At 45.3% G+C, this 71,517-nt stretch overlaps 1 protein-coding gene across 1 annotated transcript; it reads right to left on the reverse strand.

The window, feature by feature from the left end:
• Positions 1-34,562: 34,562 nt before the first annotated feature.
• On the reverse strand, positions 34,563-37,728 carry LOC142662029 (ferritin heavy chain B-like). The gene is made up of 4 exons (XM_075839848.1): positions 37,467-37,728; positions 35,791-35,937; positions 35,278-35,403; positions 34,563-34,877 (listed from the first exon to the last, which is right to left on the reverse strand). Exons 1-4 carry the CDS (start codon positions 37,566-37,568, stop codon positions 34,722-34,724), a joined length of 531 nt encoding a protein of 176 aa, XP_075695963.1. The 5' UTR covers positions 37,569-37,728; the 3' UTR covers positions 34,563-34,721.
• Between the last annotated feature and the right edge of the window lie 33,789 nt (positions 37,729-71,517).

Consider the following 71,517-nt stretch of genomic DNA (forward strand, 5'->3'; position numbering starts at 1 on the left):
GAATTCAATGTAACAATTGTCGTGTCATGCAGTGATCCAAGGAAATGCTCCCCTCCCCCTCCGTACTCATTATGAAGCCACAACTAAGGATTATAGGAAATTACATGAAGAACAATTCCACAATATATAATAATAATAATAATAACTATTATTATTATTATTGGATTCCCTCCTATTCGCTTTACTAATAATGGTGCACAATTACTGGGAATTTCATATCATCAGCGGACACTTTATTATTGATCTGTCTGGCACTATATTAGGTTATACCTCTGTAATATGGCGTCTTATGGAGGGTTCTATCATTTTTTTCTGTCGGACTGTATTTGAACCTGACTGAAAAATCTGTGTGTAAAATCTGTGTGTGTGTTTGATATAATAAGATTAGGGCGTTCAGTGGGATCGGCAATCCTAGTATGTCTTAAGAGGGGCTCACATAGAAAGTCTATGAGCGATCATCAGTATGAAGACTTTCTATGTGAGCTCGTCTTCAGGCTACTAGGATTGCTGATCGCATGCGAGGAGGCAAAGCGTTCAAGTGAGCGCTTCTGCCCGTTCATTTTAGTGATGTGTGGGGACAGGGGCGGATTATAATGAGGGCAATCTGGGCATGTGCTCAGGGCCGGAGGCTGAAAGGGGGACCAGTTCGCCCCGATTCTCCCCAACAGGTTGTTAAAATTACAGCGGCTCAGAGAACCGGGGTGAAGCGGGACCTCTCACCCGATTGTATACGCGTCCCTAGGACACGGATACAATTGATTACTATAGCGCTGGCGAGACGGGAACTGTCAGTTCGTGCCTCTCCATTCCGCGCTTTAACATTGACGCAGTCGGACGACTGCGCCGTTACGCCGGATGACGCTGCCTGGTGTCTGACCAGTACTGTGTCACTGGAGGATGCGCGGGAACGGGGACAGGTGAGAATAGTTTTTTTTCTGTGGGCAGCATGTGGGCAATATATACAGGGGGCATTATCTACCGGGGGCAATATCTACAATGGGCATTATCTACAGGGGGCATTGTGACTGGCATCATCTACAGGGGGCATTGTGACTGGCATTATGTACATGTGTCATTCTGACTGGTGCTATCTACAGGGGGCAGTGTGACTGGCGCTATCTACAGATGGCATTGTCACTGGCGCTATCTACTGGTGTCATTGTGACTGGTGCTATCTACAAGGGGCATTGTGACTGAGGCTATCTACATGGGGCATTGTGACTGGCTTTATCTACAGGGGGCATTGTGACTGGCGCTATCTACAGAGGGCATTGTGACTGGAGCTATCTACAGGGGGCATTGTGACTGGCTTTATCTACAGAGGGCATTGTGACTGGCGCTATCTACAGGTGTCATTGTGACTGGCACTATCTACAGGGGGTATTGTGACTGGCGCTATCTACAGGGGGCATTGTGACTAGCATTATCTGCAGGGAAAGTGTGACTGGCACTATCTACAGGGGGCATTGTGACTGGCACTATCCACAGAGGGCATTGTGACTAGCGCAATATACAAGGGGCATTGTAACTGGCGCTATCTACAGGTGGCATTGTGAGTGGTGCTATCTACGGGGGGTATTGTGACTGGTGCTATCTACAGGGGGTATTGTGACTGGCGCTTTCTACAGAGGGAATTGTGACTGGCGCTATCTAGAGGGGGCATTATGACTGGCTTTATCTACAGGGGGAATTGTGACTGCCGCTATCTACAGGTGTCATTGTGACTGGCGCTATCGATAGGGGGCATTGTGACTGGCGTTATCTACAGGAGCATTGTGTCTGGCACTAGCTACAGGGGCATTGTTAGTGTGTGTGGTGTTTTACTTTACAGTGTTTGACACAATTTACTTCATGGGGACAGATCATGGTGCTATTATATTGAGGGGCGCAGTGTGTAATATTATATTCAGGGGCATAGAGTTTGGCATCATGAGAATTTTATCTTGGTTTATAGGTGCGGAAATGTTGGAAAAGTGAGTAGCCGAAGACATCTGAGCGGCAAACTCTGCAGAAATGGGCTGTGGCCAGGAGAAGTCATCATAGAGGTCTGGACCGGATGGAGAAGAAAAGAGAGAAAAAATAAAAAAGAATCTGAGGCGTCGCCTGTGAGTAACTCAATGTAAATATTTATTCTCCCTGTGACTAATCAGTACCGTAGTAACTGTATGATCTACACCGAGATGAAGGATGGTAGCATTCTTTTTCGGAAACAACAACCCTCAGTATATCCTAACCATTGTTCAGGCTATACTGGGAGCTGTCGTTTTATGTTGTACAAATTTATATAGCAGGGTTTAAACTGAATTTGCAAATGATCTCTGTACTGAGCTGTATTTGTGCTGGTACTGTATGTATGTACTGAGCTTGGTTCTAGTGCTCTATGTATGTAGTTAAGCTTTGTTCTGGTGCTGTATATATGCACTGAGCTTGGTTCTGGTGCTGTATTTATGTACTGAGCTTTGTTCTAGTGCTGTATATATGTAGTGAACTTTGTTCTGGTTCTCAATATATCTACTGAGCTTGATTCTGGTGCTGTATTTATGTACTGAGCTTGATTCTGGCATTGTATGTATGTACTGAGCTTGGTTCTGGCATTGTATGTATGTACTGAGCTTGGTTCTGGCATTGTATATATGTACTATGCTTGGTTCTGGTGTTGTGTATATGTACTTAGCTTGGTTCTCTTGCTATATCTTTATGTATTGAGTTTTGTTCTGGGGCTGTATATATGTACTGAGCTTTGTTCTGGGGCTGTATATATGTACTGAGCTTGGTTCTGGAGCTGTATATATTTATTTTAAGGTAAAATTAGATGTTAAATCTACTGTGAGGAGTTTTTTCCAATTCACCCGTTATTTGTGTCACGGTGTGGGGTATGGACCCACTGGGCCGTACCGCGTAGCGGGATAGCAGCTTGCCAAACAGGTATAATGCAATTGTAACGATGGGGGGTAGGGAAACGGACAAGTGAGCCCTAATCTACCCGCCACTCTGTCCCTGCCTACTTGCAACGACCCGCCCTAGGCGACGGGGTACAACTGGGCGGCGGTCCCTACGCTCAGTAAGTGCACGAGACAAACATACAAGGGAATACAAAGGGAAAGGGGCAGTTGCCCACGGCAACACCGTGAGCAACCAGAGTGGTGAACGAGCCAAGTCAAACCAGGAGTGCACGAGGTACCAAACGCAGAGCAGGAGAGTAGTCAGTAAGCCAGGGTCAGTATGGAGCAGGATCAAATAGTTAGGAGCTGTAGCTGGGCCAGGAAACCACACGAGAAGAATCACAATCAAAGGAGGAACAGGAAAGGCAGGTATAAATAGACAGAGGGCGGGAGCTACCTCCGTCTGGCCAGACTGCGATAGGCTCTCCCACTCCTAAGCCTGCCATCCTGAGTGGTGGAAGATGGAGTCAGTCTCAGAGACGTAGATTCAGGTGCAGACTGATTACCTATGGGAGTTAACCCCGAAGCTGTGCCTGGCAGATCCTTTACAGCAATGTCTATAGTTCTGAAAGGATACCTGAGGCAATGTAGACAGTAGCTGTGGTTTCAGGCTAAGATGAGGCTCCGACAGTAGACAGACACCAGGCGGGGTGCGACACAATAGATGCAGCGGAGGGCACAACACGACTCCAACTCTTGAAGGCACGGTAGCACGGGATACAAGGTACAGGCAGCAGGAACTGGAAACACTGGGAACTGGAAAACACTAGGAGACCATTTGCAAGGACAAATTTAAGGTATCACAACATCGCTCACGCAATGAGTGAGAGGGCAGAGCTCCTTTTATAGTCCAGAGGCATTCTGGGCTAATTGCAGCTATTCTGCAAATGTGTATTAACTGGCCCTTTAAGGCCGAGCACGCGCGGGCATGCACACCCTGCGGGAGACAGTATCCGGACCAGGAAGTGAGTGTCGGCGTCTCCCAGGAGGGAGATGCCGCCGGGAACTTGCTCGTCCATTGCCGCGGCCGTCAGAGGGTGTCAGGACGACAGCCCGCGGCCATAGACGTTACAATATGGTACTTTAAAGGAACAGTGTTACCACAATTTTTTTTTTAATATGTTAAAGATGTTAGTGCTTTATTAAAAACGTTTGGATTAATTTGTGTGTTTGTGTTTTATTTTTTTTTTTTTTTACACTTTTTCTTCCCTATGGGGGCTGCCATTTTTTTTTCCATTTCTGTATGTGTCGATTAACGACACATACAGACATGGAATACGGCAGCCACAGTCCCATAGGGACTGCGAACGGGGCCCGTTCGCAGTCTCTATGGTGTACGCCGTCTGTGTGAACGGCGCATGCGGCGCTCCCACACAGTTCAATTTGAAATGCGCGCTGTCCGGCGCCATTTTCCTGTGGACCGGAAGTCGCGGCCGGACAGTAAGATTACTACTTCCGGTCGCGGCTTCCGGACTTGTGCACATGGAGCAGCGGCAGCAGACGGAGCGGAGGGAGCGGCGGCGACTGGAGCAGGTAAGGGATTTCTATGTATGTTTGTGTTCAGTGCGTGTTTACTACTGTATGTAAACCTTCTACACTGTGTGTTAGCTCAAAAAATGGCGACACACAGTGTAGGAGGTTAGACCGTTCAAACCCCTCGTTTCTCCCGGCACTAGCCAGGATAAAGGAGGGGGGGATGCTGAGAGCTCACTAGAGCGAGGGCTTTTTACCCAATTTTGCAGCATAAAGCAATGTGGTTGCTTTACCACATGCAATGCTGCAATTTTGGGAATGGCTCCATCTAGTGACCAGCAATGGGAAATATTATAAATTAGAATCCAATTGAATCCAATTTATAATATTTCCTGACTCGTGAAAAAAAAAAAAAAATTAGAACAATGTTTAATCACCTATACACTAATTGTTTAACTAAAAAAAAAAAAAAATCATGTTTTGCTGGCAACACATTCCCTTTAAATGGTGTCAATAAAAACTACAACTCCTCCCGCAAAAAAATAATCCTTCACACACCACTTCATTCAAAATAAAAAAGGTATGGCTCTAGGAAGGCGGCGAGAGAAAACGAAAAAAAAAAAATGGCTTGGACTTTAAGGGATTAAGCAATAGAGACTGGTTCTTTATATTTACGCACAGCAGATTTTTTTTCCCCGGAAACCACTAACAATTTAAAGCTCCCGACCTCTTTAGTGTCTCTGAGTATTCTGATTTTTCTCTTCTGTTTGGCTCATTCTGCTTTTACAGCGAATTCAAAACCGTGACAGATCTGTGGCCGCCTAAACTGAAATCTACAAATATATACGGTACAGCGCCATAACAGTTCGGAGGGGGGGCTACACTTTGTGAACTGCCCGGGGGCCCATGGTACCCTTAATCCGCCCCTGGAGATAGCCGCCCACATGTGTGTCTCATTTTAGCCTGAATGCCCCAACTTGGGGGACGGGGGTTTGGGGAACCCCATTCGCAAAATAGCTGCATGTGTGTCTTAAATGTCTTAAACGGGAATAGCCCTTAAACACAAATCCAGTGTATCATGGTTTAATTGGTAAGGGGTCCATGACCTTTAGGGCACCTGTGACACAATTAGACATTTTCCACTATAGGGGATCAGATAGACGTGACTCAGCAGAGTTTGCCCACTACACAGCCGGGCACAGTGGTGTGTGGAGCGCTCAGCCAGCATGACTAGGCAGAACTAGAGAACATAATAAAGGAGTGGGGAGTGACAGTGACGTGTGCTGGGTGTCATGGGGACTGAGGAAGAAACCGTTCAGATTAGACCAGATCTGAGGCCCAGCAGCTGCTCCATTCCTGTCACATTTTACCTAAACTAGAAATGCAACATTCACATGTCTACAAGAAATATAACTTGATTGTCACCCAATGTTCCCAGGGTCCAAATAATAGCTCCACACCATAACCACACAGTGAATGAATAATATTACCATACTGTTACTAAATAAAGAGCACTGTACATAGACCAATATTACCACCATACAGTACCATATAGTGGTAGATAGCAGTTCCACACAGGCACGCTGCAGACCCTATAAGTGATCGTAGTACAGATAAATCCAGTGACTAATTGGTGACATTTTCTTTGATTAGAGTGATTTACTTTCCAACCGGCCCAGACCGATATGACGACTCCTTCTAGCCACGACTCGTCTCTACAGAACTTGACACACAGACATGTTGGTTCCTCGCTTTACCAGCGTCCTCCCTACCTATACTCCACCCTTTAAATATACTCGCCATTCACAGTGCCCCAGATGGTAATAATGCCCACCTTGGTGCCCCACATAATATAAGTGCCCCCTTCAGTAACAGTGCCCACTTTGTTCACCACACATAGTAAAATCCCCATTCAGTAATAGTTCCCCCTTCCATTTTTTGTGCCTCCATACAGTAAAAGTGCCTCCTCAGTAATAGTGACATGCTGAAAGAGAAGAAAGGACAGAGCGCTTTCTTAAATATTATTTCTAGTCATGTAAAAAGTTCAGGGTGGGTGAATAAAAGCGGCTCATCCTGTGCTGTTGTGTAAGATATTATTTTATACAGGAGGTACATTGATGATTTGATCCTTATATGGAAGGGATCAATTGAATCTCTGACGTCTTTTATCACATACTTAACCCCTTAGTGACCACTAATATGCCTTTTTACGTGATTCACTAATGGGCTTTAGGCTAGGCTGACGCCTTTTCACGTCAGCCTAGTCTAAGTCCTGCACGGGTCTCCCGTGCAGGCAGGAGCCGGGGCTCTGCTGTCTGATGACAGCTGAGCTCCTGCTCCAACGCCCGCGATCGAAGTTTACTTCGATCGCGGCCGTTTAACCCGTTAAATGCCGCCGTCAATAGCGACCGCGGCATTTAACTTTGTTTACAGAGGGAGTGCGCTCCCTCTGTCACCCATCGGCGGCCCGCGAATGCAATCGCGGGTCTCCGATGGGGTGTCATGGCAGCCAGGGGACTGATAAAAGCTCCCAGGTCTGCCCTGGACATATGCCTGTTAGGACGCGCCGGAGGCACGTCCTAACAGATTGCCTGTCAGATTTACACTGACAGGCAATAATGCTCTGGTATACGAAGTATACCAGAGCATTATAGCAGCGATCGGAACATCGCACAGTAAAGTCCCCTAGTGGGACTAATGAAATAAGTCATCAAAGTGAAATAAAGATTATTAATAAAAAGTACAGTAAAAAAATAAATAAAACCATTTTTTTCCATAAAAAGTGGTTTTATTTAGTAAAAGTGTAAAAAAAAAAAAAAAGTACACATATGTGGTATCGCCGCGACCGTAATGACTCCATTAATAAAGTTAATATGTAATTTAAACCGCAAAGTGAACACCGTAAAAAAAAAACGCAAAAAACTATGGCGAAATTGCAATTTTTTTCCATTGCCCCCCAAAAAAGTAATAATAAAAATGAATCAATAAGTCCCATGTACCCCAAAACAGTACCATTCAAAACTACATCTTGTCCCGCAGAAAACAAGCCCAAAAAATCACTACATTGATGGAAAAATAAAAAAATTACGGCTCTTGGAAAGCAACGATGCAAAAGCAAATAATTTTAGTTCAAAAGTGTTTTTATTGTGCAAAAGTCGTAAAACATAAAAAAACCTCCACATATGTGGTATCGCCGTAATCGTACCGACCCATAGAATAAAGGTAACATGTTATTTACGTCGCATAGTGAACGGCGTCAATTTAAAAACGCATAGAACAATGGCGGAATTTCAGGTTTTTTTTATAATCCCCCCCAAAAAGGTTAATAAAAGTTAATATAAAAATTATATGTACCCAAAAATGGTGCCATTAAAAAGCACAACTAATCCCGCAAAAAACAAGTCCTCATACAGCTATGTAGATGAAAAAATTAAAACGTTATAGCTCTTTGAATGCGACTATAGAAAAACGAATAAAATAGCTTGGTCATTAAGGCCTAAAATGGGCTGGTCACTAAGGGGTTAAATACCATCTGACTGGTGCCTGAGATTCTCGCCCACGAAATCTGAAATTATGGTTGAATATCTAGACCAACTTTTAATGACAGATAAGAATAAAATCATTACAAAAACTTTCTTTAAGAAAGTTGATTGTAATAGTTTGTTGAATTATAAGAGTTAGAAAACAAATGTCCCTTTCGGACAGCTAAAACGCATCAGATGCAACTGTACAAGAGATTGTGACTTTGAAGCCCAGGGAAAAGAAATGCGAAACCACTTCAGTAATAAGGGCTATCCTTCTAACCTGATCAAAGCTGCATTCAAAAGAGTCAGCACATTTAGCCAATAGGAAAGACTCGAACCCTGTGTAAAACCAGGCACAATGACAGGTTAACCAAAAAATTGTATTACCACCATTAATTGCCCACATGCACATATTCTAAAAATAGTCAGTCCTATTAAATGACCCCTACTTAAGAAATATCATTCCAAGTCGCACCAAACTTAAGGGCCTATTACACCTGCCGATATTCGGCCGATGCAGCGAGCACCGATCAACGAGACATTGCTGATCGGCGCTCGTTTGCTCCTGTCACACAGAGCTATGGATGTGGACGAGCGGTCCTCATACGTTATTATCATGTCGGCAGCACGTCTCCCTGTTTAGACCGGGAGATGTGCTGCCGACAACAATAATGTTTTTCTTTTTTAAAACGATACGATCAGCAGATGATTGAGTGTTTGCTCGTCCACCTGCTGATCGCTGCCCTGTTTACACCGGGCAATTATCGGGAACGAGCGTTATATGAACACTTGTCTGCCCGATAATCGCCCAGTGTAAAAGGGCCTTAACAGTTAGACGTGGCAAGATAATAAAAAACACAGTGACCCCGTGAACACTACGTTACACAAAAACAAACAAACCAATAAACACGATCCTGAATTCTCCAATGCTAACCGGTCATTATAAATGTGGGATGACCAGATGCAAATGCTGTGAGAACATTTTCAATAAAAAGAGGAAAATTCAGAGCAATGTCACCAATGAGATATTTACCATTGTTGGGTTTCTATATTGTGCCTCAGATTTTGTTGTTTATCTCCTGGAATGCACATGTTGCCTCCAGTATAATTGGTAAGACCACAGCAAAAAAACACACGTCTAATGTGCAAAATGGTTCTATAAAGCATAGTGTTTCTTGGCACGCATCTCTCACACATCACTGTAAGTTTTCAGATTTTGAAGTAACACCAATTGAACAGATTTCAATAACCAACACCAATAGATTTAAACCTTGAAAAGACGAGGGATGTTTTGGATATTCAAAATTAATACCCGTAATACCATTGGGTCTGAATGGGACAGTATAAAACACATGTGAATAAGGGAATACACTAACGCCTCATGCACATTACTGTTGTGCCACTTTGACAGCATCCAAGTGGCTCCCAATAGTCTTCATGGAGCCATTCACTTTAGTGGGTGAATCGGATCCGTGAAAATTGATCCGAGTCTCCGATCCGAGGAAAGATAGAACATGTTCTATCTCCCCCCGAATCACTGACGGGACTCGGCCGGCGCACACGGTCGTGTGCATGAGGCGTAAGAAAAAAAGCATTAAAAATCCTGAAATTTCAATACCTTCCCACATGGTTAGCCATAGATTTAACTTGTTCTCCTCCCAAGTTTAGTATCTGATTGTTGATTTCCGTGAGTCTGACCGTGTATGACGGCGTTGCAGCAACATCATAGGGTGCTCACAGATCAACCACATACAACTTCTGATTTATATTTACTATTTCTCTAATCGCGATATAGTGTCCTTTCAATATCGAGAATTTTGGGCAATCTGTTAGTAGTTAAACAATAAGATGGTTGAATCCAAGCACATAATCACTAACTAGCAATGACAGACGTTTCTGATTCCTAAGAGTGAGACCTTTTTAAGTCAATGGGCAACCTCAGTGATTGAACCTAAACACATGACCGCTACTTAGCAACAACAAATGCTTCTAACTCCCAATAGCCAGACCTTTCATGATAACGTCTCAGCCGTATCACAGATAGTGCCACACACATCTTAGGGCCTGTTCACATCAGCGTTGCTTTCCGTTGAGGGATTTCGTCAGAGCTTTCCGTCGGGGGAACCCCTCAGCAGAAAGGCAAACGGAAACCTCAGCTTCCATTTGCATCACCATTGATCTCAATGGTGACGGAAACTTGGCTAATGGCTTCCGTTTGTCACCGTTGTGACAGGGTTCCGTTGTTTTTGACGGAATCAATAGCGCAGTCAACTCAACGTATGTGTTACCACATGTTTACTATGATATAACTAATTATATGAATTATCGGCACATCAATTTTTTTATTACATTTTTTTAATATTGGTAAATTTGAAGTAATCCAGTTACATAGATTACTCCGCTCCCGGTTTGAACTCTGAACTGGTTCTGTTGCCATTTTTTTTAAATCTATTTATTGCATTATATTGATATTGTTTTACAGAGTCTATTCTGATCTGGAGAAGAGGAATAAAGTCCCGGAAAAATAAAACCTTTAGACATTATTTTATTGTTTCTTATTGTTACTCATTAAACAGTCTTGTAGGCTATCAAGATAAAAATAATTATATTACTTTACGGCAACAAAGACTTGGTTAAAGTTCTTAGGTTTTCCTGCATGAAATACTCCTTAGTAATAGTGCCTTCTTTGTGCCCCCACACAGTAATTATGACACTTTTGTGCCCCCATAGAATAACAGTCTCTCCTTTAGTGCCTCCTTTGTGCCCATACAATAATAATGCCTCCTTTATTGACCACATATAGTAATGCCTCCATTATTGACCACATACAGTGATAATGCCTCCTTTATTGACCCCACAGTAATAATACCTCCTTTATTGTCCTACACAGTTTAATGCCTCCTTTAGTACCCCATACAGCAATAATGCCTCATTTAGTGGCCCCACACAGCAATATTGCCTAGTTTAATGCCCCACACAGCAATAATGCCTCCTTTAGTGCCCCTATGCAGTATTAATGTCTCCTTTAGTGGCCCCTATACTGTAATAATGCCTCCTTTAGTTCCCCATAAAGTAATAATGCCCCCTTTGTGCCCCCATACAGTAACACTGTCTTATTTGGTGCCCAATACAGTAATAATGCTTTCTTTAATACCTCCATACAGTAATAATGCGGGGGGGTCGCTTGGGAGCACAGGTATTTCCCGTAAACATGAAGCCTAATAAAATCTTGCTTCCCTTTCAGGTCTCTTTTGGTGGTAGGTCTGCCACCGGAAGTGCCTTCGTGGATTCAGGGTCTGCTGCTAATATTATGTCTGTGGAATTTGCTATGTCTCTAGCTATGCCACTAATTGATTTGCCTAAACCTGTCCCGGTAGTGGGTATAGACTCCACACCGCTTGCCAATGGTTATTTTATGCAGCATACCCCTGTTTTTTAACTCATTGTTGGCTCCATTCATTTGGAGCAGTGTACTGTGTTAGTGATGCAGGGGTTATCCTCCGATTTGATTTTAGGCCTCCCTTGGTTGCAGACGCATAATCCCACTTTTGACTGGAATACTGGTGATCTTACTAAATGGGGTAATGAATGCATGACGTCATGTTTTTCTATTAATTTGGTTTCTCTCGTTGAGGAGGTTATCACTCTACCTGAGTTTATTCAGGACTTCGCTGATGTCTTTTCTAAAAGGGCCTCCGAAGAGTTACCTCCTCATAGAGAGTACGATTGTGCAATCGATTTGGTACCAGGAGCAAGGCTCCCTAAGGGTAGGATATTTAATCTCTCTTGTCCTGAACGTGAAGCCATGAGAGGTTATATCCAGGAAAGCCTGGCCAAGGGTTACATTCGCCCCTCTACTTCTCCTGTAGGTGCTGGCTTCTTCTTTGTGGGGAAGAAGGATGGTGGTCTTAGGCCGTGCATCGATTACCGAAATTTAAATAAAATCACTGTAAGGAATCAATATCCCCTTCCTTTGATTCCTGATCTCTTCAATCAGGTTCAGGGGGCCCAATGGTTCTCTAAGTTCGATCTTCGGGGGGGGGGCTTATAACCTTATCCGGATCAGAGAGGGGGATGAGTGGAAGACTGCGTTTAATACAACCGAAGGTCATTTCGAATATCTCATCATGCCCTTTGGGTTGTGCAATGCTCCCGCGGTCTTCCAGAATTTCATAAATGAGATTTTAAGAGACTATCTGGGGGTATTTCTTGTAGTGTACCTTGATAATATACTTGTGTTTTCCAAGGGCTGGTCCTCCCATATTGAGCATGTCAGAAAGGTGCCCCAGGCCCTTTGGAAAAACAAACTCTTTGCAAAAACCGAAAAATGTGTGTTTGGGGTGCAGGAGATACCATTTTTTGGTCAAATCCTCACTCCTAACGAATTCCGCATGGACCCTGTCAAGGTTCAGGCTGTGGCAGAATGGGTCCGCCCTGCCTCCCTGAAGGCCTTACAGTGTTTCCTGGCGTTTGCTAATTATTACAGGAGATTTACTGCTAACTTCTCGGTCATCGCTAAGCCTCTTACGGACCTCACTCGTAAAGGTGCTCATCTCATCCACTGGCCTCCGGAGGCGGTCCAGGCTTTTGCGATCCTTAAGAGGTGCTTTGTCTCTGCCCCAGTGCTGATTCAGCCTAATCAAATGGAGCCATTCATCGTGGAGGTTGACGCCTCCGAGGTGGGAGTGGGTGCTGTTTTGTCCCAGGGTACTAGGTCTCTCACCCATCTCCGTCCCTCTGCCTACTTCTCCAGGAAGTTCTCCTCCACCGAGAGAAATTATGACGTTGGCAACCGCGAACTCCTAGCCATTAAATGGGCATTTGAAGAGTGGGGCCACTTCCTGGAGGGGGCTAGGCACCAGGTAACGGTCCTTACTGACCACAAGAATCTGGTTTTCCTAGAATCTGGCTGGAGGCTAAACCCGAGACAAGCTCGATGGGCGTGTTTTTTTTCGAGATTCAACTTTGTGGTTACCTATAGGGCTGGGTCAAAAAATATTAAAGCTGATGCTCTGTCGCATAGCTTCATGGCTAGCCCTCCTTCTGAGGAGGACCCCGCTTGTATTTTGTCCCCAGGTATGATCATATCCTCTGTGGATTCAGACTTAGTCTCAGAAATTGCGGCTGATCAAGGTTCTGCTCCCGAGAACCTTCCTGAGAACAAGTTGTTTGTTCCCCTGCTAAGGTTGCTCAGGGAGAATCATGACTCTGCACTATCTGGTCATCCAGGCATCCTGGGTACCAAGCACCTCATTTCTAGAACCTATTGGTGGCCTGGGTTGCATAAAGATGTTAAAGGGAATGTGTTGCCAGAAAAACATGTTTTTTTTTTAAAAATTAAACATTTAGTGTGTGGGTGATTAAACATGGTTCAAATTTTTTTTATTTTTTTCACGAGTCAGGAAATAGTCAGGAAATATTATAAATTAATTCTAATTTATAATACTACCCATTTTTGGTCACTAGATGGAGCTAGTTCCCAAAATTGCAGCATTGCAACATTGGGTTAAAAGCCCTCGCTCTAGTGAGCTCTCAGCATCCCCCCCTCCTTTATCCTGGCTAGTGCCGGGATAAACGAGGGGTTTGAAAGGTTTAACCTCCTACACTGTGTGTCGCCATTTTTTGAGGTAACCCACAGTGTAGTAGGTTTACATACAGTAGTAAACACACACAAACACTAACATACATTGAAATCTCTTACCTGCTCCTGCCGCCGCGGCTCCCTCCGGCCCGTCCGCTCCCTTTGCTGCCGCTGTTCCATGTGCACAAGTCCGGAAGCCGCGACCGGAAGTAGTAATATTACTGTCCGGCCGCGACTTCCGGTCCACAGGAAAATGGCGCCGGACGGCGCCAATTTCGAATAGGACTGTGTGGGAGCGGCGCATGCGCAGTTCCCACACAGACGCCGTACACGGCAGTCAATGGGACGGGAGCCGTTCGCAGTCCCTATGGGACTGTGGCTGCCGTACTCCATGTCTGTGTGTGTCGTTAATCGACACACACAGAAATGGAACAAAAAATGGCAGCCCCCATAGGGAAGAAAAAGTGTAAAAATAAGAAAAAGTAAAACACAAACACACAAATGAATAAAAACGTTTTTATTAAAGCACTAACATCTTTAACATATAAAAAAAATTATTTGCCATGACACTGTTCCTTTAAGGCCTACGACGCCGCTTGTGAAATTTGTGCTAGGTCTAAGACTCCCAGGTCCAGACTTACTATGTTCTTTGCCCATTCCCCAGAGACCTTGGACCCATATCTCCATGGATTTTATCACCGATCTACCTCCATCTCAAGGCAAGTCGGTGGTGTGGGTTGTAGTAGACCGCTTCAGTTAGATGTGCCACTTTGTACCCCTCAAGAAACTACCCAATGCCAAGACGTTAGCTACCTTGTTTTCAAACACGTCCTGCGTCTCCATGGGGTCCCGATCAATATTGTTTCTGACAGAGGGGTACAATTTGTTTCATTATTTTGGAGAGCTTTCTGTAAGATTGATTGGAGATTGATCTGTCCTTTTCCTCGGCCTTCCATCCTGAAACTAATGGCCAAACTGAGAGGACTAATCAGTCTCTAGAACAATACTTAACAGGTTCCCGACCGCTGGCCGTAAATATACGGCCAGCGGTCAGGGTCTCTGAAGTCCGCAGTATAGACTATTTACGGCGGCACTTCAGAGACTGTGCACGCGCGATCGCGTGCACACAGCTCTGTGCCCTGGCTGTTGCTAACAGCCATGGGCACTGGGCAGAATGTCAGGGGCCAATCTTTTGGCCCCTGAACATGTGATCGCTGTGACAACCAATCACAGCGATCACATGCATTTCTGCATAGAAAACAGTGTGCACGCGATCGCGTGCACACAGCCCTGTGCCCACGCTGTTACCAACAGCTCTGGGCACTGGGCAGAGTATCAGGGACCAATCTGATGGTCCCTGAACATGTGGTCGCTGTGAAAACCTATCACAGCTACCACATTTGTTTTATTTTGACTTTTCTGGCAGTAAATCTCCTGCCTCTTTTCTTCTCCTCAAACATTGTTTCAGTTTGAGGAGAAGAAGAGACTCGGGAGAATTGCTGCCAGAAGATTACAGTTACAGTTACACAAAAAATACAGTTACACTCTAAAACATTCTCTGTATAGATAGATTTCTATCTATCTATACAATCTATCTATCCATCTATCTTTTTTTCTATATATCTACCTTTCTATCTTTTATTCTATTAGAATAGGCAGGTAGGGAGTATATAATTATATATATATCCACATATATATAATATATATAGCAATAGCGGTTTATTTTTTTGTTAGCGGTAGTGTAGATATATATAGCAGTTAGTTTGTGTGTTTTATATAAAAAAAAAACAAAAAAAAACCAATTTGTTTAGTTAGTGTTAGTTACGTTATGGCGAGGAAGTTGTTTAGCGCCGAGGAGGCATACGCCATGCTGTGGTCTGAGTCGGAGACCGCATCAGAGATGGCGTCCGAGATGGAACCTGTTTTAGGTAGTGACGATGACAGCGTCACTTCAGGTTCATCTTCAGGGGACGTTGTCCCTGATGCAGTTGAAACTGCAGAACTTGAAAGCGCAGGGCCAAGTAGCGCTGTAGCACGGGACAGCCTGGTCCCTTCAGTCCAGGCTCTTGTATGGGCAACTGCCCCATCTTTTGGGCCTAGAATCCACGGATTTACTGCCACTCCTGGCATAACCGTGGACAATACAAATTTTGTCCAAATGGATTACTTCCATTTATTTATAACGGACGACATCCTAAATCAGATTGTCCACGAAACAAATTTATATGCCACGCAATATATAAGGCAGAAACCTTCATCCACCCATGCCAGAGATTGGATGCCCACCAATTTGCTGGAATTAAAAAATTTTTTGGGGCTCATCCTAAATATGGGTATTGTCAAAAAGCCCTCCATTAGGTCTTACTGGTCAACAAGACCCGCCCAAGCCACCCCAGTATATTCTGCAGTAATGCCCAGGTCTCGTTATGAGACAATAATGAGGTTCCTCCACTTCAATGACAACGCACAGGCCCCCCCAAGTACCGATGCAAACCGGGATCGGTTGTTCAAAATAAGACCGCTAATAAATTCCCTGAATAATTTATTTCTGCAACTCTACACCCCTGAGCAGAATGTAAGTGTGGACGAATCCCTCCTCAACTTTCATGGCAGACTTAGCTTTCGCCGATATCTACCTTCAAAAAGGGCAAGATATGGCGTTAAGCTCTACAAATTGTGTGAAAGCGGGTCAGGATATACCACCGCCTACAGGATTTATGAAGGGCGGGACCGCACAATAAATGTTCCTGGATGCCCCCCTGATCTTTCCACCAGCAGTAAGATCGTGTGGGAGATAATGCAGCCTCTGCTTCACAAGGGGTACCACCTGTACTGTGATAATTTTTATTCGAGTGTGCCCCTGTTTAGGCATTTGCATGCTGCAAGGACTGGGGCATGTGGTACCATGCGCAAAAACAGAATTGGTTTTCCACAGCAATTAGTGGGGAAGCGCATGGTAAAGGGGGACTCCTGTGCTTATGCATCTGAAGAATTGCTGGCGGTCAAGTTCAGGGATCGCAAAGATGTGTATGTGCTAAGCACGATTCATACCGCAGGAACAGTGGCAGTGAGGGAAAGGGGGGCAACATCGGACAAGCACAAACCAGTGAGCGTGTCCGAATATAACAAGTACATGGGGGGGGGTGGATTTAAGCGACCAGGTTTTACAGCCCTATTTAGTAAAACGCAAAACTAAAACCTGGTACAAAAAAGTGGCCATTTATTTGTTACAGGTGGCAATCCACAACTCATTTGTGCTCTACAAAAAAAACAGAGGCAGAGACACATACCTGGATTTCCAGGAAAAAATTATTGAAGGCCTCATTTTTGATGTTCAGGACACCCGAGAATGCCCTCAGTCTGAGGATGTCACGCGACTGACTGAAAGACACTTCATCAGTCGGATTCCCCCAACACCAACCAGAAGCAACCCTCAGAAAAAGTGCCGCGTCTGCAGAAAAGACGGGCACCGCAAAGATTCCCGATATTTCTGTCCCTCATGTCCCTCGCAACCAGGCCTGTGCATTGAGCCATGTTTTAAAAAATACCACACTGTTCTGAATTATTAGATTTTAGTTAATTTGTTGAAAATATATTTGCCCTACATTACGTTTTTATTTTTCCCCTGATTTTACTCCAAGGGTGAGGGAGGGAATGGGTGGGGGGTGGATGTCATGTTTGCATATTCTCTAAAGTTCATCTGCTGGAGAGCTCCATTTGCATAAACCTGCAATTTCTTATTTTAGAAAACCCAAAAAAATAAATTCCCATTATACCCCTAGATGAATATTTGGGATTTCTGCTTCAAGAGCAGATATTTTGGAAGTGTTATAGAAACTCTGTTGAGTTTTGTAAAACCAGCTTTGAAAAAAAGCGATTTGTGAAATAAGCTTCTTCTATCGTCCGCCCTCCTACTTCTCTATGTGATAAATAAGGCCACATATTTGGTATCCCCGTGCACGGGAGAAGTGGAAGAATGTGAAAGGAGATGAATTTTGGCCGTGGTCTATGCCGTGTGTGAAAAATGCTGGTATAAACTGACGCATTTGCTAAAAAATTGCTAATTTTATTTTGATCCATCTTATTCAAGAAACTTTCAGAAGAAAACTGGACTGTCTAAAAATATGATAAACCCCTTGAAGAAAACCTTGTGGGGTCTACTTGTGTGAATGAAGTAATTTATGGGGTGATTCTAATGTTTCAGCAGCATTACGCCCCCCAGAAAACAGTATGCGGCTCTAAAATCAAATGCAAAATTCCTGGACCGAAAAGGCCAAAAAGCCTCCTTTTATGCCAAGCCCTGGCACATGCCCGCACAGTGAATAAGGCACACATATTTGGTATCCCCATGCACGGGAGAAGTGAAAGAATGTGAAAGGAGATGAATTTTGTCCGTGGTCTATGCCGTATGTGAAAAATACTAGCCTAAACTGACGCATTTGCTAAAAAATAGCTGCTTTTTTTTTGTTCCATCTTATTCAAGAAACTTTCAGAAGAAAACTGGACTTGCTAAAAATATGATAAACCCCTTGAAGGAAACCTTGTGGGGTCTACTTGTGTGAATGAAGTAATTTATGGGGTAATTCTAATGTTTCAGCAGCATTACGCCCCCCAGAAAACAGTACGCTGCTATAAAATCAAATGCAGAATTCCTGGACCGAAAAGGCCAAAAAGCCTCCTTTTATGCCAAGCCCTGGCACATGCCCGCACAGTGCATAAGGCACACATATTTGGTATCCCCATGCACGGCAGAAGTGGAAGAATTTGAAAGGAGATTAATTTTGTCCGTGGTCTATACCGTGTGTGAAAAATACTAGCCTAAACTGACGCATTTGCTAAAAAATAGCTGATTTTTTTTTGTTCCATCTTATTCAAGAAACTTTCAGAAGAAAACTGGACTTGCTAAAAATATGATAAACCCCTTGAAGGAAACCTTGTGGGGTCTACTTGTGCGAATGAAGTCATTTATGGGGTGATTCTAATGTTTCAGCAGCATTACACCCCCCAGAAAACAGTATGCTGCTATAAAATCAAATGCAAAATTCCTGGACCGAAAAGGCCAAAAAGCCTCCTTTTATGCCAAGCCCTGGCACATGCCCGCACAGCAAATAAGGCACACATATTTGGTACCCCCATGCACGGGAGAAGTGGAAGAATGTGAAAGGAGATTAATTTTGTCCGTGGTCCATACCGTGTGTGAAAAATGCTAGCATAAACTGGCGCAATTGCTAAATTCTTGCATTTTTTTCCAATTTTGCCCACTTTAGAGAAAAAAATAAAAATGATATATACTGACAAATGCCACTAAAACAAAGCCCTATCTGTCCTTTAAAAAGAGTGTAAAATTCAAAGATGAACTTTATTCACCTGCTGAGTTATAGTCATCTAAAGAAGCGCATAGCAAAATTGTGAAATTTGCTCTGGTCATTTAGCTGTAAAACAGCCTAGTCCTTAACCGGTTAAGGTGTTTTATCTCAGACTGTCAAAATTATTTGGTCTCCTTAATTTCCCTCGCCTAATTTTCCCTTAATAACCGGGTCAGTAACTCGTCGGAGGTCTCCCCCTTCTTCTGTAATTTTGTGTTTAATCCAGGGTTCTCCTCCGTTTCACCTGGTGGTTCCAACAATCCCGAGGTAGATGTCGTTCATCGGGAACTGTGCACAGTCTGGGCCCAGGTTCAGAAGAACCTTGAGGTGTCCCAGAACATCCAAAAGACTCAGGCAGATAAAAGACATTCAACTAACCCCTTATTTGTGATCGGGGATCTGGTGTGGCTGTCTTCTAAAAATTTGCGCCTTAAAGTTCCGTCCAAGAAATTTGCTCCCCGGTATATAGGGCCGTACAAAATCATTGAGGTCCTCAAACCTGTCTCCTTCCGGCTGGAGTTACCCCCGTCTTTTCAGATACACAACGTGTTCCATGGCTCCCTCTTGAAAAGCTGCTCCCCGTCCTTGGCTTCATCGAGGAAACCTACGGTCTCTGTTCTTACTCCGGATGGGGTAGTATTCGAGGTAGCCAAGATTGTGGACAGCAGGATGGTCCAAGGCTCCCTCCAGTACCTGGTCCATTGGAGAGGATACGGGCCTGAGGAGGGGACTTGGGTACCCGCCCGGGATGTTCACGCCGGTATATTGCTCAGGAAGTTTTATCTTCGGTTCAACAAGCCAGGCCCACCTAGGAAGGGTCCAGTGGCCCCTCATAAAAGGGGGGGTACTTTAAAGAGTTTGCCAGACACAGGTTCTGTGTCGACGCCCGGGGTTAATCAGCCCTCATCAGCTCCAAGGTCTGCTAGAGTGACGTGATCTGTTACCACTCAGGCTTGCAGGCTGAGGAGAGGGAGAACCTATCACAGCCTGGCCTGACGGTTCTAGCTCCCGCCCTTGGTCTATTTATACCCTAACTTGCAGCATGCTCCTTGCCTGTGATTGTCTGGTTTCCTGGCTCTGCGATTCCTGCTATTCACCCGTTTGACCGCTGTTACTTACTTTACCCTGACTTGCCTGACTATTCTCCTGCTCTGATTTTGCTACTACGTACTTCCCTGGGTTTATTCAGCTCGTTTTCCACTGCCTGTTTCTCACGGTGTCTCCGTGGGCAACTGCCCCTAACCCCCCCCTTGCTTCTGTGTGCCCTTGTGTTGTGTTGTCTGTCTTGCACTTACTGAGCGTAGGGACTGTCGCCCAGTTGTACGCCGTCACTTAGGATGGGCCGTGCAAGTAGGCAGGCACTGAGTTGAGGGTAGATTAGGGCTCACCTGTCCGTCTCCCTACCCCGATTCATTACACATGATCTGCCTTGATTTTTATAATAATTTTCAAGATCATTATTGCCGACACAGACCCCGGAAGTCCAAGGCTTCTCATGGAGAACTTCGGGGGACTTTCGGTCTCCCTTTCTCCTTATCGCTGGACGTCCCAGTGATCACATGTATCCCCTATCCTGTGGATAGGGGATACATGTGTTTTGTAGGAACAACCCTTTTAATGGCAAAGCGGGAAGATACCTCCATGCTCTGCCGTAGTGTTCAGTGGCGTCACACTTTAGCAGCCATAGTGGCTGCTAGCGGAGCCTCCGGCCATGAGGGGCCCCCTCATGCCGCTGGCCCCGTAAAAGCCGCTATGGCTGCTACAGCGGTAGTTACGCCACTGCTCGCCAATAAATTACCCTCATTGTAAAGCTAACAGAATCTTTCACCTTGGCATTGCTCTGCGTCGCCATCAGGTCAACATAAGTTGTGCCCCATTTTTTGGTGATTTCCTGAAAGATGTTGTAGGTCAGGCTCCATTCCCCTGGGACACTCTGCCACCTGCTGAGCTGGTCTGCAATGAAGTTTGTGGAACCGTTCACATGGACTGCAGTGAGGGCAGTGAACTGTTCCTTTACCAAGATGTTTTAGGAGGATAGGAGACTTAGTACCCTTCTATTAGTTCATATATGCGATTGTAGTTGTGTAGACTGAGTATATCCTTGCCGCTATCCCTCTGATACTGGTTTGGAAACTGTAGAGGGCCTTGACCGTGGACTTTCTTTTGCTATGACCAAGTCCCTTGGGCTCTCCGTGGTCCCTACGAAGATGCATCTGTGTAGAGATTTGTCCACTCTACCATCTTGATGGATCTGCCAGTCATTGTAGTGTCCCACTACTCCACTGATGATCTAGTCTCCTGGGATAGGACCATGGCCCTGTCTAGAGATGATGGATTATTATTTAAATTGGAATTGGAAAGAAGTTCCTGTTGCAGGGGTCTCAGGTGCCATCTGGTCCAAGGGACTGCTTTGATTGAGGCTGACATTAGATCTCGTACTTTCATTATTCTTCTGAAAGATACAGATCTTACTCTCCTGATATGTTTTACCTCCCGGACTAGTCTCACTAGCCTCTTGGGGGTCAACTGGAAGGTTTTGCTGTTGGAGTCTACAATGAACCCCAACTTAGTCCTCCTTAGTCCTTGGGGATGGTGCTAGAACGGATTTCTTCAGGTTGACCCCGCATCACAGATTTCCAGTGGTCTCAGAACCAACTCCACTGCTTTGTTGGCCTGGAGAATAGTTGGGTCCACCACATGTTGTCATAAAAGCATGGATGTAGGGTGTCACATCTGGGCCTTAGGTCTACCGTGACTAAGGATATTAGTTTGGTCTGCGTTGTAGGAGAGCCGGCTGTCCCTTGGAAATTTTTGAATCTTACCCAATATTTTTACTCTTGCAATGTCAAGAACCCACGGTTCTTTGACTAGATATTCCCAGTGAGACAGAAAAAAAAGATAGCTGACCCCCTACTGAGGTCTTCTGGTGTCAGAAGTCATTCTTCTAGTTCGCTACAGAGAGAGACTTTCCTCATCCCCATACTCATCTTCCAAAACCCCTCTGAGATCTTCTTGTTTTAGCAAAGAGTTTCATTTTTCTGATTCTTTGGGGAGAACTATTCATGTGAATGGAGCTTCTGGTGGACATTCTGGAAACTTATTTCTTGCTGGCCAAAAAAAACTCCCCGGCTGGTATTTCATGGAGCACAAATTGATTTTTGAAATAGTGTTGGCTGACCAAGGCTTGAGCCATATGGCTTGTCTGTCTGCAGTAGACAGGGACATACTTCTTGCTGCCAGTCAGGCCCCTTGGTCCACCGTATTGCACAAATACCCTAAGGCCTCATTCCCCCTCAAAAAACAAGGGGGCACTCCCTCCGTCTGGAGAAAAAAAGGTTCAACCTGCAGAGGCGACAAGCCTTCTTTACCGTGAGAACGGTGAATCTATGGAATAGCCTACCGCAGGAGCTGGTCACAGCAGGGACAGTAGATGGCTTTAAAAAAGGGTTAGATAATTTCCTGGAACAAAATAATATTAGCTCCTATGTGTAGAAATGTTTTCCTTCCCTTTTATCGTCCGTTGGTTGAACTTGATGGACATGTGTCTTTTTTCAGCCGTACTAACTATATAACTACGTAATTATGTAACTATGTAACAATACCAGGCTGCAAGCAGCAGCTTCACAGATTGCATGGGGTTAACAAACACCCTTGTACACCTCCCGGTTAAATCTAAAAAGTCTGGCATGATAAATTAACACTGAAAAATAATATAAAGTAAACAGGCAGAGCAAACAATCTGTCCAAGTCCACACAGGACGGAAAAAACACCAGGTGAGAGGGGCTAGATGTCTGTTTAGGCTGATTTCACAATGTGTGTTTTTAGCTTGAGTTTTTGGTTTTAGTTGATGAACTCCCATTATGTTTATGTATCAAAACAACAAAACGTATACTAAATACGCCAAAAAAACGCACGGCGTAAAACCCAGCCTTATAGGGTCAACAGACTTTAGTTACTGTTTAATTTGATTATCTAAAAATTCCATCTGTCCCCCATTACTCTGCTGCTGGTTGGAACTAAGGAAAACAGCAATTTCAGCTTTTTTTTAGCCGAACCTCTGCGGAAGCAGGATTGTCAAAAAACTGTATGGTCGCATTCACACGAGCGTGTTCGGTCCGTGATATACGATATGTCAGCCGTATTTCCAGGACCGAACACACTGCAGGGAGCTGGGCTCCTAGCATCATAGTTATCTATGACGCTAGGTATCACTGCCCCGCTGCGGGAAAACTGTCCCGTACTGTAGTCATGTTTTAAGTACAGGACAGTAGTTTCGCGGAGAGGCAGGGACACCTAGCGTCACAGATAACTATGATGCTAGGAGCCCGGCTCCCTGCAGTGTGTTCGGTCCGGGAAATGCAGCCGACATAAGGACCATATATCACGGACCGAGCACGCTCGTGTGAATCCGGCCTAAAGGTACATTTACATTAGTTGATTTCTGTGGCATATTTGCTGCAACTGCGGTAATCACGGCAAAACCGCGCCATTTTTTACAAAACTTATGTATTTGGCCGCAAATACTGCATTTGCAGCAAAAATTTGCACAAACAAAAAACAATTCATGTAAAAATACCCTAAGGGTAGCACCAAAAACTGTATCAAAACTGTGTGGGTAATCCTGGCCTTACACTGGGCATTGTATGGCAGAGTCGTTATCGCTCCATCTCAGAAAGGTTCTAATATGGTAAGCCGGCCTTGCCCCCTGCCCATTATATGTCTCGTCACCTAATTTCTTGATTCGGATAGCGAGTGAGCTCCTATGTCTTGGGACTGATGATCATCTAAACCCAGCCGCTGACGTCTTTCATCTCGTGTGTTTCATAAAAATGGATAAACCAGCTGAAAGACAGAAGTGAAACTGATGACTTATGAAGCGTGATGTCTACATTTTTGGAAAAAAATTGTCTTTGAATTTGAGGATGTGATATATTATGTGGGATGTTTATATATTAGAGGAAGGCCAGAAGTAGAGAATGTGCTCCTGCTTTTCCTGAATGTTCTCTTAGCTCTGCCAATTTATTAATCTTTCACCTATCAGGTCACATTGCTGATGAATTTTCCGGTATTTAGTGCCAAAAACAGGTTCAGATCCTATTAGCAGAGAGCAGAAAAACCTTTTCCTAAGGGCATATTCAGACGAACGGGATATACGTCCGTACATCGCAAGGACCTATATTAGTCTATGGGGCCGTGCAGACAGTCACGACTTGTCCGTTCTTTGTGCGTATTTCGCGCATCACGCACCCATTGACGTCAATGGGTGCGTAAAAATCAGGCGCACCACACGGAAGCACTTCCGTGGGACGCGCGTGATTCGCGCAACAGCTGTAAAACTATGAATGAAAACAGAACAGCACCACGTGCTTTTCTGTTTACATACATCCAAATGGAGTGTCATAATGATGGCGGCTGCGCGAAAAGCACGCAGCCGCGCATCATACGGGGCTGACATACGGAGCGGTTAAGTGCCTTTTGCGCACGCAAAATGCCGCGTTTTTTGCGTGCGCAAAACTCACACGCTTGTGTGAATCCGGCCTAAGAGACAGATCTTCGTGACAGGATCTGATCAGGGCTGTAGCTAAACCGGGTGCAGACGTAGCAGCCGCATCTGCCCTTTGGCGCCTGAGGGTGCTCAAGGGCCAATCTGCCACATAAGAAGACACAAGTCTTATAAAAGGCACATGGTACGTGGGGGGGACCTATTACAGATTTTGCATTAGGGCCCAGGAGTTTCAAGTTATGTCTCTGGATCCAAACCCTGATGAAGCTTCACTTTAAACATCCAAAACACAAATGTGTGAGTAGATACTCGAGATTATCCAACTTCAAAATAAACTACCAGAAGTCAGAGGCTCTTAACATCTCGTTACCACAGACTCTGGTTACTGACCTGTCAGAGTCCTTCTCTTTTAAGTGGGCAAGGGACTCGCTTAAATACCTAGGAACCCGACTTCCCAGTGATCTATCTCGCCTTTATGCGGTGAACTTTCCCTCACTTCTTCAACGTATAAAGGCCGACCTGGATTCTTGGACGTCGGGCACCTTTACCTGGTTTGCTAGGTGTGCTATTTTTAAAATTAACATTTTACAGCGGATTCTGTATCTCCTACTGGCCCTACCGATACGTATCCCACGCCCGTTCTTTCAATCCCTGCTATCCCTTGTGCACAAATTCATATGGGCAGGGAAACCGGCGCGTGTTGCCCGATCCTTGCTTTTTCGTGTAAAGGGGGAGGGGGGCATTGGTCTACCGGATTTTGTCTCCTACCACCACACCTCCCACTTGACACGAATTTTAGATTGGTTCCGACATGGCGGGATTAAAGAATGGGTATCTATGGAACAGGCCTTTATGACAGTCCCCTTTCAGGCACTACCGTAGTTGGGTGGACATGTTCCCCTGGTAGCGCGGACACACCCGACAATAGGCCCCACCCTTGCAGTTGCGGCACGGGTATTTCCTCGGGCAGTGTTCTCGCCGTCCCCCTCCCCGATGTTCCCGATTTTGGGCAATCCTGCTTTTCCACCAGGACTGGACAGTGGCCCATTTCAGCTATGGTTGAGGGCAGGTAAGGGACGGGCCGCACACTTTTTGCAGGATGGGAGGTGGATGTCGAGCGCTCAACTACGGTCTTTGTCTGACCCAGTCCCTTTCTCGGCATGGCAGGTTACCCAGTTGCGACATTTCCTGGCGTCATTAGAACATCCTGCGGCGCAACCGCGAGATTGCTCTCCATTTGAGCTCCTATGTACAGGCACGAGCACGATCCGTCACTCGTTGTCCAGACTTTACATTCTCTTAATCTCACCCTCCAATTTGCCTCCACCCCCTTACCTGCTTAGCTGGGAGAGGGACTTGGGCGAGACATTCACCCCTGAACAAAAGAAACGCCTGTACACCATGACACATAAGTCCTCCTTGGCCAGATTCTGTCCCGTTGGTATAGGGTGCCTTCCAGATTGCATGCAATGATCCCGGCGGCCTCGCCATTATGCTGGAGATGTGGTGACCATGTGGGTACAATCTTGCATATTTTTTGGGACTGCCCACTCCTGACTGGGTTCTGGTCCGAGGTGTGGCGCATTTCCTCGAGATTTACAGATTTCCCCCTCCCACGATCCCCGGGCCTCTTCCTGCTCCATCTGTGTGAGGTCCCTCTGCCTACGTACAGACGCTCGGTAGTTCGCCATTTGGTGAACGCGGCTAGGGCGTGTGTTCCTGCACTGTAGAGACAATCCTGTCCCCCGTTAGTGGGCATGTGGTTCGGCAAGATTCAGGAGATCATGAGAATGGAGGACCTCATGGCATCAATGAAAAAGAGTCACATGCTTCCTTCCTAAGAACATGGCGTGAATGGATCAGATTTCAATCAACTGCGGAATATAAGACCATCATGGCCTCTTGAATTTACACCTAGATCTGGTGCGTCAGGTCAGCTCCCCCCCCCCTTCTTCCCCATATTTGATTCAAACGATGTAGTAATTTCATGTTATCCCATGCACTTAGGTCATGCTGATAGCCGACCTGTGGCCTGTTGACTGTTTAACACTGGCATTTCCCATTTGTGTTGTGTATCCTTTGTATACTTTGTGTTACAAAATAACAAAATGAAAATAAAAGAATTTATAAAAACAAAACACAAATGTGTAATGTGTTCAGGATGAAACATGTTAAATTTGCAATATTTTTTCAATGTTCAATTGAATGCTTTCTTAAAGGGAACCTGTCACCAGCATTTTAGCTATAAAGCCAGCAATACCTGGTGAAAGTGGGTGAAAAATCATTGTCATCTAAGCTATAAATATGTTCTAAGTAAGCTCTGTAGCTTTAGTATTCCGTTTTTCAGTGGTCCCACGCCATATGCAAATGAGCAGAAAAGAGTCAAATCTTCATCTGAAAAGAGTCAGATTTTCATTCCTCCAGCGTCTCAGAGTGGACTCCACCTCCTTCTTTTCGATTGACAGCTCCTTAGCCAGTCAGGGCCGGACAGGTGGCAACGGTGGGCGGGGTTAAGAAGCTGCATCCCAGAGGGAAATATAATTACCATAAAAGGCGGGAAGAGTTTAAACAACTACATTTACCGACAGAGGAGGACTTCAGGAAAGAAGAGAACAGGAACGAACTCTGGACAGCTGCGGCCATTGAGGGGTCAGGCTAGTTTGACAGGTAAGATGTTGATGACAGGATCCCTTTAAGCAGATTTTACAATAAAACCTAATACTCTCTTGATGTCTTCATTTCTCACTATTGGACTCAAAGCGGATTTGCTGCAGATTTTCCGTCCGGCTCTGCAGGCAGAAAATCTGCAGTGGAAGACAGTTGCAGGCCAGCGGATGAGATTTAAAAAATCTCATCCACATGCTGAAGAACTTTTTCCTGCATGAAGATTTAAAGCATGCAGCAGATTTTCAAATCCGCAGTATGCTCATTCTGTTCTGGATATTTACTGCGGATTTACCCCTTTCCATCGTAGAAAGGGCGAAATCAGCAGCAAGATCCGTGTGTAACACATGTAGATTTTGCTGCAAAAATGCCGGGAAAATGTTGCGAAAAATCTGCAACAAATACGCTGCTTGTGTTGATACCGTAAGGCAGGGGTGGGGAACCTTTATTCTGCCAAGGGCCATTTGGATATTTATAACATCATTCGCGGGCCATACAAAATTATCAACTTAAAAATGAGCCTGCTATATTTGGTCAAACATTTAATTAACTCACCCCTAATGTGATGGCTGGAACTGCTTCTCTTTGGTGAGGCGCGTGATGTACGCCGGTATTGATGATGTTGCTACTGTGTCGGTCATTCTGGAGTGGTCGACTCTTTGGTAAGGTTTGAAAAGAACTGCTGGCAGCAGTAAGTCCTTCCGACTTATTTACTTATAGGGGTTTCCCATCAGGAACATTTATGACATATCCAATGTCAGATAGATGCACCTGTCTCTAGAATTGGGCCGCCTAAACTCCGTTCTTCCTTTCTGTGTTCCGGCTGATTTCCGACCATGAAGAAGAAATCAGCGTAGCTTGCTGAGCCACGCTGTTTCTGTAACTCCCATTGTAGAGAATGGCAGTTGCGGAAGTAGAATAGCATGCTTGTTACGCTGTTTCAGTAACTACTATTCAATTCTATGGAACTTACGGAAACAGCGTGGCTCAGCAAGCTACGCTGTTTTCTTCTTCATGGTCGGAAATCACACGCTTCAGCTACAAAATAAAGAGGTAGAACGGGGTTTAGGAGGCCCCTTTCTAGAGATAGATCTGGGTCCCAGAGGTGGGACCCGCATCCATCTGACATTTATGACATATCCTGTGGATATATCATAAATGCCCTTGATAGAAAAAAATAAACTTTAAGTCACCTGACCTCGCTTCGAGTGAGTAGGGCGGGCAGACGGAGCCAAGGAGGGAATGACACGGTGGCAGCGGCTGTCAGAGTGATGTCGGTCGTGCTGTGACGGGAGTGGACCAGTCCAGTCACCTGACCTCACGTCACTGACATGAGGTCAGGTGACTGGACTGTGTCAGCCCGGGAGTGGACCGAGCGGTCATCTGACCTGAGTCACTTGACCTGACGTCACTAACTCAGGTCGGGTGACTGAAGTGGTCCACACCGACCTCACTCCGCCACCGTCATACTTGGCTATGTCCACCCTTCTCCTGCTCCTAAGGCCTTATTCACACGAACGTGTTTAACGTCCGTGATATGCCTGTGAAAATCACGCGCGGCGCACGGACCTATGTTAGTCAATGGGGCCGTTCAGACATTCCGAGATTTAAACCCAGTGTGTCCGCTGCGTAAAACTCACAACATGTCCTATACTTGGCCGTTTTTCGCACATCACACACCCATTGAAGTCAAATGGTGCGTGAAAATCATGCGCAGCACACGGAAGCACAAAACGCACACGTACGTGTGAATAAGGCCTAAATGTGAGTGAGTAGGGCGGGCGGACAGATGCCAAGGAGGAAATGACACGGTGGTAGCGGCGGTCAGGGCGTGCAGTGACGGGAGTGTACCAGTCCAGTCACCTGACCTCACATCACTGACGTGAGGTCAGGTGACTGGACTGTGCCAGCACGGGAGTGGACCAGTCCAGTCACCTGACCTCACATCACTGACTCAGGTCATGTGACAGGACTGGTCCGCTCTTGGGCGGGCTGGCACCGACCTAACTCAGACTGCCGCTGCCATTCTTGGCTCCGTCTGCCCTTCTCCTGCTCCTAAATGCGAGTGAATAGGGCGGACAGAGCCAAGTAGCAAATGTTGCGGCGGCAGCGCGATCTAAGTGAGGTCGGGACGGACCAAATGTTCTAGCGGGCTTGCCCTAAAGATATTTTCAAACGCTGTTTTCAAGCGTATTTCAGGGTGTAAACCCCCCGAAATACATCAGAAAAATAGTAGCTTAACGCCTGCAAACATCTGCCCCTTGAATTCAATGGGAAAAACTGAGTTTCGCTCAGACGGGGCATTTTTTTTACGCCACCGTTTTAAAAAACGGCACGTAAGAAAAAGCCCCGTAAAAGGAAGCATGTCACTTCTTGAGCCATTTTTGGAGCTGTTTTTCATTGTGTCAATAGAAAAACAGCTTCAAAAATGGCTCCAAAAAAGGTCTGAAAAAACATTTTCAGCTTCAAAAATGGCCGAAAATCAGAGGCTGTTTTCTCTGAAATGACAGACTGTTTTTAGGAGAAAACAGCTGCCTCGTTTCAGCCGTAAAAGCTCCTCCTCGTATTATGCGAGGCGTCTGAGACGCTCGTAAATCTTGAGCTGCTCTTCATTGACTATGATGCTAGGAGCCCGGCTCCCTGCACTGAGTTCGGTCCGGGACTTCCGGCCGAAATACGTCCGTCCATTACGGACGTTAATGTGGTCGTGTGAACCCAGCCTGAAAATGAAATTTGGAGCTTCTTTTGAGGCTTCTTTTCAGGCGTTTTTTGAGGGGTTTTTGGAGCTGTTTTCAATAGAGTCAATGAAAAACGGCTCCACATACGTGCCAAGAAGTGTCCTGCACTTCTTTTGACGAGGCTGTAATTTTACGAGCCGTCTTTTGACAGCGAAGCGTAAAATTACAGGTCGTCGGCACAGTACATCGTAAAGCCCATTGAAAGTAATGGGCAGATGTTTGCCGACGTATTGGAGCCGTTTTTTTAGACGTAATTCGAGGCGTAAAACGCCTCCATTACGTGTGAACCCAGCCTAATTTTCAACCGATTTTGACCCTGCGTGTGAATATACCTACAGACCTTTTCAGACAGTGCAAATTTGCTGCAGATTTTGCATGCATTTTTTTTAAACCAGAACTAGAATCGGATTCATGAGAGCAGAGCTATAAGGCCTTCCTTTATAAATTAGGTTCCATTCCTGGTTTTGGCTTCAAAAATACATGCAAAATCTGCAGCAAATCTGCGCTGTGTGAACAAGGCCTTAGGGTAGATTCACACTGTGGATTTTTAATTACATTGTTGATAAGGCTGAAAAAGAGACACAGGTCTATCAAGTTCAACCTACTTTTTTATAATAATTTTTTGTGGCCTCTTGGCTAATATGAGTATGGACCTGTAACTTAAAGGCTGGGTTCACACGACCTATTTTCAGACGTAAACGAGGCGTATTATGCCTCGTTTTACGTCTGAAAATAGGGCTACAATACGTCGGCAAACATCTGACCTGTAATTTATGCGTCGTCGTTTGACAGTTGTCAAACGACGACGCGTAAATGGACTGCCTCGGCAAAGAAGTGCAGGGCACTTCTTTGCCACGTAATTTGAGCCGTTCTTCATTGAACTCAATGAAGCACAGCTCAAGATTTACGAGCGTCTCAGACGGCTCGCAAAATGCGAGGAGGAGCATTTACGTGTGAAACGAGGCAGCTGTTAACAGTCTGTCTTTTCACACGTAAATGCCTCTCATTGTGTGAACATACCCTAATAGGGCAGCATATTAACCTGACAAATCCACTTTAAAGGGTTATTCCCATCTCAGACTTTTATGGCATATCCACACGTATTCATTCTCTCTCATTTCCACACATATCCATTGATAAAAGGGGGGGGGGGGTGATAACATGAACAAAGGTTCATGTTACCCCTCTCTGAGGTCATCTAAAGCAATACAGGTGATCTGTGATCCTCCACCTCTCCCTGCATGTTGTCAACTCATCCCCCTCTCCTCCTCCACATAGGCTGAAATGGGAGTTGCACATCTATGCATCTCTCTCTCCAACCCGCTATAGAGCCGCGATCTTGGTCTTGTTTGAAAGCCAAGATTTAGTTTGCGCTAGAGCAATTTGTAGCAAGGATGTGTCAGATACGACCTTGGCCTCTGAAAGTGCTTCCCTACCAGGACGTATTTGTTTTTTATTACCATAAATAAAATTTTAATGGACCAACATTTAAAGTGAATCTATACTGTATATAATATTAGGGTTGCCACCAGGCCGGTGAACCAGTGGCCCAGTCGGTATGTACACTTGGAGTCCGGTAGAAGCAATTATTTTTGCATAAAAAGATATGTGCAAACAGGTAACTTGCTATTTGCTGATACATCGATCTCTTCAGTGCACAGATACAGCTGAATCCAAAGCTGGAGCCAGGAGCTGACGGCTCCTGGCTCCAGCATTCACTATGCCGTAAGGGGCTCGGCGGCTGTCTGTGCCGAGCCACACACTCCACAGACCGGAGGAGCAGAAGGATCTCCACTCATCGTGGGAACATGGATAGGTGAGTAATTTTTTTTATTAGACAATATAGGGGCAATATACTGAATGGGGCAGCTGTGGGGCAATATACTGTATTGCCTCATACCGTGGCGGCGCCACCCCCTCGTTCACTATAATTGTACCTGCGTCTATAGGATGCAGATACATATACATGCATAAGCGCTGAATAACGGGGCACATTTCGTGCCCCTCTATTTAGCGCCTTTCAATTACGTAAATGCCGCGATGACGTCATCGCGCCGCTTGCATCCTTGAATGACAGGGCATGGCAACCTGCCAATCAGCAATTTTCAAGGACGCAAGTCGTGCGATGACGATGCATCGTGGAATAGCATTGATTGGCAGGGCAGAATGACTTGCTTTGCCACTCAGCGCCTTTTAATGACGCAAGCGGCGAGATAAAGTCATCACGCCACTTGCGACATTCAGCCCCGGCAGACCTTCTCAGAAGTGAGCAGGCCGGAGTGGGAACAGGTTTAAGTGAATATGTAAAGTTTTATTTTTTTATGTTAAAAGTATGAGGGGCTATGTGTGGAGCACTATCTACAGGGGGGCTATATGCAGGGGCTATATGTGGAGCACTATCTACACGGGGTGGGGGCTATATGTGGAGCACGATCTACAGGGGGGCCATATGTGGGGCACTATCTACAGGGGGTGGGGGCTATATGTGGGGTCTATTTGTGGAGCACTATCTACAGGTGGAGCTATATGTGGGGCACGATCTACAGGGGTGCTATATGTGGGGCACAATCTACAGGGGTGCTATATGTGGGGCACAATCTACAGGGGTGCTATATGTGGGGCACTATCTACGGGGGGATCTATGTAGGGCACTATCTACGGGGGGATCTATGGGGTGGTATCTGTAGGAGGCTCTACAGGGGGCACTATATATGTGGGGCACTGTCTACAGGGGATTCCATGTGGGGTACTAGAGGTCTGGACCAGATGGAAAAGGAGAGAAAAACGAACAACTAGAGTCTGAAAAGAAATCACCTGTGAGTCACTTAACATAAATGTTTATTTTTCCTCTAAGCAGTACTGTAGTCACTGTATGATCTTCAGCGAGATAATGGGTGGTATGATTTTATTTTTTGGTGAGGCTGCTAGTGATGTAGAACAGCCAGGGGGATCTTAATCAAGATCTGGGGGGGGTGCCATTTCAATTTTTGCCTCAGACAGCAGAAAAGTTAGAATCGGCCCTGCAGCGACACACAGCAGCAGGATATCTTGAACCCACAAGCACAATTATCGTTTATTTCGATGTTGCAGGGACTTCCTTTTAGAATGGAGCCAAGTAACGGCATCTAACAACGAATGATGTTGACATCTGTCAGACTAAATGAGGCCAAGTACAGTAGCGGGGCTCCCAAAGAAAAGTCTCAGCCAAAAGCGGGTCCCGGCTTCAGAAAGCTTGAGAACCGCTGGTCTACACAGAGTGCGGCCATTTTTTTGGAAGGAATCTCCTAAGCTACCAATAGTAGTAAAAAGATACATTAACAGAACTAATAGTATCAGCAGTACTACATAGTGGCACTAGCCAGGTGTACCTCACTAACCGTGGCAAGACAGGTTTGTGGCAGAAGTTCTTAGGAAGATGGTTTATACATGGACAGAAGCATCATACATACAACAGTGTCCCAATACTATGTACAGTGTGTGTGTGTATATATATATATACACACTTAACCTAGACTGTTGAATGGCAAATCTGCCTAGTTATATAGTGATAATTCCCCCTTTCCTATATCGCTGCAAAATCAAGCAGATTTGTCTTTCAGGAACTTTGGAAAGCAGAGTATCAACTAATGTGGATGCATGCTGGATACCAAACTGGGTATGTAGTATATACTCAGCTGTCTTTCCCAGACTGGAATATTAAATTTGCCTAGTGATGCAGTAAAAATTCCCCCCTATAGCAAGACTATCCTCCCAATCAGGGTCCTGGAAAAGCTGGGTGCCAGACCACATTACCGTGTTATATGATACACACAATGTAGCAGCGCAGCAGTGTGTGTATTTTATATCTTAACAATTGCCCTTCATTTACTAGACTTTTTTTTTTTTTTAAAGGGCAGAAAAAAAAAAAAAAAGAAAGTTTGACTCCTATTTTACACCATGCTCGACCCTTACATCAAGAGGGCTCGGCTATCACGACCAGACTAACTATTACGCCAGAAATCTACGGCAGCTCAGAGCTGTGACAGATTTCAGTCAGGCGTACAGACATGGAAATGCGACTTCTTGGAAAAGTTGTGCAAAAATCCCTGTAAGTGTAAGTTCACAGGAGCGTAAACGCCTGTATAAACACCTACAACCAGCTTACGATTAAATTCAGTGAAAATATACTACTGAATTAAAAAAAAAAAAAAAAAGTTTTAAAAACACACCTGAAATCAGAGGCTGTTTAAAAAGCTCCATCATTTTCAGCCACTTTTTGTATGTGTGAACATACCCTCATATTTACCGCATTGTCATAGCGACACGTCCCTCTGCTTGGAGTACAGCCCGGCCTTCGGGGATGATGCTGCAGTCCATGTGATCGCTGCAGTAATTACATGGGATGAAGAATCATCCCAGGAGGATGATCTGTGCTCAGAACCGGGGATCGCGTTGCTATGACAGCCGGGCTGTAAGTATGAACCTTAAATAAAGCCGCAGGTTAATTCATGGACTATTTTAGTGGATTTTTTTTCCCCCACTGGGTGTGGATGAGATTTGATCAAATGTCATCCACTCTGCTGCTACCGTACTACACTGCAGAATTTTTGCAATAAAGTCCGCCGTGTTTACTTTGTGCACGTCCTTTGGAGGAAAGGGTTCCTTTTTTGTCAAGATCTGAGCAAACCTGCTTGTAAGCGTATTTATATATGGGATCATTTTGTTTCATTTGAAGAAGATGCACAAATGTATAAACTATGAAGCCAAGATGCAATAAAGAGAAATAAAGGGTTAAAACACAGAAAAACTTTATTGGAAAACTTGTTGACAAGCACAGAAAGATCACACAAGGTATAAATGGGCCACTACTCAGGTGGGCACTAGATTTAGGCCACAGATAGACTTGTAAGTGCAGAGTAGACTGGTTGGATTCTCTTGGAAGACGACATCTTAGCTGCTCTCCCCCAGAGTGTGCTTGTCAAACAGGTACTCGCCCATGCCGTTCTGGGGTACCCCAAGGCGCTTCAGGTTGGTGATGTAGTCTCCAAGCTGCTTAATAGACTTCACCTGTTCATCCAGGTACTCAGATTCCAAGAAGTCACAGAGCTGGAAGAGAAGAGGTCAATCATTAACAAAAATTGGCAAGCGACTACCCCATTGGGAAAACAAAATACACATGGGGGGGGGGGGGGGGGGGATGGACAGGTGTTTGTCATTGCAGCCTATGGCACGGTCTTTTTTTTTTTTTTTTTTTAAATGCTGTACAACCCCTTAAGTAACATGGAAGTTTTACTATAACATTGTATACTTTTTTCCTTTTGCAAGAATACGGAAGTTATAGATATGCCAAGAATGCAAATACAGATATGAATGTGCTGAGAAAACATGTCTAACCGCTACACCCAGAGTTACACAATAGACAAAACTGCAGAATTCAATAAGTATCTATGGAGGACAGGAAGCCGTTAATCATCCACATGGGGCCCAAGTTCATAGAGGCACTTACTTGAGGGTCAACATTGTCAGCTGCCACTTTGTGAAGATCCAGAAGGGCCTGGTTCACGGTCTTCTCCAGCAGCAGAGCAGCCTGCATGGCTTCCAGAGTGTTGGCCCACTCATCACGATCAGGTTTCTATGAGAAAAATAGGGACCATCACTAAAGTTGTCCTCACAAATCACTTCACTGATCTGGTCATTTTTCCTATGGGAAACTAGACAGGCATTATTTATAGATACAAGAACCAGATTCGAGCCAAGTAACTAAGGTCTCACAACTCAGTTTGATTATTATCCATAGCAAACTGTTTCCTTCCACTAGGAGAATTCCACTAATGGTCTTCAGGTCTAATAGTATGTACTGCATGAGGACATGTGAAGAACACTATAGATTACATACCACCTTATAGGCTTTTGTTTAAGAGAATGGCCGGCTGTCATAAGAGTCAGATGTCTATGGGAAAGTCTGACTCATTGTGATATTTAGAGATTAACAGGAGTTATGGACGTCTGGTGACCTTACCTTAATGTCCTGTAGGACAACACGACCCCCACGCTTGTTCTGGTACTTCAGGAACTTCTCAGCATGCTCTCTCTCCTCATGACTCTGTTCCTTAAAGAACTTAGCCACATTGTGAAGAGCGACGTCATCACGGTCAAAGTAGAAGGACTGAAAGAAAAGGTGGAGAAGATCAAACCATGTCCTTATTGATCTCTATACACAAGTATAGTCACGAGGGATTTAGTGATAACCCGGAATCAACTATGTGTTGTGGAAAGGACAACATTCTTTTTAGCCTTCTGTCTAGAACAGACCGACGTACATAACAGAGCCTGGGAAAAATGGAAAACCTCTTAAATAAACTTATAGCAAGGGTTGTAAAGAACAAATCCTCATTATATAATTACTGACTAGTGGAGTGTTGGTCTTCATACACATGCATACCATGAAGACGTGTTACAGGCATAGCAAGATGCTATCCCAGTGGCTCCTATATAGAAACATTCATCTGATCTTGGCCAAGACTCTCCGTGTATGGCAATCTAACTTCTCCAGAACTTTAGGTGCTTCAGACTGTCCGTGCGCCAGAGGGAAATCTACAGCAGCTAGGACCTGGAATAGATTTACTATAATTTACTCCAGATTCTGGTGTAAATCATAGTAAACACATCAGACCATGGGTCGCTCCACCCCCTTCCACTAAATTCTACCCACTTTTTTTAAAGAAAAAAAAAAAAAAAAAAATCTGCTGCGAGTGGCAGAAACAGCACAAATGTCGCTATTTCTCACCCACAAACTGCAGCTTATGATAGAAAACTGGCGTAGAAAAGTTATTAAGTTGCCCTACATTGTTACTGTTTAGTTTTCTTTCCACTCAGTGTGTCAACAGGAGACAAACAAGAAAAGAAGAAGGCTTCCTTGTCCCCACAATGTCCCTGCATAACCACATTAGTCCCAGGATTCAGAGATAATCTGATGTCCACATACAGGGTGTGTACCAGTAACCTGTGCATGGGGCTGAAGGGTGGAGGAGATACTACAATGGAGATGTTTACTAAGAAGACTGCAAGACACGTACAGAGCGAGGAGGGAGAACAAGAACCTCCATGAAGGAGAAGCTCAGCGCTGAACACCTTATGGTATACAGGAGATCTGCTATGGAGCTCCATGATGAGACCCAGCTTGTATCTGAGGCTACATGGAGCTCCATGGTGAGACGCAGCTTGTATCTGAGGCTACATGGAGCTCCGTGGTGAGACCCAGCTGGTATCTGAGGCTACATGGAGCTCCGTGGTGAGATGCAGCTTGTATCTGAGGCTACATGGAGCTCCGTGGTGAGGTGCAGCTTGTATCTGAGGCTACATGGAGCTCCATGGTGAGACGCAGCTTGTATCTGAGGCTACATGGAGCTCCATGGGGAGACCCAGCTTGTACCTGAGGCTACATGGAGCTCCATGGGGAGACCCAGCTTGTACCTGAGGCTACATGGAGCTCCATGGGGAGACCCAGCTGGTATCTGAGGCTACATGGAGCTCCATGGGGAGATGCAGCTTGTATCTGACGCTACATGGAGCTGCCAGCGCAAGTACGAGGCTCAGCAGGTTGAGTTACATGGACATGAGACATACGGATACGGCTCCACAACGTCAGCACCATGAATACTATGGACGATATAGAACACTATAGAGAGTACTCACCATGGAGAGATAGGTGTAGGAGGCATACAGCTCCAAGTTCACCATGCGGTTGATGGCAGCCTCGCTGTCGCGGTGGAAGTTCTGGCGCACCTGGGATTCCATTGCGGCTTCTTGGTGGATTTATTGGCGCAAAAAAAAGAACAAGAAAGTCTCAATACAGGACTAGAAGAGGATGGAGGAGAAGACTCGGAGACAGTTCCGTTCAAACACTGTTGAAGCAAGAACTCTGCTCGGAGCCAAAGGATGTTGTGATCTGTACAATAGAGCTATGTATTTATAGCCGAGAGTCCGGCGAAGGGCGGGGCTTCCCTGCTCTTACATCATCTGTCAGCAGCCAATCATGTATGGATCTGCAGCATCCGACCACAGCAAGAGGGTAGGCGGAGCTAGCGTGGGCGGAGCTCCCCGCCCTTACTGCCGCCTCTGCACTCACTGCCCCCTGTAATGTCAGTGACACGGAGGAATTCAATGTAACAATTGTCGTGTCATACAGTGATCCAAGGAAATGCTCCCCTCCCCCTCCGTACTCATTATGAAGCCACAACTAAGCATTATAGGAAATTACATGAAGAACAATTCCACAATATATAATAATAGTTACTCCCATAGTAGTGAATGGAGAGAACCGCACACATCTCGGACACGTCTCATTTCATTCTACCACCTCATTCACACATTGCAGATTTGATCAGTATTTTGCACCAGTATTGTGAAATCAAAACTTGGAGTGGATGCAAATAAAAGAAGTATAAATGTTTCTATTATAATTCACTACATTAAGGCCTTATTCACACGAACGTGTCCGTTTTGCGCGCGCAAAAGTTCAGTGAGGCATCTGTATATGGTGCGTGGCTGAGGGATTTTCGCCCAGCCGGCATCATTATGACACTCTGTTTACAAACATAAAAGCAGAAGGTGCTTTTCTGTTTTCATTCATTTTTTTAACTACTGTAGCGTGAATCACGCGCGGCACCCGGAAGTGCTTCCGTGTGCCGCGCGCAATTTGCACGCACCCATTGACTTCAATGGGTGCGTGCTGCGCGACACGGGCAAGTATAGGACATACGCTGCGTGAAAATCACGACATGTCAGAACGACCCCACTGACTTACATAAGTCCGTGCAATGCGCGTGATTTCCACACACATAGCATGGACGTAATACACGTTCATGTGAATAAAGCCTTATAATCTAGTTCTGGTTTTGGCTTCAAAACACTGAACAAAATACTGATCAAATCAGGATATGTTCACACGATCAACAAAAAATGGCTGAAAATATGGAGCTGTTTTCAAGGGAAAACAGCTCCTAATTTTCAGACGTTTTTTAAACCACTCGCGATTTTCGCGGCGTTTTTCGCAGCGTTTTTTCGGCCGTTTTTGGAGCTGTTTTCTATAGAGTCTATGAAAAACGGCTCCAAAAACATCCCAAGAAGTGACCTGCACTTTTCAAAACGGCCGCGTAAAAAAACGGCCCGTCGGAACAGAATGACGTTTTTCCCATTGAAATAAATGGGCAGATGTTTGAAGCCGTTCTGCTTCCGATTTTTCGGCTGTTTTTCGTGCGTTTACGGCCCGAAAATAGGCCGAAAATAGGCCGTGTGAACATACCCTAATAGGTGAATTAGTCTTTAGCCTTGATGTGGCTGGTAGCTGCTTTATCCGGTGGGACAGGGGTTGGGTAACCCCCGTTCTCGACATACGTGCGGCCCCAGTGATGGAACCTGCATATATCAAAAATGTATGGCTTATCCCGCCATAAAAATACTTCCCCATTCACATCGCGTTTATGCCCTACGTTAGTGTGTATGTTGTTAAAAGCTCCCAACGTACACGCGAAACGTGTCCATAGGGCTCCATTAGCTGATGGAGGCCAAAAGAGGGTCCTTTTGGCCTCCGTTGGGCTGGTATATATCTGTATACCTTTTATTTAATGGATGAAATACTGTAGTAGACTACACTATTCCATCCTTAAGGATCCTGCCCAAAAAAAAACTTAGACCGCGCAGTATAAATTTCTTCAACATGTGAGCCTAGGTGTGAAGGATGCCACTTTATAGCATCCATCACAGGTATACGTTAAACATATACATCAGGGAGCTTCCCTAGGGCCAAAGTCCCCAGGAAGAGCATCAGGTAGCGCTTGGTCTGGTGATTCTGGCCCTGGGGAAGCCCTTGACGTCACTGTCCATATATGTGGACAGTGATGTCAGGGCAGTGGCGTAACTACCGCTGTAGAAGCCGTAGCGAACGCTACGGGGTTGCGCATGAGGGGGACCACGCCACCCGCCGTCACGTGGCCTCCCCCCCCATGCCCGGTGGTGCTGCTAGCAGCCGTTATGGCTGCTACAGTGGTAGCGACGCCACTACGGGGCCCGCGCTGCCCGGCTTCTAACATTTATGGGCCAGGCGGCACAGGCCCCCTCATGCCCTATGGCGTAGCTAGCCCCTGAGGGGGCTCCAGTGCTAACGACAGCCACATTCACTTGTATCTGCGTCCCCTGGACATAGATACAAATTAATATTATAGGCTGCTGCTGACTCTCTGAGGGGGCGGCTGCGCAAGTGAACTCAGACGCCGCCACCCCCTCTTGCACTAATTTTACCTGCGTCTATAGCATGCAGATACAATTACATGCATTAGCACTGAATGGTCAGGCACATTCCGTGCCCGACCATTCAGCGCCTTACAATGATGCTTATTGGCAGGGCAAAAGGATTTGCCCCGCCAGTCAGCGCCTTTCAGCTACACTAGCGGCGCGATGACGTCAATGCGCCGCTGCCTTTGTTGAAAGGCACTGATTGACGGGGCAAGTCATTCTGCCCTGCCAATCAGCACCTTTAAACGGCGCTAGCGGCGCGATGATGTCATCGCGCTGCTTGCGTCGTTCAGCCCCAGCAGACTTGCTCAGAATAGAGCAGGTCTGCATTGCGAGCAGACGGTGTGGGAACGGGATCATGTGAGTATGTAAAGTTTATTTTTCTTCTAATAAAACTGTGAGTGGCATTATCTACAGGGGGGGCTCTATCTAAAGGGGGGCCTATATGTGGGGATGTGGAGTACTATATACAGGGGGGCTATATGTTGGGCACTATCTACAGGGGTGGGATATATGTGGGACACTATATACAAGGGTGGGTTGCCTGTGGGGCACTATCTACAGGGGGGCTATATGTAGGGCACTGTCTACAGGGGTGGGCTATATGTGGGACACTATATACAGGGGGAGCTATATTTAGGGCAGCACGGTGGCTCAGAGGTTAGCACTATTGCCTTGCAGCTCTGGAGTCCATATGTGGGCACTATACAGGGGGCTGTATGTGGGGCACTATCTACAGGGGCTTCTATGTAGGGCACTATCTACAGAGACTCTATGGGGGCACTATCTACAGGGGGGCTATGGGGGCACGGTGTGTGTGCGTGCGTGAGTGTGTGTGTGTGTGTGTGTGTGTGTGGGACTCAGTGTATGGTACTATTATAATCAGGGACACATTGTATGGCGCTATTACATTTAGGGGTGTTGAGAATTTTATCTTCGTTTATAAGTGCAGAAATGTTTTAAAAGTGAGAAGCTGAAGACATCTGAGCGGAAAACTGCAGAAATGGGCTGTGGCCAGGAGAAGTCATCATAGAGGTCTGGACCGGATGGAGAAGAAAAGAGAAAAATAACTAAAATCTTAGATGTCACCGGTGAGTCACTTAATGTAAATGTTTATTCTGCCTCTAATCAGTAATGTAGTCACTGTATGATCTGCAGCGAGTTTATGGGTAGTTGATTATGATATGATTTTTTGTGGAACAGCAACTCCCAGCATATGCTGGGAGCTGTAGTTTTTCACCGTACAAACCTATATGGCAGGGGTTGCACTAAATTGAGCTGTATTTGTTTTGGTGCTGTATATATATATACTGAGGTTTGTTCTGGTGCTGTATATATGTACAGAGCTCGGTTCTGGTGCTGCATTTATGCAGTGAAATTGGTTCTTGTGCTGTACTTATGTACTGAGCTTGGTTCTGGTATTGTATATATGTATTGAGCTTGGATCTGGTACTGTATATATGTCAGAGCTTGGTTTTAGTCTGGAATTATGTATTGAGCTTGGCTCTCGTGCCATATATATGTATGAGCTTGGTTCTGATGCTGTAATTATATAGAATATATTTATAATAACAAAATTGCAGGTCAGATGGAATTGTTTTGAATTCATTGTATATTTAATGGGAACGTGTCTGGTAGTTTTAACCCCTTGAACTGCCACCACACGGTAATGCATAACCTGACAATATTTCCAAATGTATGTTTTTTTCAGTTGCAGCAAAATCTATAAAATCAACTTTAACTTTTAAAACGGCGCACACTATATGCTAATTACTCATTAAAGGGTCATGGGGTAGTGCCGCTATCCTGAAGAGTCACATCGTCCTGCCTCCAAACCCACCTTTCCATGTTTGATTGACACCCCCCTGGCTGACATAACTTTCTCAGATGCGCCACTGTCTTGTACTACTTTGGCACGCACCCGGCAGCGAGGCAACGGCGCATCAGGCAAGAGTTTGAGGAGGCTGGTAGTGATGTAGAACAGCCAGGGGGATGTCAATCAAAATCTGGGGGGCACCATTTCAATTTTCGCCTCAGGCAGCAGAAAAGCTTGAATCGGCTCTGACACTGCAGGCCACTGTAGGTCTGCAGCCTATAAGGAGCTGGGAAGGCTCGCTGCGCAGGCCGGCGTGATGACATCACTGCATCACTCTGGCCTGCGCATGTGCCCTGACCTGAGCCTGTGCAGCGCTCCGTCCGTCGTGGGAACGGGGCAAGGTAAGTACAATATATAATTTTTTTGGTGGGGGCTGTGTGGCACTAAATACAAGGGGGCAGGGTGGCACTATATACAAGAGGGGAAGAAGGGTGGCACTATATTCAAGGGGGAGCATTGTGGCACTATATACAAGGGGGAAGTAGGGTGGACTATATATAAGGGGGAGCAGGGTGGCACTATATACAAGGGGGAGCATGGTGGCACTATATACCAGGGGGGAGCAGGGTGGCACTATATACAAGGGGGAGCAGGTGGTACTATATACTAGGGGCTGTGTGGCACTATATACAAGGTGGAGCTGTGTGGAACTATATACAAGGGGCTTTGTGGCACTACTAGGGGAGAGCTGTGGCACTATCTACAAGGGGCTGTGTGTGGTTCAATCTACAGGGGTCTGTGTGTGGCACTATTTACTAATGGGGGCTGTGGGGCACTATATGCAAGGAAGGGGCTGTATGGCAATATATACAGGGGTGGATTTGTGGTGATATCTACAGGGGGGCTGGTATAGCACTATCTACAATGGAGGTGGGGGACGCTATCTTCAAGTGGAATGTGACACTGTCTATGGGGGGTGGTTATATAGCACTGTCTACAGTGGGGCTGTATGGCACAATCTACAGGGGGCACTATCTATAAGGGGGGCTGCGTGTGACACCTAGGGGGGCCCAGTCAAAAGTTTGCTATGGGGCCCAGTCTTTCCTCATTACGACGCTCTGGCTGGGAATTCAGTAGTTGAAAGCTTCTGACATAACTGTCTATAAAAGGACAGTGGCATTAGGGTCTCCTCCAGTCCCGGAGTCCCCCGCTTCATAAACAATGGCTGGGGGCTCCTGCATTGCAAAGCTACTGACATCACTGTCCATATATGTAAAGAGATGTCAGGAGCTTCCCCGGGCACGGTGCTTCAGGTTGCGCTGTGCACGGTGGGTTCGAACGACATATTCCCCTGTATGCTTATACAGTGGGATACACCGCCACCTTCCAACAGAGGTATACGTTGGAAGTCCCGACTTATCCCTCTAAGGGATGTGAATGGGGAATAACCATTGAGCACAAATCCAGTGTATTATGGTTTAATTGGTAAGGGGTCCATGACCTTTAGGGCAACAGTAAACAAGATTCTTTGGACAGAACACTAAACCTGTGACATAATTAGACATTTTCCACTATAGGGGATCAGATAGACGTGACTCAGCAGAGTTTGCCCAGTACACGGCCGGGCACAGTGGTGTGTGGAGCGCTCAGCCAGCATGACTAGGCAGAACTAGAGAACATAATAAAGGAGTGGGGAGTGACGGTGACGTGTGCTGGGTGTCATGGCGACTGGGGAAGAAACGGTTCAGGTTAGACCAGATCTGAGGCCCAGCAGCTGCTCCATTCCTGTCACATTTTACCTAAACTAGAAATGCAACATTCACATGTCTACAAGAAATATAACTGGTCTAACTAGGTATATTCAAAAAATCCCCTGTAAATAAAAGTCCTTGAGTCGTCCTCTTCTGTCAAGTTCTGTCCGCCATTTCAGCTCCCACAGCGGTTATCACCAAATGTTCCCAGAGTCCTAAACCGCAAATGTAGCGCTGTAATGGCAGCCATATTGGTTGTCTAACTGAGTTTTAACTCATTAACAGAAGAGAAGAACAGAAATATATACCAACAAGAGAAAAAAAAGATACATTTCTACAGTGATGTTTGCTGCTAAGCCAAAATATAAGAACAGACCATGAGTTTCTTAGATTACATTTTGATCAAACGGGCTTAGCCGACTTTACACCGCATAGCGACCTTTCCTTGTGGTCTCAGTGAACAAACAGAGAGCAAATATTTTATATTTTGGCTTAGCAGCAATAGATTTAAAAATATTTTGTACTTTTTGTCGCAATTTTGTGGCAATCACGGCAATAAACCACGTTTTTACTGCACTGTGTGAATATACCCTAAGGGTTTCTACCTATTTGCTCTCAGTTTGTCTACTGAGACCACATAGAAAGGTGAGCATTTTTTATCTGTTCACTTGTGTGGTGGTCTTTATTGCTCTGGTGCTGTGCCTGTGGGGGGATGTGGCCTAGAGCCAAGGAGGGCTTAGCCTGGCATCAGGGGTGCTGGGTTACTCCTCCTGTGGGTACTGTATTGTGGCAGCATTGGTTAACATGTGTTATTGCACCTAAGGGTATGTGCACACGATAGCAGGCATTTACGTCTGAAAAGACAGACTGTTTTCAGGAGAAAACAGCTGCCTCGTTTCAGACGTAAATGCTCCTCCTCGCATTTTGCGAGGCTTCTCTGACAGCCGTAAATTTTGAGCTGTGCTTCATTAAGTTCAATGAAGAACGGCTCAAATTACGTCTGAAAGAAGTGTCCTGCATATAATATATATAAGTGTCCTGCACTTCTTTTGACGAGGCTGTATTTTTACGCGTCGTCGTTTGACAGCTGTCAAACGACGACGCGTAAATGACAGGTCGTCTGCACAGTACGTCGGCAAACTCATTCAAATGAATGGGCAGATGTTTGCCGACGTATTGTAGCCCTATTTTCAGACATAAAACGAGGCATAATACGCCTCGTTTACGTCTGAAAATAGGTAGTGTGAACCCAGCCTAATAGAGTAGGGACCCAATACAGCGTGATCAAAATGTGTAGGAAGAACCTCCTGTTAATTTCTTTATATTTTGGTTTGCAGAGCAGCAATAGATCACGATATAAATGGATGTCGGGACCATGACTTTTCCTCCATTATTGGTAAAGAATAACCCAAGCTGTTTAATTATTTAAGGGATATTCCCACAATCATATTCATGGCTCATTGTCCCCACTGCTAAAATAAATAAGATAGTAAAATACAATCAATTAGCAAAAAGGAATGCTTCTCCGCTGCACAAGCAGCTCCTCGGCTTTCCATCGGCAATGTTCGGCTGTGTGACAGCCATAGCTGAGCAAGCGCAGAAGACTACCCCACTAAACCACCAATGGCAAACTTTCAGTTTGCAGATTTTGTTGCAGAAGTTTCTGCGACTGAAAATCAGTTCCATTCATCTAAATGGAACTTGCAGAAATCCATGTGCTTGCTGCAGGAACAACCCCATTCAGATGAATGAAATCAGTGGTGTAACTATAGGGGTCGCAGCGGTCGCAATTGCGACCGGGCCACGAAGCCAGGGAGGCCGGCGCCCACCCCGCACCACATCAATATAAAGTTATTATAGTAACTGGGGTCCCTGTAATAAACTACACGGGCCCTCGTTACTATAGTAACTGACAGTACATCCCTCCCTTGTTCCGAAGCGCAGCGGAGGTCCTAACGTCACAGCGCTGTGTGCAGCGCATAACGTTACAACGCTATATGCTGCGCACAACATCCCGACCCTGGATGGAGTCAGGACCTCCGCTGCGGCAGAAGAGCAGGGTAAGTTTAATACCACTGTCTGCTGGAGCTGATAGATCGGGGTCTGACTCCCAGGACCTCCGCCAATCAGCTGTTTTGAAGGGCGTGCAGCGCTCATACGAGCGCTACTTCCCCTTCATTCCGGTTACTCTCTCACACTGTGAATCCCTGACACGGACGTGTTAGCGATTTACAGCGTGAGCAAGTGAGGGAAATGAAGGGGAAGCTGCGCTTGTACGAGCGCTGCACCCCCTTCAAAACAGCAGATTGGCGGGGGTCTCGGGATTCGGACCCCAACCCATCAGCTATTGATGGCCTATCCTAAGGATAGGCCATCAATGTTTAGGGACTAGGGGCTGGACAACCCCTTTAAGCCTACCTTGTGGTAGGCTTAGATACAGGGTCCAACAAACAGTATCACACATGCACATATGCCCTGTATCTAAGCCTACCATATGTGTTATGCTGTGTTCACATCACCGCTGCCCTTCCGTTGAGGGGTTCCGTCTGAGGTTTTCGTAACCCCTCAACGGAAAGGCAACGGTGATGTAAACACAGTCTAACACATATGGTAGGTTTAGATACAGGGCCCATGTGCATGTGTGATACTGTTTTTTGGACCCTGACGGAAACATTGCTAAAGGTTTCCGTTTGTCTAAGTGGTGACAGGGTTCCGTTGTTCTTGACACAACCAATAGCACAGTTGACTGAACCCCTCAATGGGCAGCGGTGATGTGAAGAGGCCCTTTTTAATGTTTTTTTTTGTGTTTGTGTTTTTTTTACAGGTTCGGTCGTTTTGTTACGTCGAATTCAAGGACTACTTCGATGACGGCTTTTTTTATTATCAATAAAATGGTTAATGAGGGTTGTGTGTTTTTTTTTTATTTCAATAAACCTATTTTTTCTATGTCTTTGTATTTTTTTAAACTTTATTACTACCGCCTTAGTAATGGCTGCTGAGTGATTGACAGTGTCCATTACTAAGGCGGGGCTTAGTGTTAGCTGGTGAACACTAAGGCTAACACTAACCCCTGTTATTACCCCGGTACCCACCGCCACCAGGGGTGCAGGGAAGAGCCAGGTACGATCCAGTACCCGACCATCTGTAGTGATGGCAGGTCACTGGGGCGGCCGCAGGCTAGCATTATGAGGCTGGAAAAGGCCAAACACAGTGGCCCTTCCGACCCTGGTAATGCTAGGCTGCTGCTGCCGTGTTGTATCTGGCTGGTTATGAAAAATTGGGGGGACCCCACATAATTTTTAAAGAATATTTAATAAATAATTGGAAAGAACGAAGTGGGGTTCCCCCATTTTTATAACCAGCCAAATACCAGCAGGCTAGCATTACCAGGGTGGGGATGGCCACTGTTTTTGTCAATTCCAAGCTTAATAATACCAGCCTGCGGCCACACCAGCGCCCCTCCATCACTACAGATGGTCGGGTACTGGATCGTACCCGGCACTTCTTGGTACCCCTGGTGGTAGTGGGTGCAATAATGGGGGTTAGTGTTTGCCTCTTCATGCCTAACATTAGGCCCCGCCTTAGTAATGGACGTTGTCAATTAGCCAGCTGCCATTACTACGGTGGTAGTAATAAAGTTTAGAAAAATACAAAAACATAGAAAAAATATTTTATTGAAATAAAAATTCCACACACAACCCTCGTTATCCGAATTATTGAGAATAAAAAAAACCCTGTTATCGAACTAGTCCTCAAATTCGAAGTAGTCCAACAACCGAACTTGTAAAAAAACACACACACAAAAATAATTAGTAACACATAAAAAAGCAAAACAATTCTTATACTTACCTTTCCTGGGTCCAGCGCTGGAGCCGCAATGTCAGAGAGCTGGGCCCTATATCTAAGCCTATCATGTGTGATACTGTCTACTGAGCCACTGTATCCAATCCTATCCATAGCTATAGGGTTGTGTCACGATCTGTGAGTATGTGAACCCACTGGGCCGTACTGCCGTAGCGGGATAGCAGCTGGCCAAACAGTGTACCAAGTCAATGTATATATAGTCCAAGCACAAGGGTACCTGTAGTAGTTCAGACAGTAGCAACGGCTAGGCTCAGATGGGACCTTGGCAGCAGACACCAGGCGTGGTGAAACACAGCAGGCGTGACCGGTGGCACAACATGACTCCAACTTTCTAAGGCACAGGAACAAGGCAGCACGGGATACAGGTAGCAGGTACGGGAACACTGGGAACAGGATAACACTAAGGGACCATTTGCAAGACTTGTATATATATTGTATATATGTACTGAGCATTGTTCTGGTGCTGTATTTATGTACTGAGCTTGGTTCTGGTTCCATATTTATTGCTGTGCTTCCAGTGCACACAGTGAGTATTCATGTCTATGATACTGAATGTGCACAAATAGATCTACAATTAATATGTGTAATATACATGCAGATTTTATGCAGCATTTGATCAGGATTTTTATAAATCATATTTACTTGTATAAAATAGATTTTTATAACATGTGAATATAAAAATTATATTGTTTTTTGCTATCTGTCCTCTATCATTCTATAGGACGTGTGGGAGTGCCGTTTCACTGTTCGCCTCAGGCAGCAGAAGGGATAGGTGCAACACTGCAGGGTGGTTGTAATAACCTAGAAAATATTTGATGCCAAAATGTTCATCCATGTTCTTACACACCAACTAAAATCTGGGGTCAATTTTACTTCTGAATGCTACAGTAAGCTGACATTGCCCCATGCCTAATTTCTTGATTCGGATAGCTAGTGAGCTCCTATGTCTTGGGACTGATGGTCATCTAAACCCAGCAGCTGACGTCTTTATCTCGTGTATTTCATAAAAATGGATAAACCTTCTAAAATACAGAAGTGAAACTGATGACTTATGAAGCGTGATGTCTAAATTTTTTTTTTTTTTAAATTGTCTTTTAGTTTCAGGAGGTGATATATTATGCAGGATTTTAATATATTAGAAGGAGGCTAGTAAATTAAATCCATGTGGAACTATTAACCCCTTGGAGACACGACCAACTGGAGTTTTTACATTTTCATTTTTTTCCTCCCCGCCTTCCAAAAGCCATAACCTCTTTGTTTTTTCGTCGACATAGCCGTATGAGGGCTTGGTTTTTGCGGGACAAGTTGTAGTTTGTCATGGCACCATTTATTCTATGGTATAATGTACTGGGAAGCTTAAAAAAATTATTTGTGGGGTGAAATGGGAAAAAAAACAGTGATTACGCCATTTTTTTGGGGGTTTTGTTTTTATGGCGTCCATCAGGTGGTAAAAATATGCACCTTATTCTACTGGTTGATGGTTGATATGATTACGGCAATACAAAATTTATATGTTTTGGTTTATGTTTTACCACTTTTAAAAAAAACGATTTGCTAAAAAAACAAAAAATGTTTTGTGTCGCCATGTTCTGAGAGCCATAACTTTTTCATTTTTCTGTCAATTTAGCAATATGAGGGCTTAATTTTTTCGAGGCGAGCTGTAGTTTTCACCGATACCATTTTGGGGCATATGCGACTTTTTGATCACTTTTTATTATATTTTTTGGAGAGCTATGGTGTTCAAAAAATAGCAATTTGCGTGATTTATAATTTTATTTTTTTACGGCGTTCACCAAGCGGTTTAAACAACACTATATTGTGATACTTCTGACTTTTATGAACGCGGCAATACCAGTTATGTTAACTTTTAATTTTTTTAACATTACTTTAGGGGAAAAATGGGAAAAGGTTTTTTTTTAATATTTAATAGTTTTGGGTTTTTTTTAAACATTAAAAAAACTTTATTTAACTCTTTTTTTACTTTTTTTATTAGTCCCCCTAGGAGACTCGAAGCAGCGATCATTGGATCGCTTGCATGATATACTGCAATGCTATTGTATTGCAGTATATCGTCATACTGAAGCCCTACCAGAGGCAGAGCTTCAAAGGAGTACAAAGATGGCAGACCTGGGTACCCCCCTTGATTCTAACAATTTAAATGCCGCAGTCACAATTGACCGCGGCATTTAAGGTGTTAAACGGGCGGATTCCGGAGTGAGGTGTCGGCTGTGTAACACAACCGTTACCTGCTGAGTATGGAGCGCACTCAGCCCATGAGCGTGCTCCATACTTCCCCTTGGCGACATTTCAGTAATAGTACGTCGTATGTCGCCAAGAGGTTAAATACCTAATTGTATTCTAAAATATTGTATGGAATACTCAGTTATATCAAAACCCCTAATTGCTCTGGACAGTGAGCGGCTGCCTTTGAGATGTGCAACTGTCAGTATTTGGGAGTGCAGATCTCAACGGTATTGACAGATTATTATCTTAATTTAGACCCTTTATTTGTGAGATTTAGAAATAAACTGGACACCTGGTGTGGGTTGCCCTTATCTATAGTGGGCCGTGCTAATCTTATAAAGATGGTGTGTATGCATCAATTTCTCTATCTTCTCTATAACTCTCCAGTTTGGATACCCCAATGTTTTTTTTATCACAGTCAGTAGGTTGTTCAGAGATCTTATATGGATCGTGGACATGTACGTATTAAATTAGACACCATGCAAAGTTCTAAGACGGACGGAGGATTAGCGGTCCCTAATCCTGGGATTTATTATTTGGCACAGCTGCAACATCTTCAGGGATGGGGGGCTAGATGATCACAAATCTACTCGAGACATGCTAAAAAAAATTCATACAATGTGATAATCTTTGTGCAGTGCTTGAGACTAATAAGTTTCAGATACATTCTAGACAGTTTCCCACTGTACACCAATTTCATAGAATATGAGAGAGGACGAAGACCCTTCAGGGTGTAACAGGACATACTCAAATAACCCCCATTCGGGATAACCCGGGCTTACCAGAAGTTGCTAACTTGGAGGGTTTTGGCAGATGGAAATATAAGGGTATTAGTTGGTGCCGTGGAAGTCAATGGCTCAAAATGTATTAGACTGAAATTTAGACAAGTGTTCCAACAGACACTCACGCCAGGAACTTTATCCAGCATCCTAATCAGGATATTTCATACCGATATATATCGAGAGAGGAGAAGAAAATACACAGACGCTGCTGGTATGCTCAAAATACTCCTCTGGGGGTTTATTGCCAAACTCAATTACAATAATATCATTCAAAAGGGGTGTAGGCTTGAGGATAACCAATCAGAGGCAATGTGACAATATTTATTATTCAGCCAATAGCAGACCATAAAAATATTTCAAGTACATAATTATAATTCTTCATTAAAATGCTGACATCAGGTGACACCTGGAGACAAACATACAATGGGGTGTTGTTAACTGTTCTTTCCCAATAGGGAGATAACGACAAATAGTTGCATTTTATGTCTGGGCGTTCAGCCAACCCGCTAGCATAGATGTATGAAGACCATATTATGAACACATAAAGAGAACACATTTCTTTGAGACTCGAGCAGAACTATGTAGAGGAAAGGTCATTAAAATAATGGAGAATACATATTTTAGTAATTCGGCATCCTGCTTGATAATTCATAATGTAATTTAATACAAAGAATATAAGCAAATAAACCATTCTTCACAGTGGATAACTCAATTGTATAAAGAAGGGGTAATGAAACAATTTTCTGATCTACAATCTTCTTCGCCTTGCCGAGATCTTCCTTTTTTGTATACCTACAGTTGAGACATGTTCTGGAGGCAGAAATCCACATTGGAGATTCAATTCTGTGCACTAATAATCCTGTTGTTACTATTGTGGGTTCTGCAGAAATCTAAAAGCCTTATATCTGTTGTATATAAATTCCTATTGGAAAAGGTTCATTCCAATTCCCCCTTAGCCGTTAAGGAAAAGTGGGAGAGAGATCTCGGTCTGATAGAAGATGGGCAGTGGCAAGAGATTGTTGCATATACGTCAAGATTGTCGCTTAGTGAGGCACATAGAATATTACAGTTATATCTGCTCCATAGGGTATATAAAACCCCCAAGTTCTTATTTGACATAGGACTGAGAGACTCTCCCATGTACAATAGATGTAAGACTGCCAGCGCTGACCTTATACACATGATGTGGTCGTGCCAAGAACTTGAGCGTTTTTGGGCTGAAGTGGTGAATGTCATTAATTCAGTTTATTCTATCAATATTCTAATGTCGCCGGATCTTTGCATTTTGGGACATGTAGATGACTTGCCGGACTCTGAGGTGATTAAAACAGTTATAGTCTAATGCTATACATGGCGAGGAAGCTGATTGCTCAAAAATGGTTGCAAGAAATACCCCCTACACGGCAAGAATTTGTAGATAAAATAAATTGGCTCGTTGGTATGGAAAAGCCTATATATCTAAAAAGGGGATCTGTGAAAAATTTTGAAGAAATATGGGCCCTGTGGTTAGATAAATCAGGCCTAGCCTCCTGTACTATGACTCGAGACGGAATAATAGGGAATGTTCCTGATTAGCTGTATTCATTAACTTTGAATATTTTGGTTGTGTCTTTGATATAGATGATACTCGCAATGCATAATTCCTGATATTGTGGTGGAATAGGTTAACATATGTATAAATCGCATGATTATGTATAATGTACATGTTTTGGAATGATTTGCAAATGTTTCAGGTGCACCAGGGAGGGGAGGGAGAGGTTGGGGTGGGAATTCGTTGGCAATAGGTCGCAGTATCTACGCAATTCTGGTAATGTGCTATTCTCTTTATGTCATTAATAGATACATGTCTTTAAGGGGTATGTAGGTTTTTTGTTATCTGTTTGTTGACAAAATCTTTAATAAAGAATTAATTGATTAAAAAACAAACAAACACCCTCTCTATTTTATTCACTTTGTATCCAGGACATGTCTTCAGTATATTACTCTCTCAGAGGTAGGCAGGTGTGGTACGGATTGAACTTTCTTGACTGAAATGTACATAGAAAGGGCTCATTTACAAGACAAAGGATTATAAATACTGACACTTAGGCACTGTCACGAAGGGTCTGTGGACCCACTGGGCTGTACCGCCTTGGCGGTAAGGCAGCTGGCAAACAGGGAGCAGGTGACTGTCTATAGTTCTATAGGTACCTGTGGCAGCTCAGACAGCAGCAGGGCAGGCTCGGCTGGGACTTAGGTAGCAGGCGGACGTCAGGCGAGGTGAAACAGGTCAGACGTGGATGCAGCACGACACGACTTTGGCACAGCTCTGTGCTAGACCAGGAAGATATGGATTGCTAGGAATAGAAACTGGAAACAAGTATAGGGACATGGACTGGAACAGGGACTGGAACAGGAAACACACTAGGAGGCCATCACATAGACAAACTGTTAGGGATCTGCCAGGTACTACGTCTAGGTATACTCCTGGGATTAATCAATCCACACCTGAGGCCAGACCTGTTCGACTGACACCATCTCCCACCAACCAGGGTGGCAGGCTCAGGAGTGGGAGAGCCTATCGCGGCCTGGTCAGTCAGAGTTAGCTCCGCCCCCTGTCCTTTATTACCTGCTGTGTTCTCCTCCTCAGTGCTTGTAATTCTTTTGGATTCCTGGCCCCACTGCTGCTTGCTCCAGCCTGCTTCTGCCGTGCTTCTGCCTTGCTGCTGTTCTGCTTAACCTGCTTTGCTTTGCCTCCGGCTTGCTTCCTCCTCCGTGCTCACTTGGGTATACTCCACCTTATCCTGGTCCTGACTACTCATTCACCGCTCCGTTTCCTCGCGGCGTTCCGTGGGCTACTGCCCCTTCCCTTGCGTGTTCCCTGTTTGTTTTCCCGTGCACTTAGACAGAGTAGGGACCGCCGCCCAGTTGTACCCCGTCGCCTAGGGCGGGTCGTTGCAAGTAGGCAGGGACAGGTCGGTGGGTAGATTAGGGCTCACTTTCCCTTCACCTCCTTCCTGCCATTACACAAACTTTAGGGAACACAACAACGCTCAGGCATAGAACTAGGGAGCTGGACTCCTCTTATAGTCCAGGATACTCACGGGTCAAAGTTCGTCCATAAGGTCCGGTGCGCGCGCTGCCCCTTTAAGAGCGGGCACTAGCGTGCGCGTGCACCCTGCGGGATCCGGCAGAGGTGAGTGAACACGAGCGCTGGCGTCTCCTGAGGAGGCTGGGGCCAGCGCTTGCCGATTCGTGGCTGTGGCTGTCAGGGGGAGGATGGAGCTGACAGCCCGCAGCCACGGACATTACAGGCACTCTATATGCCACTGTGTGGTGTCCCCATAAATAGCTCCATAAATTGGCAATATGGAGTTGGAGCGATATAATGTGAAATTTCACAAGACGAGAAGTAAAGAATGAGTTCCTGTGTTTCTTTAGTATTCTCTCCCCTATTATATATTTACTCTGACCATTTGTTAATCTGGAATATTTGATAATCTGTCATCTCACATATTTTTTTATTGATTTTTTTAATGGAATTTTCTGGTACTAATGCCAAAAACAGATACATATCCCATTAGCAGAAAGCAGAAAACCCTTTCCTTTGAGACATATCTTCTGACAGGATCTGATTACGGCGTAACTATATGAGGGTGCAGCGGTAGCAGTCGCACCCAAACCCTGGTATCTGAGGGGCTCCAAAGGCCCAACTGCCACATAAGAAGACACTATTTTATAAATGGCACATTGTATGTGGGGGCCCTGTTACAGATTTTGCATTGGGGAACAGGAGCTTCAAGTTCCTCTTATAAATCCATTCCTTGATGGGGCATCACTTTGAAATAATCATCACACATTTATTATCTGGTTGGAATGAACATGTTGAATTTGCAATACTTTGTCACTGTTCAGTTACTGTACATTTTAAATGCTTTCTCAAGCAGGTTTTAAATTACAACATATTTCCTGCCTGATGTTTTCATTTCTTACTATTGGTCAGCAGTGACCTGATATGTGCGGTGACTAATGGTCATCTAAGGACATCTGCTGATTGTGCAAAGAGAAATTGCATTACTTTTATTACAATAACTAATAAAACTTGTCAAACAATTCAAGTGTAATCTATCATATACAATATGAACCATAGTGCAGCAATAGGTAATGGTCCTGGGTTTAAAAAGTTTCTACTGCTGATGAGAGCTCAAGTCATAATCATAGAGATTCCAGTTTTTATAGCTAGGATTGAAGAATGCTTATCTAATGGTATCTCATGTTAGGAAATGTGAAGAGGCATAAGTGCTATATGTGTTCATAGATACTGATTGCGTTTTGTATAAATAATATTTGGGTGAAAATGACATTTAAGGAGGATCTGTCAGCTCTCCTGTGTGGTACAGTAAAGAGTTCCTGACAGCTCTCCTGTGTGGTGTAGTATAGAGGACCTGTCAGCTCTCCTGTGTGGTGTAGTATAGAGGATCTGTCAGCTCTCCTATGTGATGTGATGTAGTATAGAGGACCTGTCAGCTCTCCTGTGTGGTGTAGTATAGAGGATCTGTCAGCTCTCCTGTGCGGTGTAGTATAGAGGATCTGTCAGCTCTCCTGTGTAGTGTAGTATAGAGGACCTGTCAGCTCTCCTGTGTGGAGTAGTATAGAGTTCCTGTCAGCTCTCCTGTGTGGTGTGGTGTAGTATAAAGGGTCTGTCAGCTCTCCTGTGTGGTGTAGTATAGAGGACCGGTCAGCTCTCCTGTGTGGTGTAGTATAGAGGACCTGTCAGCTCTCCTGTGTGGTGTAGTATAGAGTTCCTGTCAGCTCTCCTGTGTGGTGTAGTGTAAAGGGTCTGTCAGCTCTCCTGTGTGGTACAGTAAAGAAAACTTGTCAAGTTTCCTGTGTGGTACAGTGACGAAAACTTGTCAGCTCTCCTGTGTGGTGTAGTATAGAGGAGCTGTCAGTTCCCCTGTGTCATGTAGTATTGAGGATCTGTCAGCTCTCCTGTGTGGTGTAGTATAGAGGAGCTGGCAGCTCTCCTGCATGGTGTAGTATAGAGGAGCTGTCAGCTCTCCTGTGTGGTGTGGTGTAGTATAGAGGAGCTGTCAGCTCTCCTGTGTGGTGTAGTATAGAGGATCTGTCAGCTCCCCTGTGTGGTGTAGTATAGAAGATCTGTCAGTTCTCCTGTGTGGTGTAGTATAGAGGAGCTGTCAGCTCTCCTGTGTGGTGTAGTATAGAGGATCTGTCATCTCCCCTGTGTGGTGTAGTATAGAGGATCTGTCAGTTCTCCTGTGTGGTGTAGTATAGAGGAGCTGTCAGCTCTCCTGTGTGGTGTAGTATAGAGGATCTGTCATCTCCCCTGTGTGGTGTAGTATAGAGGATCTGTCAGTTCTCCTGTGTGGTGTAGTATAGAGGATCTGTCATCTCCCCTGTGTGGTGTAGTATAGAGGATCCGTCAGCTCTCCTGTGTAGTGTAGTATAGAGGAGCTGTCAGCTCTCCTGTGTGGTGTAGTATAGAGGGTCTGAGCTGACACATCCTTTATACTACATCACACCACACAGGAGAGCTGACATATCCTCTATACTACATCACACCACACAGGAGAGCTGACATATCCTCTATACTACATCACACTACACTGGAGAGCTGACATATCCTCTATACTGCATTACACCACACAGAGGAGCTAATAGATCCTATATACGACATCACACCACACAGGAGAGCTGACAGATCCTGTATACTGCACCACACAGTTGAGCTGACAGATCCTCCATACTGCACCACACAGGAGAGCTGACATATCTTCTATATCACACCACACAGGAGAGCTGACAGATCCTCTATACTACAGCTCACATGAGAGCAGACATATCCTCTATACTACATCACATCACATAGGAGAGCTGACAGATCCTCTATACTGCACCACACATGAGAGCTGGCATATCCTCCATACTACACCACACCACACAGGAGAGCTGACAGATCCTCTATACTACAGCACACAGGAGAGCTGGCATATCCTCTATACTACAACACACCACACAGGAGAGCTGACAGACCCTCTATACTACACCTTACAGGAGAGCTGACATATCCGCTATACTACATCACACCACACAGGAGAGCTGACAGATCCTCTATACTACATCACACTACACAGGAGAGCTGCCATATCCACTATACTACATCACACCACACAGGAGAGCTGACAGACCATCTATACTACACCACAAGGGAGAGGTGACAGATCCTCTATACTACACCACACAGGAGAGCTGGCAGGTCCTCTATATTACACCACTACACTACACAGGAGAACTGACAGACCCGCTATACTACACCACACGGGAGAGCTGGCAGGTCCTCTTGACTGTACTACTCAGGAAAGAGAACTGACAGACCCTCTATACTACACCACACAGGAGAGCTGGCAGGTCCGCTTTACTGTACCACACAGGAGAGCTAACAACTTCTATATTACACCATACTGCACAGGAGATCTGACATACCCTCTATACTACACCATACAGGAGAGCTGACATATCCTCTATACTACACCACACAGGAGAGCTGACAAACCCTCTATGCTACACCACACAGGAGAGCTGACAGATCCTCTATATTACACTATACAGAAGAGCTTACAGATTCTCTATATTACACTACACCACACAGGAGATCTGACATACCCTCTATACCACTGGCGTAGCTATAGGGGTCACAGCGGTCGCAATTGCGACCGGGCCCCGAAGCCAGGGGGGCCCACGGCCCCCCGCACCACATCAATAAAAAGTTACTATAGTAACTCGGGCCGCGGGCCCCTGTTACTATAGTAACATACTTTACTTACCTTCCTGGTTCCGGATCGCAGCGGAGGTCCTGACGTCAAGCGCTGTGCGCAGCGCATGACGTCACAGCGCTATGCCGCCGCGCACAGCATCGAGACTACAGAACTCCCGCCGCGGCCGAAGAGGAAGGTAAGGTTAGCCCTGACTGGCGGGGTCTCACTCCCGGGACCCGCCAATCAGCTGTTTTGAAGGGGCCGCAGCACTCGTACGAGAGCTGCTCCCCTTCATTCCGGTCACACTGTGAATCGGTGTCGGCGATTCACAGTGTGGGCGAGTAGTGAAATGAAGGGGAAGCAGCTCTCGTACGAGTGCTGCGGCCCCTTCAAAACAGCTGATTTGCGGGTCCCGGGCGACACATCAGCTATTGATGGCCTATCCTGTGGATAGGCCATCAATGTTTAGGGACTGCACAACCCCTAAGCCTACGATGTAGCAGCCTTAGGGGGCCCATGAGACAGGATCACAGATTGTGTGATCCTGTCTGCTGGGACCTGTATCTAAGCCAATCACATGGTAGGCTTAGATACATGGCCCATGCGTGATCCTGTCTGCTGGGCCCTGTATCTAAGCCTACCACACTGTAGGTTTAGATACAGGGCCCCAGCACACAGTAATCTTATACTGTATAAGATTACTGTCTGCTGGACCCTGTATCTAAGCCTACCTTGTGGTAGGCTTAGATACAGGGTCCCACAGACAGTATCACACATGGGCCCTGTATCTAAGCCTTAGGGTATGTGCACAGACACTAATTACGTCCATAATTGACGGACGTATTTCGGCCGCAAGTACCGGACCGAACACAGTGCAGGGAGCCGGGCTCCTAGCATTATAGTTATGTACGACGCTAGGAGTCCCTGCCTCGCTGCAGGACAACTGTCCCATACTGTAATCATGTTTTCAGTACGGGACAGTTGTCCGGCAGCGAGGCAGGGACTCCTAGCGTCGTACATAAGTATGATGCTAGGAGCCCGGCTCCCTGCACTGTGTTCGGTCCGGTACTTGCGGCCGAAATATGTCCGTCAATTACGGACGTAATTAGTGTGTGTGCACATACCCTAACACATGTGTTACTAATCATTTTTTGTGTGTTTTCTTACAGGTTCGGTCGTTGGACTACGTCGGATTCCAGGACTACTTCGATGACGGCTTTTTTGTTATTATCAATAAAATGGTTAATGAGGGCTGTGTGGTTTTTTTTTTATTTCAATAAAATATTTTTTCTATGTCTTTGTGTTTTTTTTTTTAAACTATATTACTACCGCCTTAGTAATGGCCGCCGGCTGATTGACAGCATCCATTGCTAAGGCGGGGCTTAGTGTTAGCGGATGCAGAGGCTAACACTAACCCCCTTTATTACACCGGTACCCACCTCCACCAGGGGTGCTGGGAAGAGCCGGGTACGATCTAGTACCTCACCATCTTTTAGTGATGGTCGGCCACTGGGGTGGCCGCAGGCTGGTATTATCAGGAGGGGAAAGGCCAAAAACAGTGGCCCTTCCCATCCTGGTAATGCTGCCTGCTGCTGCTTTATTGTATCTGGCTGGTTATGAAAATGGGGGGGACCCGACGTCATTTAAAAAAAGAAAAAATAATTGGAAAGAACGATGTCGGGTCCCCCCCAATTTTCATAACCAGCCAGATACAACACAGCAGCAGCAGGCAGTATTACAAGGGTGGGAAGGGCCACTGTTTTTGGCCTTCCCCAGCCTAATACTACCAGCCTGCGGCCACCCCGGTGCCTGCCCGTCACTACAGATGGTCGGGTACTGGTTTGTACCCGGCTCTTCCCAGTACCCCTGGTGGCGGTGGGTACCGGGGTAAAAATGGGGGTTAGTGTAGCTTCTGCACCGGCTAACATTAAGCCCCGCTTTAGTGATGGAGGTTGTCAATCAGCCAGCGGCCATTACTAAGGCGGTGATAATAAAGTTTAAAAAGATACAAGCACATAGAAAAAATATTTTATTGAAATAAAAAAACACAACCCTCATTAACCATTTTATTGAGAATAAAAAAAACGCTGTCATTGAAGTCCTCGAATCCGAAGTCCAACAACCGAACCTGTAAAAAAAACACAAACACAAAAATAATCAGTAACACATAAAGAAGCAAAATTATTATTCTTACCTGTCCTGGGTCCAGCGCTGGAGACGTAATGTCAGCGAGCTGGGCCCTGTATCTAATCCTATCATGTGTGATACAGTCTGCTGAGCTGTGTATCTAATCCAATCATGTATGATACTGTCTGCTGGGCCCTGTATCTAATCCTATCATGTGTGATACTGTCTGCTGAGCCACTGTATCTAATCCTATCATGTGTGATACTGTCTGCTGAGCCACTGTATCTAATCCTATCATGTGTGATACTGTCTGCTGAGCCACTGTATCTAATCCTATAACGTGTGGTACTGTCTGCTGAGCCACTGTATCTAATCCTATCATGTGTGATACTGTCTGCTGAGCCACTGTATCTAATCCTATCATGTGTGATACTGTCTGCTGAGCCACTGTATCTAATCCTATCATGTGTGGTACTGTCTGCTGAGCCACTGTATCTAATCCTATCATGTGTGATACTGTCTGCTGAGCCACTGTATCTAATCCTATTATGTGTGGTACTGTCTGCTGAGCCACTGTATCTAATCCTATCATGTGTGGTACTGTCTGCTGAGCCACTGTATCTAATCCTATCATGTGTGATACTGTCTGCTGGGCCACTGTATCTAATCCTATCATGTGTGATACTGTCTGCTGAGCTGTGTATCTAATCCTATCATGTGTGATACTGCCTACTGAGCCACTGTATCTAATCCTATCATGTGTGATACTGTCTGCTGAGCCACTGTATCTAATCCTATCCATAGTTTATAGGGTCGTAGTGCTATAGATATTCTATGCTGTCTCATATACACACTTTTTTTGGGGCGGACACACATGTATTGGGGCTATTTCCCTGACATTTTAAGCCCTGAGGGTATGTTCACACGGCAGCGTCTGTTACGGCTGAAATTACTGTGCTGTTTTCAGGAGAAAACAGCACCGTAATTTCAGCCGTAATGGCATGTGCAGGCGTCTTTCGCTGCGTCCATTACGGAAGTAATTGAAGCTGGTTTTCCATGGAGTCCATGGAAAACGGCTCCATTTACGTCTGAAGAAGTGACAGGCACTTTTTTACGCGCCGCCTTTTGACAGCGGCGCGTAAAAAAAAATGACCGTCGGCACAGAACATCGTAAGAACCATTCAAATGAATGGGCAGATGTTTGCCGACGCTTTTGAGCCGCATTTTCGGACGTAATTCAATGCTAAAACGCCCGAATTACGTCCGTAAATAGTGTGTGTGTGAACCCAGCCTTAGTGACGCCCCGGCTGCTAGTGCTGCATTGTTGGGTCACTTAGGAGACCCAGCGATGCAGCTGAAAGCGGACCGTCGGCCATGAGAAGTTTGCGGGGGGGGGGGGCCCAGTAAGAATTTTTGCATCGGGGCCCATGAGCCTCTAGCTACGCCCCTGCTCTATACTACTCCATACAGGGGAGCTGACAGATCCTCTATATTACACCACACAAGAGAGCTGATATATCCTCTATACTACACCATACAAGAGAGCTGACATATCCTCTATATTACACTACACCACACAGGAGATCTGACATACCCTCTCTACTACACCATACAGGTGCGCTGACAGATCCTCTATATTACACTATACAGGAGAGATTACAGATTCTCGATATCCTGTCATCTCTCCTGTGTGGTGTAGTATACAGGGTCTGTCAGCTCTCCTGTGTGGTGTAGTGCAGTAAAGAGGATCTGCCATCTCTCCTGCATAGTACAGTAAAGAGGATCTGTCAGCTCTCCTGTGTGGTGTAGTATAGAGGAGTTATCATCTTTCATGTGTGGTGTATTAAAAAGGACCTGCCAGCACTCCTGTGTGGTACACTAAAGAGGACCTGTCAGTTCTCCTCACATGCCTTCGGTTATTACTTGCATTTCCCATAAATTAACCTCTTGGAGACACGGCAAATTTTAGTTTTTTAATTTTAGTTTTTTCCTCCCCGTCTTCCAAAAGCCATAACTTCTTTGTTTTATTGTTGACATCGCTGTATGAGGGCTTGCTTTGCGGGTCAATTTGTAGTTTGTCATGGCATCATTTATTGTACTGCATAATGTACTGGGAAGCTGAAAAAAAAAAATATTTGTGGGGTGAAATGGGCTATCACACCATTTATTTTTTTTTGGGGGGGTTTTGTTTTTACGTCGTTCATCAGGTGGTAAAAACGATATGTGCATCTTATTCTACATGTTGATACAATTATGGCGATACCAAATTTATATGTTTTTTTTAATGTTTTACCACTTTTAACCACCAACTTGAGTTTTTTCATTTTCGTTTTTTCCTCCCTGCCTTCCAAAAGCCATTAGTTTTTTATTTCTTCGTCGACATAGCCATATGAGGGCTTGTTTTTTGCGGGACAAGTTGTAGATTTTCGTGGCACCATTTATTGTACCATTTAATATACTGGGAATCTGCAAAAAAATATTTGTGGGGTGAAAATGGCAAAAGACAGCGATTACACCATTTTTTGAGGGGTTTTGTTTTTACGGCGTCCATCAGGCGGTAAAAACTACATATTCAACTTATTCTACAGGTTGATACAATTACGGCAATACCAAATTTATATGTTTTGTTTTATGTTTTACAATTTGCTAAAAAAAAATAATTTTGTGTCGCCATATTCTGACAGCCATAACTTTTTTATTTTTCCATCAACTTAGAGGTGTGAGAGCTTAAATTTTGCGGGGCGAGTTGTACTTTTCACCAATGTCATTTTGGGGTACATGCGACTTTTTGATCACTTTTTATTCCTTTTCTTTGGACAGCTAAGGTGACCAAAAAACAGCAATTTGCAAGTTTTATATATTTTTTATTTTACGTCGATCCCCGAGTGGGTTACGGCCGTTTTTGGAGCTCTTTTCAATACAGTCTGTGAAACACGGGTCCAAAAACGTCCCAAGAAGTGTCCTGCACTTCTTCTGACGAGAAGTCATTTTACGCGCCGTCTTTTGACAGTGACGCGTAAAATAAAGGCTCTTGGGAACAGAACATCGTAAAACCCATTGAAAGCAATGGGCAGATGTTTGTAGGCGTATTAGGGCGTTTTATCAGGCGTAATTCGAGGCGTAAAACGCCCAAATTACGTCTGAAAATAGGCCGTGTGAACATACCCTTAGAAGATCAGGAGAACAGGAGCAGAAGAAATAACTTAAGGATTAGAGGGCTGCCTGAATCCTATCTACCAGACGGTTTGCACACCACTGTCTCTCATTTATTTGAATTTCTATTGGGCCGGGACAGAGCAGAGGCCATTGTTGTAGAAAGGGTGCATAGAGCCTTGAGACCTAAGCTTGCACAGTCTGTCCCGCCAAGAGACATCATATGCAAGCTCTTGAGTTATGTGGACACTTCGCTTGTCCTCTCTACAGCAAAAGATAGAGGTGATCTCTCTTTTGAGGATTCGGCAATTGAGTTGTTTCAGGATCTTGCCCCGGTACCCTGCAGAAACGCAGAGTTCTGAAGCCACTAACGGATAAACTTAGAGATTCCAAAATTCCCTATCGCTGGCCATTACCAATGGCGGCAAGAAAATGATGATTAGACAACCAGGGGACCTTCGCTAGGTTTGGGGTGAACTTCATATTGCTCCTATGGAAATTCATTTCTGGTTGCCAATGGATGAATCTGATGACCTGCCCACACTCCCACCTTCGGATGCCTGGTCCACAGCTGCTACGAAGAAGTCACCAAGATCCAAGAAACATCTCTCTAGATCATCCATCAATTAGGACTCTTTCTACAAAGTATCTACATCCATATCCTTTATTTTGTCCTTATGCAAATTCTATATATGAAGAAAAAAAAACAAAAAACGTCCTAGCTGTTAATGTTGGCCGGTGACACTTGTTTTTCTCTGCTTACAAGGTTTCTGGTAGCTCCTCCGATCAGGGATACTATTTTCTCTGCTCTCCCACTCTCCTTTCCTCTCCCCTCCCCCTCCTTCTCATTATCTTCCTTCCTTTCAGGTTCGCATTTAAATATAGGAAGGAAAATCTCCTCTACAGTTTGATTTCACTATGATGTCACTACGATTTATGCAATATTCCTGTATGGTATGCAGTTTTGTTCTACATTGTTTCAGTTTATGTTGGTCCTTCATCTTACAGGTACTCAAACTATATGCTCTTTCAAGATGTTCCTACTATTATGAATATGGCTGAGGTGACTTTAAAGTTTTGTACATTTAATGTAAAGGGATGCAACTCTCAACCTAAACAGAGTCGTATCTTCTCTCTATTGTCTAGAACGAAGTCTGAAATTATACTGTTACAAGAAACTCATTTTATTTCTGGCCATATTCCGAATTTACAATATGGTCTTTATAATAAATGGTATCATGCCCCCAGTCCCTCCTCAGCATTTAGGGGTGTAAGCATTGGTTTACATAGGCATTCTCCATTCATGTGTGAAGGCCTGATAGCTGACTCAGAAGGGAGATACTTGTTATTGAAGGGTAGAATTAGTCACAATATGTAACCTCTATGCTCCTAATGTTAACACTACGCACTGGATTGTTGAAGTTTTAGAGAAAGTTGCTGCTTTCGCGGAGGGGTTATTGTTTTTGAACCCATTGTTGGATTCTACTTCAAAGAGATCAGTGGTTTCATTCAGGGCTCAGAGACGTATCCTTTCTTCATTGGCACAAAATCGGTTAGTTGATGTGTGGAGGACTCTGCACCTTGACACTAAGGACTTCACTTTCTTCTCTACAGCTCTTCGCTCTTATCAGAGGCTAGATTATATATTTTCTCGTGACTCTTGTCTTTCACAAATCCTGAGTTCCTCAATAGGCAACATAACGATTTCTGATCATGCGCCTATTTATCTTGAGGTTAAACTTATTGGTCATGTGGCAAGAGAGTGGACTTGGAGATTAAATGAGACTCTTTTGTACAACCACGAGATGCTGGTAGCTCTGGAGGGGAAGGTGAAGTCCTATTTTGCTACAAATTTGTCTGCAGACACTACTCAGGCTTCTCGATGGGAGGCCCATAAGGCTTATATGAGAGGAGAATTTATAGCCCTTGCAGCTTTCCGGAAAAAACTGCGTGCTAAGCGAATAAGCAAACTTTTGTCTCAGATAGCTAAAATTGAAAAGTTACATAAGAGGTCACTTGCTATTTTAGAACAAGATACACTGACTAATCTCCGTAATTCTCTTAAAGATGTACTAAATATTAAGTCTGCCCAGGCCTACCTTCGTATGCAACATAAATATTATTCTCATGGGGACAAAGGGGGGAAGGTTATGTCCGCATTAGTTAAAAAAGCCAGAGAAAAAACACAAATCAAACAAATACTGACAGAGCAGGGCTCTTTGTCTTCTGACCCATGTATTACAGCTGCTACTTTCTCTTCATTCTATAGTTCACTGTATAATTTACAAAAGACTGTTCCAACAACAAATAGTACACCTATCTCGCCCGCCCCCTTTGTGGAGGGAAATCGCCAAGCCATCTCCAGTTTCTTAGACAATTTATCTCTTACTAGTTTAACTAAAGACGATGAGACATCGTCCCATTTCACTCCTAAATAACGATGTTAAATTATGGGCAAAACTATTAGCAAATAGAATGGCCCTGCTTTTGCCCAAATTGATTGCACCGGAGCAGTCTGGTTTTGTGCGAGGCAGGGATAGTAGAGACAACTCTTATAGGGTTTTACATGCCACAAATCATGCAACAAATTTTAATAGGCCTCTTGTGTTGCTGGGTACAGACGCGGAAAAGGCCTTTGATAGGGTGGACTGGCAATATATGTACCTCACATTAATTAAATTTGTATTTCCCTTAGCGATGGTGGAAGCTGTCTTTATTCTCTATGCCTCGCCCTCTGCTAGGGTTAGAGCTAATATATTATTGTCCTCGCCTTTCACAATAACTAATGGTACGAGACAGGGCTGCCCGCTATCCCCTACCCTCTTTATTTTAACTCTGGAAACATTGATTCAAGCTATCAGGCAGGACCCCAATATTAGGGGACTGCAGGTGGAGAACAGAGAACATAAGGTAGCTGTTTTCGCAGATGACATGCTATTGCTTATCTCCAATCCTAAATCTGCATTCCCTGCTTTACTGAAATTATTAGAGGAGTTTGGGGCTTTATCCAATTTTAAAATCAACCACTCCAAATGTGAGGCACTAAATGTTACTCTGTCTCCGCCTATAGTCTCTAGTCTCTCGAGAGACTTCCCATTTAGGTGGGCATCAGTGTTCATCACTTATTTTGGGGTTAAAATATCCAGTAATTTACGAGATATCTACCTCCTTAACTTTCCCCCTCGTTGAAGTCAGTCTCCGCTCAGCTACGTGATCTAAGGGTTCCGATGATCTCGTGGATGGGGAGGAAGAATTTACTAAAATCATTTATAGTACCTAAGTTTCTGTATCTCATGCAGGCTGCCCCTGTTTTCACCCCTGCTTCCTTTTTCACGGAGACTAGGAGATTGTTTTCTAGCTTCTTATGGAACCAGTCTCGACCTAGAATCTCATATAGACAATTGACTCTCCCCAAGGCAAAAGGCGGCTTTGGTCTCCCAGACATACTACTCTATTATCAAGCCATACAACTTCGGTCACACCTTGAATTATTGTCTGGTTCACATACGACTTTGGCTAAACAAATTGCTTTGGGGAGTTTCAAGACTCAGGTCCTGACTACTTTATGGGGAGGGGAGGGTGGGATGGGGAAGGTTGATAGTGAGAGTCCATTGATAAAGGGCTATTTTTCTCTCGTAAATTTCGTTCTACTCATGTGTCCAGTATTCCGTTTCCCTTGCCTTTGATGCCGGCGACTTTGACTCCTTTCATTCTTTCCCTGCATTTTGACGACCCCTTGAATTTGTGGAGCTCATTGAGAATTATCCCAATAGGGGACTTGTATAAAGGGCGTACGGTACCAACTCTTGATGCTCTTCATAACTTAGGTATAGGACAACACTGGTCCAGAGCACGGTACGACAATTTCAAAGCTACTAGTTTGGGATTCCTGAGACGTTATAACATTGCTAGATCACTCTCTTCGAGGCTCTGATTTGCTCTACACCCTTGCCCAAAAAACTGATTTCCATCTTCTATAACAAAATACTTACCTTTGACGCACAGAAAAAGCATCTCTTTCTTTGTGTTTGGGAACGGGACTTGAATGTTCTGTTCTCCCCAAAGGACACTTCCGCTATACTTAAAAGACTCAGGAGAATGCATATAAGCTGATTACGAGGTGGTATAGGTCCCCGGATATAGTAGCAAAAATGTATGATAATGCATCTGATGTGTGTTGGAGATGTGGGGGTTCCCCAGGTACTTTGATTCATATATGGTGATAGTGCCCTATAATCAGGGCCGCCATCAGGAATTTCAGGGCCCCCTACAGCTAAATTTTCTGGGCCCCCCTACCGTGGCACCGCCTGTTAACGGTACTCCGTCCAGAACTATATCATGGTACCCAGGGCCGCCATCAGGGGGGGTATTAGGGGTACTGATGTGAGAGGCCCGGCCAAACCTAATTGAAAGGGGGGCCCGGCAAACTGCCGCGACTTGCCTTTGGTAGAAAAAAAACAGGCCCCTGCAATGGGGCCCATTTTTTTCACCAAAAGAATGTCGTGAGCTGCGGGCCCCCCTTTCAATTAGGTTTGGCCGGGCCTCTCACATCAGTACCCCTAATACCCCCCCTGATGGCGGCCCTGGGTAGCATGGGGGTCGTCATGGGGGCCGTCAAAGACCGCCACCCGTGCGACCGATCGCGCGCACCCGCAAACTCCCGCGCATGCGCACCCGCGACCGCCTGGAACCGCGCACCGAATTTTGAGGCAGATTTTGACCTGCCCACACTATCTTGCCGCGTTTTTTGCCCACGGCGATTGAGGACAGCAGACAAAAAACGCAGGGAAAAATGCATTTTCTGCCTCCGATTGATTTCGATGGGAGGTCAGAGGCAGAACCGCGGCAAGAAAGGACGTGCTGCTTTTTCTTTTTTCCGCGACTGGCTCCCATTGATTTCAGATTAAATCAATGGGAGGCGGTTTTGGAAGTTGTTTGGTGCTGATTCTGACGCAGTGTCCGAGTCAATATCAAGGCCCAAAAACTCTGTGAACTGGGCCTTATTGTTAGGGCTTATTCAGATGAACGTGTAATACATCCGTGCAACGCGTGTGATTTTCACGCGCCTCCCACGGACCTATGTTACTCTATGGGGCCGTTCAGACTGTCAGTGATTTTCACGCAGCGTGTGTCCGCTGCGTAAAACTCACGACATGTCCTATATTTGTGCATTGTTCGAGCATCACGCACCCATTGAAGTCAATGGGTGCGTGAAAATCACGCCCAGCACTTCCGCAGCAGTATAAACTATGAATGAAAACAGAAATGCACCACGTGCTACAAACATACAAACAGAGTGTCATAATGATGGCGGCTGCGCGAAAATCACGCAACCGCGCATCATACACTGCTGACACACGGAGCTGTTATGGACCTTTTGCATGCGCAAAACGCCACGTTTTTGCGCGCGCAAATAGCACACGCTTGTGTGAATCCGGCCTTAGGGTAGGAACACACTAGGCATGAACACTGCGGATTTTATGCAGCACATTTTATTGTGGATAATCCGCACCGTATTACAGTCGCAGCAGAGTGGGTGAGATGTGAACAAATCTCATCCACACGCTGCAAAAAAAAATGGACCTGCAGTGTGGCTTTTGGCTTTTTAAGCCGCAGCGTGTCAATGTATTCTGTGGGATCGCTGCTCCTCTGTTGCGGAAATGCTGCGGTTCTGCCGCAAAAATCACACATGAGAAAAAATAAAAAGGCACTTTTTTAAATTTATAAAAAAGTTTAGACTTGCTCTGGCCGTAGTCCTGGTGACGCGATCCTCTATTCTTAGTGCAGCTCGGCCTCCTGTCATGACGTTTCATCCCATGTGACCGCTGCAGCGGTCACATGGTCTACAGCGTCATCCCAGGAGGCGGGGCTACGTTCAGAAGAGAGAGATGCGTCGCCAGGACTACGGCCGGGGCAAGTCTAAACTTTTTTTCCCTGCAGGATTCCCGCAGCGGACACGCCTCACGAAACCTGCGTCACTATTTGGTGCGGTTTTGCTGGCAGAATTCCCTGCGGCTACCTGGGCGGATAAGCTGTGGAGTTTTACTCAGCATATCCGCCTAGTGTGTTCCTTAGGCGGGATTCACACGACCGGGTCGTTCCCGAGCCCGAGTGTCGGCCGGTAAAATCGGCCATTTTGCCCGGCCGGTTTGCATAAAGTTATGCATCCGTGCCGGGCCGGGCAGATCCGGACAGTGACATCAGCGGCAGCTCCTGAAGGGGAATCCCCATGTGTTCGGGGATTCCGCTTCAGGAGTTTCCCCTGATGTCACTGCCCAGATATGGACATAGACATCAAGCGCTCTGTCCAGGAGCGGAATCCCCGAAAACACGGGGATTCCGCTCCTTCAAGGAGCTAAAGTGCGGCTAGCACATAGCAGAGCGGGGAGATACCTCCCCGCTCTGCTATAGTGGTGTCGCTACAGTAGTAGAAGCCGCAGCAGCAGCAGCTGCTGCTACTACTACTAGCGGCGCCATCGAAGGTGTCGCCGAGCCAGGGTGCTTTTAACAAGCAGGGGAAGGGAGCCAGCGCAGCGCTCCCTCCACTTGCTGTACACCCCGGCCCTGCAACACAGTGTACAGCGATGCCATTCGTCAGAATGGCATCAACTCCTCCTCCTCACATGCACTCTGCGCTGTGAGGAGGAGGAGATAGAGCGCAAGCGCCGGGAAACCCGGCCATCACTCGGAACACATTCCGGTGATGGCCGTGTAATACCCGGCCCCATAGACTTGTATGGGAGCCGGGCGGCCCGGTGCCCGGGCAAAGATAGAGCATGTCCTATTTTTTGACGGCCGGATTTTCCGGCCGTCAAAAAATCGGTCGTGTGAATAGCCCCATTAGGGGTCTATCATTCCTAATGCAGCCGGGTGCCGGCCGATTTATGAACGGCCGGCACCCGGCCGGGAAACCCTGCCGTGTGAATGAGGCCTTATGCTTTCGCTCCTGGAGCTGCTGCCGGTCTCTAAATAGGCAGTTGGTCCAGTAGAATTTGGAATTATTTTTTTTTGTGAACCAGCTTAAAAAAATACAAAACTTTTGTGTTCGGGCCTATTCACATAACCGTTCGCTTCCGTTCCGGGGTTCCGTCTGAGGTTTCCGTCGGGTGAACCCCGCAACGGAAAGTGAAAGTGACAGCACAGCTTCCGTTTCCGTCACCATTAGCGCAGTCGACTACGCTATTGATTCCGTCCGAAAACCAGCCAGAATGGTGACGAACGGAAACCATTAGCGATGTTTCCGTCACCATTGAGATCAATGGTGACTGAAACGGAAGCTGTGCTGTCACTTTCACTTTCCGTTGCGGGGTTCACCCGACGGAAACCTCAGACGGAACCCCGGAATGGAAGCGAACGGTGATGTGAACAGGCCCTAACACAAAAGTTTTGTATTTTTTTAAGCTGGTTCACAAAAAAAAATAATTCCAAATTCTACTGGACCAACTGCCTATTTAGAGACCGGCAGCAGCTCCAGGAGCGACATCATAAGGGACACACTAGGCGGATATGCTGAGTAAAACTACACAGCTTATCCGCCCCGGTAGCCGCAGGGAATTCTGCCAGCAAAACCGCACCAAATAGTGGCGCAGGTTTCGTGAGGCATGTCCGCTGCGGGAATCCTGCAGGGAAAAAAAAGTTTAGACTTGCCCCGGCCGTAGTTTAGGTGACTCTCTCTTCTGAACGTAGCCCCGCCTCCTGGGATGACGCTGTAGACCATGTGACCGCTGCAGCAGTCTCATGGGATGAAACGTCATGACAGGAGGCCGGGCTGCGCTAAGAATAGAGGATCGCGTCACCAGGACTACGGCCGGGGTAAGTCTAAACTTTATCAATTTAAAAAAGTACCTTCTTTTTTTTTCTCATTTGTGATTTTTGCGGCAGAACCGCAGCATTTCCGCAACAGAGGAGCAGCGATTGCACAGAATACATTGACACGCTGCTGCTTAAAAAGCCAAAAGTCACACTGCAGGTCCATTTTTTTTTTTGCAGCGTGTGAATGAGATTTGTTCATATCTCACGCACTCTGCTGCGACTGTAATACGCGGCGGATTTTCCACAATAAAATGTGTTGCATAAAATCTGCAGCGTTCATGCCTAGTGTGTTCCTACCCTAAGGCCGGATTCACACAAGCGTGTGCTTTTTGCGCGCGCAAAAAACGTGGCATTTTGCGCATGCAAAAAGTCCATAACAGCTCCGTGTGTCAGCAGCGTATGATGCGTGGCTGCGTGATTTTCGCGCAGCCGCCATCATTATGACACTCTGTTTGTATGTTTGTAGCACGTGGTGCTTTTCTGTTTTCATTCATAGTTTATACTGCTGCGGAAGTGCTGGGCGGGATTTTCACGCACCCATTGACTTCAATGGGTGCGTGATGCGCGAACAATGCACAAATATAGGACATGTCGTGAGTTTTACGCAGCGGACACACGGACACACGCTGCGTGAAAATCACTGACAGTCTGCACGGCCCCATAGAGTAACATAGGTCCGTGCGAGGCGCGTGAAAATCACTGACAGTCTGCACGGCCCCATAGAGTAACATAGGTCCGTGCGAGGCGCGTGAAAATCACGCGCGTTGCACGGATGTATTACACGTTCGTCTGAATAAGCCCTAACAATAAGGCCCAGTTCACAGAGTTTTTGGGCCTTGATATTGACTCGGACACTGCGTCAGAATCAGCACCAAAAAACTTCCAAAACCGCCTCCCATTGATTTAATCTGAAATCAATGGGAGCCAGTCGCGGAAAAAAGAAAAAGCAGCACGTCCTTTCATGCCGCGGTTCCGCCTCTGACCTCCCATCGAAATCAATGGGAGGCAGAAAATGCATTTTTCGCGGTGTTTTTTGCCTGCTGTCCTCAATCGCAGCGGGCAAAAAACGCAGCAAAAAAACGCGGCAAGATAGTGTGGGCAGGTCAAAATCTGCCTCAAAATTCTTTAAGGAATTTTGAGGCAGATTTT

This window comes from Rhinoderma darwinii, chromosome 10 (genome assembly GCF_050947455.1).
Source record: "Rhinoderma darwinii isolate aRhiDar2 chromosome 10, aRhiDar2.hap1, whole genome shotgun sequence".
Classification (NCBI taxonomy): domain Eukaryota; kingdom Metazoa; phylum Chordata; class Amphibia; order Anura; family Rhinodermatidae; genus Rhinoderma; species Rhinoderma darwinii.

Coding starts and splice junctions, on each gene's coding strand:
- LOC142662029 (XM_075839848.1), bottom strand. CDS start 37,568: ATGGAATCCCAGGTGCGCCAGAACTTCCACCGCGACAGCGAGGCTGCC. Junction 35,404..35,790: donor TTGTCCTACAGGACATTAAG/GTAAGGTCACCA, acceptor TTTTTCTCATAG/AAACCTGATCGTGATGAGTG. Junction 34,878..35,277: donor CTGACAATGTTGACCCTCAA/GTAAGTGCCTCT, acceptor CTTCTCTTCCAG/CTCTGTGACTTCTTGGAATC.